Source organism: Populus euphratica, unplaced genomic scaffold (genome assembly GCF_000495115.2).
Source record: "Populus euphratica unplaced genomic scaffold, PopEup_1.0 scaffold8.1, whole genome shotgun sequence".
Classification (NCBI taxonomy): domain Eukaryota; kingdom Viridiplantae; phylum Streptophyta; class Magnoliopsida; order Malpighiales; family Salicaceae; genus Populus; species Populus euphratica.
In genome coordinates this window covers 2,290,194-2,362,282 of record NW_011499855.1, presented here as the reverse complement: position 1 = coordinate 2,362,282, position 72,089 = coordinate 2,290,194, and the positions used below count along the sequence as shown (strand labels likewise).

At 31.3% G+C, this 72,089-nt stretch overlaps 4 protein-coding genes, 1 long non-coding RNA gene, 1 other non-coding gene and 1 pseudogene across 6 annotated transcripts; 4 read left to right on the top strand and 3 right to left on the bottom strand.

Annotated features, from left to right (window-relative positions):
- The first annotated feature begins 9,225 nt into the window (after positions 1-9,225).
- LOC105123059 (uncharacterized) lies at positions 9,226-10,316 on the top strand. The gene is made up of 2 exons (XR_841793.1): positions 9,226-9,368; positions 9,757-10,316. It is a non-coding gene; the product is annotated as an uncharacterized LOC105123059 (long non-coding RNA).
- Positions 10,317-17,764: 7,448 nt separating this feature from the next.
- Positions 17,765-19,757, bottom strand: LOC105123058 (NAC transcription factor ONAC010-like). The gene is made up of 3 exons (XM_011022520.1): positions 19,133-19,757; positions 18,602-18,888; positions 17,765-18,364 (listed from the first exon to the last, which is right to left on the bottom strand). Exons 1-3 carry the CDS (start codon positions 19,311-19,313, stop codon positions 18,065-18,067), a joined length of 768 nt encoding a protein of 255 aa, XP_011020822.1. The 5' UTR covers positions 19,314-19,757; the 3' UTR covers positions 17,765-18,064.
- A 13,422-nt stretch (positions 19,758-33,179) lies between these two features.
- On the bottom strand, positions 33,180-33,251 carry TRNAH-GUG (transfer RNA histidine(anticodon GUG)). Its single transcript has one exon. It is a non-coding gene; the product is annotated as a tRNA-His (tRNA).
- Positions 33,252-40,191: 6,940 nt separating this feature from the next.
- On the top strand, positions 40,192-42,238 carry LOC105123057 (bidirectional sugar transporter N3-like). Its single transcript, XM_011022519.1, has 6 exons — positions 40,192-40,402; positions 40,762-40,798; positions 40,912-41,122; positions 41,231-41,392; positions 41,483-41,602; positions 41,713-42,238. Exons 1-6 carry the CDS (start codon positions 40,354-40,356, stop codon positions 41,989-41,991), a joined length of 858 nt encoding a protein of 285 aa, XP_011020821.1. The 5' UTR covers positions 40,192-40,353; the 3' UTR covers positions 41,992-42,238.
- A 1,347-nt stretch (positions 42,239-43,585) lies between these two features.
- Positions 43,586-49,069, bottom strand: LOC105123056 (serine/threonine-protein kinase PBS1-like). Its single transcript, XM_011022518.1, has 5 exons — positions 48,436-49,069; positions 47,658-47,866; positions 46,296-46,485; positions 44,644-45,035; positions 43,586-44,531 (listed from the first exon to the last, which is right to left on the bottom strand). The coding sequence occupies exons 1-5, from the start codon at positions 48,554-48,556 to the stop codon at positions 44,055-44,057; spliced, it is 1,389 nt and encodes a 462-aa protein (XP_011020820.1). The 5' UTR covers positions 48,557-49,069; the 3' UTR covers positions 43,586-44,054.
- Positions 49,070-62,256: 13,187 nt separating this feature from the next.
- Positions 62,257-64,406, top strand: LOC105123055 (exocyst complex component EXO70B1-like; annotated as a pseudogene).
- A 5,320-nt stretch (positions 64,407-69,726) lies between these two features.
- On the top strand, positions 69,727-70,466 carry LOC105123054 (glutaredoxin-C1-like). The gene has a single exon (XM_011022517.1). It carries the CDS (start codon positions 70,015-70,017, stop codon positions 70,393-70,395), a length of 381 nt encoding a protein of 126 aa, XP_011020819.1. The 5' UTR covers positions 69,727-70,014; the 3' UTR covers positions 70,396-70,466.
- The last annotated feature ends 1,623 nt before the right edge of the window (positions 70,467-72,089 follow it).

Sequence of the window (72,089 nt, the reverse complement as noted above, 5' to 3'; positions counted from 1 at the left end):
TTTGGAATAGAATAATGACTGGAAACCTGGTTAGCTGGTACACTTGTGTTGTGAGATCATCTCATGATTTCGTAGTGGGGAATCGGACGGCGGGCGATGATGAAGTCTTAATCTGATGGTTTTGGTCATTGTTTGCTGTTACTAGTTTGAGAGAATGTAAAGTACTAGATAGTTTCTCGTTACAGGATCTAAAAATTAAATATCTTCGTTTTTTCAAAAAACAATCTAGCTGACAGATTCTCTCTCTCTCTGCACCCTTGCTGACAGGGACTTGTTTCTCCGTTGGTCAGTTTTGATGCGCTGTCCTTTTTCTTTGAAAATATGAATTAGAGATGTATTGTATTTTTACTAACTCAAATTAAAAAAAATATAAGATTTATTTCAAAAAACAATTAATTAGCGAATTAAATCAATTTAGTTTATTTAAATGTTTCAAATAAGCTGAGAATTCCTAAAATGAAGATTTTGGAACCGGCTTTGGATTCTAGATTTCTAATTGAGCTGTAAAAAATCTCTTTTGCAATCTTCCTTTCTAGTTTTTGAACCTACCATGGCATCAGCTCTTGTATTTTGATTGGATCGAAATTATGGGGATAAAAAAAGAACTTGAATTTGTCTGAGAAAAAAAGACAAAAAGGGTTTCGGATGCATTTGGAAGCCGAAGAAGATATAATAATAATAAAAATCCCTGTTTGTTTTTATATTTTATTTTAATTTATTTTAAATTAATATTATTTTAATATTTTTAAATTATTTTAATATGTTGAAATCATTTTGATATATTAATATCAAAAATATTTTTACAAAATAAAAAAATATTATTCTAATATATTTATAAATAAAAATACTTTACATTTTTAATTAAGTAAAATAAATTAAGAATTGCTAAAAGTAAAAAAGCAATGATTATTGACAATTTATTTATTTATATTAAAATATCAATGCTTAGTGAGTGCACAGGTTGTTGTTGCATATAGAATTGTGGGAGCAGGTGGGTGCATGATGCGGTAGATCGGCGAGCAGCTCGAGCCCACCAACCACCGCAGATATTCAACAGGTACTAGTTTAGAAACCACAGCAGAACTAATTCGACATGATTTCCCTGAAAGTTTGAATTGATTAGCCATTAGATTTTAAGAGAAATGATATAGCCCGTTAGGGATTACAGAATACATAAAAATTGATTAAACCTTATAGGAAGAAAAATTACCATGATTAAAATAAATTGTAGATAAATAAAAAATAAACCCAGATAATAATTGATTGACATGTTTTTTTAAATTCAAAAACTTTATCTTATATGCAAAACAAATAAGATTTTCTTGTTTTATGTGAGGGAAAAATAAAAAATTAAAATTGAACCCAAATATCATCAAATCTTTTAGAAAATAATGGATTTAAGCAAAATGAATTTTGAATTGAAGTCATATGCACGTGCAGCTCAGGCTCCGGGCCAGAGTTTGGGTGTGCTTTTTTTTTTTCCATCAACCTTAACAAATAAAAATAACTATTATTACACTTTCAATTACCTCAAATAAACTAAGAATTGCTAAAAGTAAAAAAGCAATGATTATTGACAATTTATTTATTTATTTTAAAATACCAATGCTTAGTGAGTGCACAGATTATTGTTGCATATATGATTGTGGAAGTAGGCGGGTGCATCATGCGGTAGATAGGCAGCAGCTCGAGCCCACCAACCACAGCAGATATCCAACAATTTATTTTTTTTTCATCAATCTTGACAAATATTTTTAGCATGAAAAACATAAATTTAAATCTAAAACTTTTTAGCCTAAAATTATAACAATAATTATTTGGTCCATGAATAAAGTGTCTAACAATTAGTTTTCTTCTTCACCAAACCAAACAATTTTCTTAGCACAAAAACATGTCATATTTAGAGGTGAGAAATTTAAGTTCAATGTTATATTACGAGGGGTAGTTAAGGCTGAGAACAAAGGCGATTTATTTAGGTAGTTGCCATAATTAATTTTATAAGAAAAATATGTTTCGTCTTAAATAAGATGCTTGTTAGAGTTAGGCTCCAACCCTAGATTTTAACTTGGATTTATTATAAAATAATAAAAATAATTATTTTTCTTGACCCATGAATAAAGAGTTTGGATAATTAGTGTAGTATTTTATATTGGCAAGTCAGGATTTAGAAGGGGACTTTATATAAACATGACTACTTTGATTAGTAAATTATATTTTGGGGCCATGTGTGGTTGCCAAAAACAAATATATGAAGCTCGTAGTCCAAAACAGACAATATCTTGCTAGTGGGGTGAAATGTTACATTATAGTAATAAAGTCATAAGACTCGGGGGTCAAAACGGACAATATCTTATAGGTAGAGTGGGATGTTACAATTCGACATCAGAATCCTACTCACTAGCTGTCCGGTAGTATTAACGAGGTCATCGAGCTCTTTTAAAGGGAATAAACCGTAATATCTCACATTAGTGGGTGAGGACTTGAAGGAGGGTCTTATATAAGCATGCTCACCTTAACTAATAAGATGTGTTTTAGGGGCATGCATGCCTACCAAAAAATTATCTATAAAGCTTGTAGGCTAAAGCGGACAATATCTTACGAATGGGATGGAGTGTTACAAGTTGATATCAAAACCCAACTCACTAGTTGTCGAGTGGTGCCAATGAGATTGTCGAGCTTTTTAAGAAAGGTGAGTTGTAATATCCTACATCGACAGGTAAAGACTTTGAAGATAGTTTTATATGAGCATGCTTATCTTGACTAATAAAATATATTTTGAGGCTGTGCGTCGCTACCAATAATAAATTTGCAAGGCATGTAAGTCAAAAGAAACAATATCTTACTAATAGATTGAAATGTTATAGTTAGTTTTCTTCTTCATCAACCTATATAATTTTTTCAATATAAAAAAATGTTATATCCAAAGCTAAAACCTGTTTAATATTGTTTTATGATGAATAATCAAGGTTAATAATGAAGAAAATTTATTATGATAATTACTATAGTTAATTCTATATTAGTTTTAGTTTTAAAATGAGTTAAAAGTGGAGTGTTTTGGATAAAATTCTAAAGATTACTCACACTCTTCTTCACCTTGGTTTTAACTTAGTTTTTTTATACTTTATAAGCTATATTTTCCTTTTTAATGATTTATTTTATAGCTTAAATTCAATTTTTGCAAGGAGATATTTGAAAATGTCGCGGGATGAGGGCGATATAATGACGTCTGGTGACAACAGAGACTTATATCGTGCCTCCTATATGAGGTGTTATTATGTGCTGGGAATGATTTTTAGATTTAATTATAAAATTATGATTAATGTTTAGGAGTCGTTACCTAATATCATGGTTACTAGAAACTTATGATTTGCGAGAGTCCAGGTAAGGGATTGGTTGTGTAAGGGAAATACACATTTCCCCCGATGTACCATGCCTAGATTAAGATGCATTGTTATTTGATTTTTTAAAAAAATTGGGTTTTTATTCGTTGGTCTTCTCTAAAATTCAAGGCAAATCTATCTTCGTGAAAGAGTCTTTACCTTATCGGGTTAAATCCTAACTGTTTTAAAATCTAAAATTTAGTATCGTATTTATTTATATCCTGTATCTTTAATAACCGATGGTGCACTTTATCATATAATTTTACATCCCCATATATTCGTTGGTTTACACACACACACACACATACATACACGAATAAGCTTTATCTGGGAAAAAAACTATTTTGAAATAATATTTTTGACACATCCGACCCTGTATAATATTTTTTATTTTATTAACATGATTTCATATTTGTTTATATTATCTTTTAATAAATAAATTTGATTGCCACAAAAAGATAAAAATCTTATTTTATGGTATTAAATATCTCGATGTATATTAATTTTTTGTTTTTTTTTCTAGTTTTTCTTTTAGCTTTAGTTAACAACTTTTATTTATTTATTTAAATTATTGACTTCCAGTTTATTTTACTGGATGCTTAAATAAGCTTTTCAATCTACCATTTCAAATCTTTATATATAAAAATATATTAGAATAACATATCTAACCACTTTTTTCATTAAAAAAAAGTCATGTTCATGGAAAATCTCAAGTAAAATATCTAGTTAGAGATAGATGGTGTTCTGTTAGTGTCTCTTGCATAATTAAAATGCGAGGCGAAGTTACAATTGTTGTTCAAAATCTGTTAAGTTACTCCTCATAATAGAAAACAAAAATATATTTAATAAAAAAAAATATAAAATAAAAAAATTCTAAAAAAATTCCAAAATAAATTATTATATTTTAAAAATAAAAATAACACGGAAACATGCCCCTTTTATTTTCATTATTCTTGTTTTTTTATTAAAAAAAATTAAGACAATTTATTCTCATTTTCCCCTGCACTTTTTTATATAAATTTCTTTTTTTTTAACTCAAAATAATGGTATTTTAGGTTTGAATTAGGAATTTAAATTGATTTTTAATTTAGTTCTTTAGTTTTTAATTTTTCTCAATTAAATGGTTAAGTAAACATAAACTTTTAATTTAATGCAATTAAATCCTTGATGAATTTTAATTTGAACCTTGAAGTTACGCACCTTTTATAATATAATCCTTAATCTTGTGATTTGTCAATTTAATCCCTGATTGACAATAAAACTTTTAATTTTTTTAATTTTCCCTTAATTTTTGTCAATTAAACCCCTAAATTTTAGAGCCTTTTGCAGATTAATCATCGGCTATGAATTTTTCAATTTAACCTCTAATTGATCCCAAAAACTTCAATTTTCTTTCAATTTTACCTATGATTTCAATCAATTAACTTGATAAAAATTAAATTTCAGTCTCTTAAAATTTTAATATTCTCAATTAAATTCAAATTAGGCTCCAAAACTTAATTTTTCATCAATTAAGCCTCAAATAAAATTAATTTGACTCATTTAAAGTATAATTAAGTCCTTAAACTTGATTAAATTCTTCAATTTGACCCAAATTAATTATTAAACATAATTAAAATTTAATTTGGCCCATGATTAAAACATATTGGCATATTAAAAATTTAATTATGTTTCTGCACTTAATTTTTATACAAATTCATCTACTAATCATTCAATTTAACATTGAATTTGTATTTTCTCTTTATTTTGGGGTGTAATTAGACCTTGAATTTATTTGAAAAATTGCTGTTTGATTTCCCAGCCTGCTTTTTTTGCATTGCCAATCTTTATTTTATTTTTTATTTTTTATTTTTTAAATAAATTTTAGAGAATAACCTAAAATTAGATTATGACGGAGAATTATTTCTTTTAATTCTGAATCTTAATGAAAAGTGTATTTAAATAAGATAATTTTTTTGGAATCTTATAAGGTTGGTTGTATATATATTGTTTTGTTTGCACCGAGTAAATAATAATAAAATCTAAAAGATGAATAACTGATATTTAATTTCTTTTTATATTCAACTTATTAAATTCTAAGTGATTTAAGAAACAAGTAATTATATTGTTTTAGTTGAAGTCTAACATATCATATAACTAATATACATGCTAGAGTTTTAGTATGATCTTCTTACAAGTTTTAATACATTCTTAAAATGCAAATTGTATATTCTTTTGATTACAAGTTTACATTGTATAATTAAGTACTGATTTTTGAACAACAATAACCACCGTCAACAACCATTGCGTATTTTAGCCTAATTTTGACAATGAAAAATTCTTGTATAAAAGCAACAAAATTAGAAAAAAGAAGAAGAAGAAGAAGAAGTCATTTTGAAATAAAACAAGCCCACTTTGATAACTGAAGAAAGTTCGGCGCGCGTCCTGGCTCTAAAATATGTCATGCGTCACAAGGCACTATCAGTATTATGCGTCTATTCTCTCATTCGTTTTTACATTTTTTTTAAATATATATATATATAAAGTATTTTAATATGATAATTTCAAAATTAAATTTAAAAATATAAAAAAATTATTTTTAATATATTTTAAAATAAAAAATATATTGAAAAAAATTCATGCTACAATACCAAAAAGATCTTAAAGGCATGAGAAAAAAACTTGGATTTTTTAATTAATACTGTAAATTTAAAATTTTAATAAAATAATATTATTTTTTAAAAAATAATAAAATATCACTATTTCATCTTGTCATGTTTAACTCATACTCCAATTAAAATCTTTAAAAATTATTATTTATAATAGCTATCTTTCATTTTTTAGTATTAATAATATCATCTGATTAGATTAGATGATAAATGATTCAATGCAATAAAATATAAATTTGTCATAATTATATAATAATTTACCCTAAATAAATAACATGAATCATTTAATAGATATATTTATTGACACGTGAGACAGATTTAGATCTAAGAGAAAATTTAATTACACAAGATCAAAATAATAACTAAAAAATATTATAATTTTTTATTTAGCATTCAGATTTTTATAAGATTTTTTGGATGGAATTACTACTTAAATTATCAAATATTTAGATTTTAAAATTTTTATCTAGGGGCTAGTTTTGATATTTTTTTATAAACCGGCCTATTAATTTACCTGATCATCGTAAACTGATTAACTAATTAGTTTTGAATTTAATAGATGTTGTCATTGTAAACCACGAAAGCAAGTCAAATCTTATCATGATTTCAAATAAGGATATTAAATTAACATCGTGATTCTAGAATGTAATATTTAATTAAATATTACAGTTTATTATCACGACATTTAAAAGTGTAACTTGTTGCTGACATGTTAATTCGCGAAATAAATGCGTTTTCCAGTGCAAGAGAGAAAGCAACGGTTTTCATCCTCGTTTATAGGCGGCTGAAGCAGTAGCAGGTTCAATTCTGAAGGAACATCAAAGACTTGTTCCGAGTGTTCTGTCGCTTAGAAGAGTCCATTTCGAGGCTTTGAAAAGTTCACACCTCACGCTTCGCAGAACACGAGACTCGGTTTGTTTGGATCTGCACCTTAATATCTTGCTATGAGAAGCAAACAGCAACCAACCTTTCATCTTTAACATAAAACAGGATTAGTGAAGTCAATTATGTGACATCGACTCATATAATTAGAGAAATTTCGCAGTACATGAGATCAAGCCAATTGCACTGCACTAGATCGAGCCAGTCACACTATTTCGTCTTACTAATTAAATTAATTTAACTGATGAAATAAACTATTTTGGTTTACATATAATTAGCCATGTACCGTAAAAATATCTTTAAAAAATAATAATAAAATGATAGTCAAGGGTACTTCACACTCTAAATTTCAACATCATAGCCACGCGGATGAAAATAATAATAAAAAAACAACAATTAAAAGTTAGACCGGCCTGAATTCATACTTTATCATTTAATTTTCAAATTTGATTATTTAAAAAGGTTGACCGCCCTTAAATAATATAAAAACCAACATTTACAAAGTGAAAAAATTATAATTCTAATTAAATAGAAAAGACAACGTAAAGCTCAAAATTAATATAAAAAATTCAAAAACTTAAAAGAAAATATCGAAAGTTACGACATTTTCAAAATCTAATTTTAGGGTTTTTAAAACTTTGACGGGTTATAACAAGTCGAGACCAATTGTTTTGGTAAATATATAGATTAATTTATGTATATCTTAATTTAAGTAGTAGTGTGTACAAATGCAGGGCACACTACCATTTTCTGCCAATTGTTAAATCTTCCGTCTCTCATTCACACTCCCCAACCCAATTATACCAGAGTCCCTCTCTATCTCAATCACATTATTTGGGAGGATTGGAATCGGATCATGGAGAACGAGGATTGCTTTATTTATTTATAGGGTAGTGCCCACGAGAGGAGGGGCACCAAGGGGAGTAAAGGACATTGCGCATGCATTATCACCGATCAGAGAACGGATGGGACCAATTTTTTTGGGTAAATATATGGATTAATTTATCTATATCTTAATTAATCTTTCAAGATTTTAAAATTAATAATTAGATAACTTTCTAACAACCATAAAATTAATAATTTTTAAAAAATAAATTGAAAACCTGACTATATTTTTTACACACAGATGAAATCAAATTTTAGCCGTGCATTGGACGGACTTCATGGACTGTAAAGCTCCCAGAAATTGATAGTGTGTAAATGCAGGGCACACGCTGGCCGCTACAACTGGTGACAAATGGGCTCCTTCGCTTTGTCAAGATGTGATAGCTGATTTATGAAGTAAAGTCCTTCACAATCCGTGAAGGACAAGCGGGCAGTGACTTTTGCATAGTTCTTGGCGCTTTTATCCCAGTTTTGCATGCGCTCGGAGGCAGATACAGCTTCCAAGAGTTTTATTAATATTCCCAGGGAAGCAAAAATAAATCTACCGATTCTACAGAAGGGGCATGAATTGAACTGACCAGGAATTTAGGAATCAGGAAACCTGCTCTATTTTAAAGGAGGCCCTTTGAATTGAACTGACTAGGAATCTACCAAACATGGATCACGAACTAATAAGTATTTATACTTATTCTATTGAAAATACTATCTTGAAGTAATTACACCAAACCCCAATATGAATAGTGCGATATATTAAATCATCTAGGTGGTGGCCAAGTGGTAAGGATTTGGAATCAAGGAGTTTGCTCCCTCTGTGGTCTCAGGTTCGAGTCCTTGGTTGCTCATATGATGGCCACTGGAGGCTTATATGATCGTTAACTTCAGGGTCCGTGGAATTAGTCGTGATGCGCGCAAGTTGGCCCGGACACCCACGTTAATCTAAAAAAAAATAGTGTGATATATTGAAATCAAATATGTAATGAAGTAATGATTCATTACATTTACTTGTTTAGTTGCAAGATTTTTGGCACTATAAGAGAAAATTTCATAATAGTCTTTATATATTTTAAATTTTATTTTAGTCCTTATATTTTATTTTTACTTTAAAATGGCCTTCATAATGGCCTTCATTTGGATACTTTTTGTTCTTGTAGCTCGTAGAGATTATAATTTTCTTTATAATCAAATTCGTTTTGCAATTAAGTCCTTATATGATACTCTTAATCATGTAATATCTGTTAATTATATTATGATTTTAAAATTATTACATAATTAAATATAAAAATATGATGAACCATTACATCAATGACTTGATGAGATTTCTAAAAGCCGAAGTACTAATAGTAGGCCTCAAGGCCCAATATGCAATGCTAAAAGCCCATAATTTGTAAATCATAGACCGCTAGACCCAGATGGATGCGAGAGAGACGCAGAAAGAGAGAAGAGAGACTGGCCAGTGGCGGTATGGTAGCCAGTCAGGGAGCACAAGAGAATAGAAATGGCGAAGAAGAAATATGCAGGCGCCTCACCTCATCATTTCATCAGCTTATTCTGTTTTCCCATCGATTAATTATAGGTTGCTTCCTTTCTTAATTGAATTCACTTAATTCTGTTTATCACTTAATTTAATTCTTAAACTAGAAAATTCGGGTGTTTTAAGGCCTTTGGAAGATGGGAAATCATTGATAATGCTAAGAAAGATGGAGTGATTGTATGTTTTTTAAGACAATGAGTATAGTTTTTTATTACCAGCATCATGTTACTTCATCATCACTGATTTATTCTTTTCTATGTCGTTCTGCCCTGCATCAAACTTTTCTGTGTGTTGTGATCTTTGTTAGTTTTTTTTTTTTTTCCTTTCTTCAATCCAATTTCAAGCTATTTTTGGCTCACCTCTCCTATTTTGTCACCCCAACAATTTAAACTGATTGCTTCCTCATATTGGTGTATTTATATGTTTGCAGTACACTTGGTGAAAACACCTCTTCAACTTATCTGTGTGCTCTGGTTGATTTGTGTTTAAATTCTACGTTCTTCTCAAAGGAAGCACTGCGGTTGTTGAAGAGTTATATCACCATATTTGAACAAGGCGAGGTCCCTGTCCAGGTTGCCATTTTTATGTGTAGCTGTACTTGTTGAACATCTACCCTTGTGTACCCTGTTGGCTCGCAAATAGTATAGAGCACATTTCTGTGTTTTTAATGTATTTCCATGCCAGTAAGTGGACTTCAATATTTTTTTTTTAAAAAAAACGTGTCTTTCTCCGGCAGAATGAGGCTGTCTTCTAGGCATATGCTGCACAACTTCCATAACCTTTGGTCATTGGTGGTGGCGGAGGAGGCGAGAGTGACCTCACAAGTAGCCAAGTTGGCATGATGAACGAGTAAGAATGTGACTCATATCTGAAAGGACTACTTTGTGATATCTGGTTTCGTTTTTGTTGGAGTAGAGCTATGATATATCCTTATATTGTTAGAGATTGTGACTATCTATGTGAATCATTCATGATCCTAGACTTTCTCCACGTCTTTTTGTCCATTCAACTCTCAAAATTGTAATAAACTTGTCAATTCTCTCTGTGAACTTCAATGAGCTAATTAGACTCTAAAACTGGTTGAAAATGATGTGAATATTAAACAATGCCCATAAGTTTGTGTATTTACCTCTACGCTGTTTCGCTGCTAATTTGTTGAGTGCTGAGCCTGTTGGTAAACTTAGTCAATGTTCTTCTCAGTTTAAATCACGACAGGGCTGTTTGACTGATAACAATACAAAACCACAAATAGATGGTGAAAAACGTTTTCTATATCGCCTAGTGACGCTTCAAACTTTACTTGGGCAAGCTAATGTGTAGTTTTCATACAATTTGATTGGATTAGAAATTTGCTGCTCCCTGCAAATCTTAGTTGCTCTCTAGATATATGTTGTTAAAATCTCATCTCAAGTCCCTTTATAAATTTGTTGGCTTGATGGAATCTTAAATGATTTTTATTGGGGCGTCTGCGGCCCTTGAGTTAGCATCAGGGTGGATAACACTGAATCTGCTATGAGATTTTGTGATCCATACATGTATGGAAGGGAGTTCGAGGCAAGTCGCTAAATAGAATTGCGAGCACCAAAGGCCAACGAAGAAAGTCTGAAAACTCACCTGGAGTCCCTTTCTGCAGGCCAGACTGATTTTGACCTCAAACATATTGGAATAAAGTTTTGAATAGCCCTTGTCATGTCATTTTACATCCGAGAAATTAAGAGATTACTAATCGCATTTACTTAAGTTTGTATTTACACGCAACTGTTACATCTACTTTTATAATTAGTCAATCTACCATGTACCTTTCTCTCTTTTACATGAATAAAAGCATATTTATATGGGTAGAAATTTAAGATCTTGACATTTTAATACTGCTATGGCTGTTGGACCGTGTTTGTGCTGTTACTCATCGTAAAGTATCTGTACTTTGTGGCTGCTTAAGCTGCAATTCCCCATACAGAATCTTGTCTTTGTCGATGATGCAAGATGTTTCTCTCCAAGGCTTTTATCTGTGAATGAGCTCGAGCTTTTAATGGACGAACCATGGAGCGAAGGCAAAAACATGAAATATCATTCATTTACCATTAGCCTCAACTGTCTAGGGAACTCCTCCGTACTTCCTCACAATAGTTTATTGACTTCTACAACCGCTGGGTATGAGCTGTGTGTGACCCAGTTGCCGTATTTTAGTCTTTAAAGTGATAACTACCTAACTGTACATCATCTTAAATTCTTTAGGTAAGTTCAAACAAGAATGTTCAATCCTCTTAGCTGTGCCTGTGAGATTCTCGGGATCTGAATCCCTCTCTACTCACTGCGAAGGTTTGAAATGACTTATGGTCCGTATTCGATAGGCACAGCTGCTTGTTGGTGTGACTGGGAGGGCAAGAGGCCATTCATTTATGACAAGGGACCCATCACATGTTTATATGTCTGAGGTTAGATTCATATTTGATCAGACCATGTAACTTGATTGTGGCTAAAAGCCTAAAATATAGCAGGTGTCCTTCTTGTAGAGATCCCAAGTAACCTCTTTAAACTTGCATTGGTCCAAACAAAACAGCATTAAAGACAGGTTGGTTTTTGTATCTGGTACAAATTCATAATTGATAGAGCCGCATACCCTGTTAGCAAGTTGTTATGGCTTCAAAATGTCAGGACTGCCCATCTGCGTAGATAGAGACACCCTTTCCCTTGTTGCATTTATCCTTCTCGGAAGGGTAAGGTTTCTTTCCTTATGCGATTGACCTAACCAGGTGATCCTACAAGAGCGGTGCTCTTGGTGTGCGGTCTCCCATGACGGGCTCCTCACGTGATTGACAACTTGGAGCCCAAGTCAGCAATCCACAACCCAACCCAACCCAACCCCCCCCTCTCTCTCATGAAAAATAATATAAAAAAAAAACCTAGAAAAAGTGCCGTGAAGAACTCCAACAGCCTTAGCTGATGCTGAGCCATTGTCACAAGAAACTCTGGACGGCTTGTTGCTTAGCTTTCTAATTATTAGTTTAAGAATTGCCTCTGCCTTCCTGTTATGGCATGACATTAGCCTAATTATCATAATAATGAGGTTAATAAATGTCGTCCTTTGTCTGTCCAGTGTGCACTTGTCACTCATCTGGAGTGTCTCTGGCCCACCCATTTAACCATCTAGATACGAAGATTTGTCTGTGTACTCTGCGACCTCCCCTGCAAATTTTGTCTTGCTATATATTTTACCATGGCATCGATGTAATCGACAAGGATTGGATGATGAATATCATTATTTGTTTTTAGGCCAGTGTCAATGCCAAACAGAGTCAACTATAGCCAGGTCTTTGGCCTTGTGCATGTATGACATGTGTACACCGCTGGCTATTTGATTAAGAATTATTACGAGTATTATACAAAAGATTAGCAGGTTAAAGTGGCCGAGTAGTTGGAAATAGGGGGAGAATCCCTGTTTAAAACTGATTGGTGCTGTCCAACAAATTCATTTGGAAATAGTTGTATACAAGGAACCTTGTCTCTTATTATTTGATGGCCTGGGAGGAGGATTTGGATTTCTAAGCCTTTTTTTAGAGGAGTTGTCGAACTTGTAAAGTCTGTATTTTTTCTCAAAAGGTGCAAGAAACCATAGTTATGAATCTAATAAGCTCATAACATCAGATTTTGGTGACTTGGGACCTCATCTGATCTTCAAAATCTCCCTTTGCCCAAGAATCTATGTATTTTTTAAGTTTTTGTACCTTCACCTACTGGTCATGTAAATTCAAAATTTAGTTAATCCTGTTTCCCAACACCAATAAACCTGCTCTCGTTGTTTCTTGTGTTGTCTCCGAGGACATGGCAAATTACAGCAAATGTGGTAGAAAAATATAAAATATATTGATAGGAGTATATAACAAAGTGATAAACTAACATTTCATTGTTATATTTTTATATATTTTTTTCAAAATAATATTGAATTAAGAAAAACACATCATTTTTTTAAATTCTCAAATGTATTAGGTTAACACGCATCAAACTCAATCAAAATTAAGCTTGGTAGTGTGCCAAGCTCAGGTGCGTTAGCTTTGACTAATGCCAGACCCAAAGATTGCTAGATCTAACACTAGCCAAACTCGAGAATTGTTGGCTTTGGTGTTGACAAACTCATATTAAGGATTGGCTCTACCAACCCCTATGTTTAGATCTGGCCGATAGTGCTAGACATAACGTATAGACCAAATAGTACATCAAGCTCATGTGCAACCTTGGTTCAACGCCAACTAGACCCCGACACCATTTGGATTTGACAGGTGCTGTCACGCCAGTAATTTAGCCTAGTGCGCTGTCAGGCAAACAAGGTGGGTCTGGTGTACATTTCATAAAAGTATATGGTCATATTCATTATATCCGTAAATTTAAACATAATATTTGAATCTAACACTGTCAATTATATAGATTTTTATATAAAATTTGAGAGAATTTATTTTCTAACAAATAGGCTTAATTAAACAAATATATACTTTGCCAACACCATTAGTTGTATTAAAGTCTTCATTGCCTGTTATATCTTCATTTTTTAGCTGGATAAAATAAGTGGAATACAATTCACGATAAAATTTAAAATATTATAAGGTAAAATTACACTTTAGTCCCTTTTTTTCATAAAATAACAAGGCTCATAGACTATAAATACACCATGAGACTTTTAGAATAAATATTCATAATCTTTATTTTCTACTGCAAATATATTACTTGAGCATTTTTTTTATAATATTATTATATTGTTTCGCTATAAAAAGATATTTATTATAAGTATTGAAGAGTCCTCACCTCCACTAAAAAAGATTTTTTATAGGTATTAGTCACAAATCACATTGGCTTAGTAAGCATCAATTACAAACTATCAACCACCTTAGTTAGGAAGAATATATGAGATTGTTATGACCAACTGATTAATTGATTATCCAACGTAGGAGATTTGTTCATAGGCTACTTAGATTTTTAAGATTTCATCAGTGGCATCGTCTGTGAGAAATTGATAAAAAAAACCATTAGTTTCTTTCTAAAGCTTGCTTTTGACATTTCCAGACCATTCTATGACACATAAGCACTGCCTACCTAGGATAAGATGCAAGACAAGTCTACTCATTACCATGGATATTTCTGCCTAACAAGAACTTTAACAACTTACTAGTCAAGTGCAACGACTCACCCAAGCTGTATCGGTAACCCGATGGAAAAATTAGACATTGCTACCCTAACAAATCGTAACGGCTTCAACAACACATAAAGTTTTAACATCATGGCCACCTGTTACACCAAGAGCTCATAAACGATTACAATACCTAGAGAAGATTAATAATAATGACATTCATAAGAATTTCGTAAGGGATCACTCACACTATTGTGACACCCATGGATAAAAAAAATACTCTAAATAAACTTCCTTTAATTACCATGTGTAAACACTAACTACCGTAATCATCATTTTATGCCAAGCGCTTTAGGCTTCCAAGAACCCAACAAACAAAGAACTAGGAAATAGCATGTGCATGAGCATTTCATGAGAATTTTTATGGTTACCATTAGTGGAGAGGTTCTCCTTTTCTCAAATGCATATTGAACACTTAACTCCACAATGACTATATTTACATGGAAATTAGTTTGGACAATTATAATAGCTTGACTAACCCACGGGAGGATGTGTAAAATATACATGGTAAATAAGAATTGGTCATCCAAGAGCATGACTCGATGTGCAAGATACTCTATACAACCTTTAGAGGGTCTACACCAAGCTAGTGGATGATTTAGAACTAACATACCCGCCAAGAAAAACTCCATATAACTTTTCAGTGTTGCCTAATAAAATGGTGAGTTTACACAAACATATTTGAGGAGATTTAATGAAAAGAGGCTTAAGTTGAAAAGATTGTTTAATATAGTAGCCTTAGAAGCCTTGATATGAGGAGTAAAAAAACATTCTCTTTAGAGAAAACTTTATACTTACCAAATAAAAACTTGTCTAAAGTGAAATAATTCATGAAAAATCATATATAGATTGAAGATGTTCATTTGCTATGACATGAAACTCTTTATTTTCATAAGGATAACTAACGTGGATGACCTTTTAAATAAAGTAATCAAGGTAGTCAAATCAAACATCTTAGTGCCACCTCAAAGACACGTTCTTTCTAAAAACCTCCTTTATATATATCACTCATATCATCACATAATTTATAATCCTTGATAAGCAGATAAGTTTTTGAATATAAATTATTTATTCAAAATGATTTTTTATTCTTTTCAGGTAATAGCTGAAAGTCTTTTAACATTAATTTTAGGAATGTGCATTCTCCTAAAAAAGAATGTATGTGGTTCCTCAGTACTATATATACCACTCTCCAAGGAATTGATATACTCTCTCAGTATACGCACCACTCTTAAAGAGATGGACATGGTGTCCTAGTGCTATATGCACCAATTTTTAAGAGATAGACGTGGTCTTCTTAGTGTTATATACAACACACTTTAAAAGATGGATGTGGTCTTCTAAGTTCTGCATGCATCACTTTTCAAGAGATGAACGTGATCTTCTTAGTGCCATTTGTACAACTCTATTTCCACAGGAAAATAACCTTATCCTCTATGGGATGAACATAGTCTCTATATATAATAACAACATCCAACCACCACTCTTCAATCAGCTTTCATGCCCTATAAAAATAAAAATCATGATGAATATCTTTTGGTGAAGGGCTTTTAAGCCTCTTCATAATGCTGGGAAAGCTATAGGCTCCCACACTCCACTCCAAAAGTTTATAAGATAATGGCTTAACCTTATTGGGTTCCATATAACTACTTTAAGATTTTTATAAATAATGAGTATGGTATCCTCAATCTATAAATTTTTTTCTGTGTACAGATTTTTAATACTTTATATTTGAAAAAATTTCTTTCCATCTGGATGCATATTTTTTCAAGGATTACACCCTTTTTTATACGAGCAAAACTCATTACTCTAATCGAATTAAGAAATTAATTAAAGTCTTCCACAAATTAATATATCGCAAAGACTAGGGGTTTACTAATAAACCAAGATTTTATTAGTATATCTTTACCAAAAAATATCAAATCAAGAAAAACATTTAAGTATAATTTTTCTGAATTATCAAATTTGTTGGACTGACACGTGCCTGTACAAACACATCACAACAGAGGTGCGTTGGGTTTGGCTAAAGTCATATCTAACCATGGTTGTGTATGGAGTGTACTAAGCCTAATCGCATTAAGTTTGGCTAATGTCAGACCCAAAAATTATTGGAACTAGCACTAGCTAGACCCAATTGCCTTTTGAGGCTGGCTAGCGCTAGACCTGTATCGAGTATTGGCGCTACCAAATCCTATATGTAGGTCTGATAGATGGTATTGGACCTAGTGTACGAGTCTGGCAGTACATCAAGCCTAAGCGTAACCTAGGTCTGACGTCAATTAGACTCATATACCATCTAGGTTTTGTAGGTGTTGCTAAGCTCAATAGCTTGGCCCGGTGTACTGTCATACTAATTAGGTGGGCTTAACATGTATTTTCTGAAAGCGTTGAGCTTGATGATTTTTTTCATCACAACCTAGGTATGGTTGTATTCACTACTCCCATTTATTTAAATATAATACTTGAATATAACATCGTCAATTCTATAGATTTTTATATAAAATTTTTAAATATTTATATCTCAATAAATAAGCTTAATTAAATAATTTTATACTCCGCCAACACTATTATATGTATTAAAGTATTTCATAACCCTCTACATCTCCATCTTTTACGTAAATTAAATAAGTGAGAATGCAATTCATGATATAACTCAAAATATTATAAAGGTAAAATTACATTTCATGAGCAATAAATATATCGTGAGACTTTTAAAATAATATATATTTTAAGAATATTTATCTCTAAAATATTATCATATTTAAAAAGAAAAAGATATTTATTTAAATATAAAGAGTTTTTTTCTCTACTAAAACAGGCATTTTACAAGTTATTTATTATATTAATAAAAAAAATAGATGTAATAGCTATGATCGGTTGATTAATTAACTCAAGCTACTTGAATTTTTAAAACTTCATCGAATACAAATTTTTTTTTCTGACATTGAAACAGGAACACACAGAGTCCTTAAGATTCTGTCCATTTTGATATAGCTTTAAGGAATTAGGTTCTGCCAAGTGATTTTGCCTTTCTCGTGAGGGAGATATTAACCTCGTGTGGAGGTTATATTCTTGCAGAAATCTTATTCTTATTCTTATATTCCGATGCTCCTGCGAAAGGATTTTATTTTTCATAAAATCCACTCTGATTATTCCATTGGAAATCATTTGCCTTTTTTTTTATATAAAAAAAAGAATCAGCTCCTGCATGGTTAATGGAGTAGCGTATAATTGCTGCTTAAAGATGATTGAAGAAACATTTCTATTTGCAAAAAGGGAGAAATATCAATAACTTTGAAATTTTGAGGTTGATTACATGATACATTGTTGACATCCACATTTCTTCTCTGCATTACTGACAACAGTAATGCCCGGTTTGTTTTTTTTTCCTTTTATTTTTCTTGTGATTTGCCTTCCTGTTTTAACCATACGCACAGATGAGAGAGACGAAACCTAACGACACAAGCATTAGTTTGCTTAAGATGGCTATTATGGTTGAGAAGCCAGAATCCCTAAATACGGTACAAGAACTAATGGCTGATTAAGAAGGGCATTGTAGTTATGGTTTTCTTCTAAAATAAGGAAAACTATTGCAACTACTGCTTTCTTCGTGATCATCTGATTCATTACAAGACACCTCTGTGATTCCACTGGACCCTGAGGATGATGAAGGAGCTAGATTCAAATCAGTTGTCCTGTGCTTTGTCATGAAATCATAGAAAACAGGCTTTGTGGTCCTGAGCTTGGACAGTCTATTATCATTGCCAAATTGCATGTTTTCTTCCTCATTTTTGGTGCTCCTCTTCTTCAAAAATATGCGGCACAGAACCCAATTTTCCATTGGCACCACAACAGATCCCTGCAAGAAATTCGACCGAGATTATGAATCTGACCTTTGAGTATGAATGAATTAGGTGGAACAATGCATGCGAGTGATTAATTGAGATAATTTATTCTCCCTTTTTAAAAAAAAAGAGGAATTGTAGATCGCAGGAACAGAGAGATGAATATCAGTGGAGACAAGCTTCAAAGCTTTTATAAGAATTTCTTACAATTTGCTTGGTAGAAAAGAAAATGCACCCAGTAAAAAATCTACCTGAATTGAGTTCTTATTTAGCAGGGCATTGCAGGCTGCGGTTTCGGTGCTAGCAAGACGGTATTCATGCATGATCCAATCAGTCCTAGTGCCATGGGGGGGTTTTCCTCTGTAAAAAACCAGAGTTTTCTTCATCCCCACAGCTTGATTGCCCTTAGAAGTCACAATTTGCTTGTCTATTCCAGTTGCCTTCCAGTAGCCAGAGCCTGTGGCTCTGTTGGATCGATTCCCGTTGGGATACTTGGCTTCCCTGGTGCTGAAAAAGTACCTTTCCTGCTCCAAATCACCTGAACCCACAAACCCCATGTATCAGAGCAAAGTAGCAATTATCTCCTTGAATTTTCTTGCTACCTCATCACTCAAGTGGTGTGATGGCCACGTGGCAATGCATTTTGGTTTTAATTGACAATCTATCTCAAAAAATGCCTTCGCTGCTGATAATTTTACAAGGAGTCCTAACTACAAGGCTATAATTGCAATAAATTTACCATTTCAACTTTCGTTGCTAGTTGTCTTTGCATGATAACTAACCTGGCAAATCCCAAGGATCAGACTTGCAAACATCGACTTCAGGGATTATGGAAGCGGGCAAGGGGCAAGCGAACACCTTTCTCTTCAAGTACTGGACAACAAGCTCCTCATCTGTTGGGTGGAACCTAAATCCAGGAGGCAATCTAACAGCACCATTCTTGACAAAATTAAGCTTCTCCATGTCTTATTAGAGCACCTCACCAAAACTCTATGTATATATGTATGTGCCTTGTGGCTCAAAAACGTCTCAACCCGCTATTGGAGCTGCACGATTCTTGCTCAAAGGTCCCGAGACTGGTGCACCCTTCTTATAGTCACAACCGACCATCAAAGTTCGCATGAAGAGAATATTTGACAAAGAGCCTCAACAAGAACAGGAACAAGAAAAGGAGAGCTAAAGATAGATTAGAGAATAGAAAGAAATGTAGAGGGGAGAAAAGGGGGAGAGAGAGGGAGTAAAAGAGGTGTGGCTATTTGAGAGGGAAAGTGTGGCTTATTTTATAGTGATGGGTGTGTTCGAGAGAAAGAAGAGAAGAGGGACCTGTCTTTAAGAATAAGGACGACTCATGTGGCGTAAACAAGACTCAAACTCTTTTTTATCTTCTGACGCTATTCGTCGTGGGGAAATAAACGCTGAAGACTTTTAAGCACATAATTTTTTCGGTTCTCTGCGAAAAAAGGTTGGAAGTCTTAATAAATTAAACCAAACCCACAAGAGTCTGAAAACTAAGCTTAGTTCTGTTCAACCTATGGGGATAACCGATGCTGTTAAAGCTCTTTTCAACCTTTTTCCTCCCCTCTTCTTCCACGCCCCATATTCAATTTTTTATTCGAGATTACCCTTTCACCCTTCCTCTCCTACATAAAATCCCTTTTCTTTTCTTTGTTTTTAAATCACACAGAAGCAAAGCAAACTGGCAATGGAGCAGAGGGAAGCAGGGGATGATGTGACCTTACAGGCGTTGCATGCATCGACAGATCATGAAACGCTGGTTCATGTAAAACCACTCTATTTTTCGAGCCTATGCCCCGGTTCCTTAACGATCGAATGATCAGTTCTTATACACTAATTATCGGGGAAAATATATAAAAAAAAATCATAGGAGAACGTGTTTTTTCTTTTTCTTTGATAAATAAGAACATGATTTATTTTATTTGTGGGAGTGAAAGAAATGACAGTGTAATTAAATTTTTTTAACTAGCTTGTTTGGTGACATAGATTTTTTTCCTTATACGTATGCATTTAATTGAGCGCGCTATGTGAACTAGGATTTGTATAGTTTTTTTTAATGGTGTTATTTTTTTTTTTGTTATTCCCACAGTCGCACTCCGTATTTATTGTAAACTATATTGATAGATTACATTACCCCTTGTTTATTAGAGTTATGGAGTATTTTTTTAGCATAATCAAAATGTTATACTGTAATCAATTATTGAAATTAGAAATTAATTCAAATAAAAACATGAAGTAAATAAAATTCAAGTTCTTAAAATTTTAAGCTCTAATAATTTTTTTGAAATAAATATTTTATTGGTGGATAATATCTAAAAGGAAAAATTATAGTATAGGAAAAAAAAGGGTAAAATTTGATTATCCTAAATACACAAAGGAAGAATTTTTAATTTTAGTTATATTTTTAATAAAAAATATAATAAAGGGTATTTTTATCTATCTAAGCAAATAAAATAAATTGTAGGACGTGAATAACAAACAATAAAGCAAAAACAGTACCATCTTTTTTTTCTTTTCTCTCATTTACTTTAGGCTTTACACTATCAAGAAATTGTCTATTAACAACAAATTTATCAGTGAGATATTTTTTTTTAATAATATTCAATGATAATTGTGATAAAATATTTTTATCAATAATTTTTAATATAATTTTTAATAAAAAAATATTAATAATTACCGACAAAATCATCATCACAATAAAATAAATAGAAAATAAAAAAATATTGCATCTATGATATCATCTTTAATAAGACACATCATCATTTTTTAACGGATAGATCATTAATATTTTTCATCTCAGTATTCCGTTGAAAATTCTATCAGCAAATTTGAAAGTGTTATAATCAACAACAACTTTATTCTCCCTTTTTTGTTGTTTCTCTTTCTCTTGAACTAGAAATCAAAACAACAATTCCTTCCACCTATTTTGGCATAAATCTAGGCCTCATCATCATAAATTCGGTTACCAAATACTTTGTAGTGTCAGTATCATTATCCTTGTATAATTTTTTTAAAGTATTCTCGAAACTTGATTTACATGTTAAGGTTTATTTGAATGCAGAGAAATTTGAATTTGTTTATAATTTGATGAAATTAACTTTATAACTTAAGTGTATTATATTGAAATAAATAATGTATTATTTAATGATCAACAATTATATTTTATCAATTTTATTGTTATGTTGCAAATTTCAAAGAACTTGATTTCTTGTGGAATTGATAGCAATTAAATGGAATTTATTTAAATTGAATAAGTTTGAATTGAGAAAATAATAGATAATTAGTTGGATACTAATTAACTGTTGTTAATTTAATTTATTTAGTTAATATTTTGACACAACATTATATTTTTATTTAAAAATAATAATTAGTTATTAGATTGTGAATTCATTTTTAATTAATAAAGTTAAATTTTGAATTCATTGTTATATTATTAAGAAATGTTATTAGCGTTATTCTATATATGTTTTCTAAGTAATAAATAATCATTTTTGAATGTATTAAGATCGTCTCAATGGTTATATAGAAAAGATTATTGTAAAAGTTTGGTTTTCCAAATAATAAATGATTATTCTTAGATATTTCAATATTTACCCCAAAAGTTGAATATGAAATATTATTGTAAAGGGGTTGGGTGTTTTACTAGTTTTGCACTTTTAGATCTAAAAAAATATTCATGGAGACGAAATTGAATGCTCATGAGTGAAGAGTAAAAATAAAATCTATTAGATATTATAATTATGGATATCCTAAAGAAATGAAGAGAGTTTTTTGAGAAATATTCATGTTGATTTCCATACAAAGAACCATATGTTTCTTATAAGACCGTGTTGGAATGGATTTTTGGTTTAACATCTAGTTCTAGCAATATACATGTAGTTGTAAATAATAATAGTAATCATTATAGGAGTATGATGATGTATTCAATGAGAATAAATTATATTTATTTAAATAATCTAAAATATTCTAATGAACTATTATGAGATGGATCCACAGATCATAATATATTATCAACCATTGCATAAGTGTTTATCATTAAGTTTGATTATGATAGCATGGTAGAATGAGTAAACAAATATTTTACTAGAAGAAAAATAAATTGAAAGAGAACTTTCATATTATAAAATTTAGGACGAAATCCCTTGACTTGAAATACTAAAAAATTATCGACAAATATGAAATCATTAATGCAATACTAGTTGATGACATGGCTACATTAATAAAGTTGTTAGAGATATTTTTACCAATAAATAAACAACTTTGACATTGACAAAATATTTTATTAGTGCAATTTAATTTTGATGTTACACATTTAAGGTTTTAACTCCTGATCGTACAAGTTCCACGAGAAAATAATTAAAGAGATGAATTGCTTTTAATAATGTAAAAATCATATTTGATTTGTGTTTTTAGTGTAAATTATACTTTATTACTAAGCAAGGAAAAAAGAAAGTGGTTGCCCCTTCTCGTCCATATAAGGCTCTGCCATTGTAAAGATTGGAAGACAAAAAATACGTAAACTAATATATAGTTACGCAATACATCCATTTACCCATTACTCAATTTCTCTCTTCAATTTATAAGGTATTTTTATCAGATTTTTTTCCTTGTTTGCGTTTTACAAAATTTGTAATGATAATGTACATTATTATCATCAATATCAATAAAATCACATTTTCTTATATATATAAAAACACTACCTCTACACTAAAATCTCACTCAAAGCGAAAGGTCTCATTTTGCTGTATATGAATTACAGGGAAGAGCATTGCATTGTAATGATATATAACCCACGCATAGCAAATTAAAAAAAAGTTACAAAATTTACTTTTTAAATAATTTAATATTAAAATAAATAAATAAATAAATATTGAGTTGTTGGATGTTGAAATTAAAATAAAAAATTAATTAAAAAATTTAAAAAATAAATAGAATTAACTTAAGTTAATCTGCTAAACTCGTGATCTGGTTATAAGTTTAGGATAACTTTATAAAAAATAAATTATAAAAATTATAAAATTTAATTTTTAATTTATTTAATATTGAATGATGTGTTTAAAAAATATTAAAAAAAATAACATAAATCAACTCGAGTTAAACTATTCAATCAATGATTTAAAACATGAGATATAGATAAATTAAAAAAATATAAAATAAAATATAAAATTTTAAAAATCTAATATTAAATATTGAAAGTAATATATAACCCAAAAAAAAGAAAAGAGGTCACCACCTCTTTGGCATTAATTGTTCCAGGTAACAAAAAGGAAATTGAATATATAAGATTATCTCCAATGAGATAGTTATATGGAGAGTAAAAAAAAAAACCAAAAGGACTTTTTATTTATTGATTTTTAGTCTCTAACGTAATAGTTATATGAGACGCTAAGATGATTTTTATCAAATGAAAAGCTATTCCTATATGTTTTTGGAGGAAAAGAGAGAATTTTAACTATTGTTTCCTCTAAACTTCCCCTCTCTTTCATCATTTCATTTGATGTAAAATACAAAATAACTTATTAAAATATTTTTTTTCATTAAAGTGTCACGGGAAAATAAATAAATTAAACAACGCTATTTAAAATGCTATATAGATGATTGAACTTTTGTGGATAGAGATGCCCTAGGAGGCGGAGATGAGTTTTGAAGGTGTCAGCCTAGTGAGGGGGAAGTCACCTCATGTCTTGCATACAGCTGGAGGTCACTTCCTCCTTTGCCTTAATTGTTAGTCTCAAACAATTTTATCGCCTGTTTGTGCTCTTATTAAGGGAACAATTTTTGGTAGCCGCTGGTTTCTGAAACCCGCCACCTTCTTCAAATGTGTTTTAGCTGGAAAAAACAAAAAAACAAAAAGGAAAAGGCATTGCCTTTGTATTTTTTTTTATTTTTGCATAATTCACTGTATTTTTTTCCCGAATTCTCAATTTAGTCACTGGCCGAATTACAATAGAGTTTTCCCGAATTCACAATTTAGTCACTGGCATGATTTAATCACATCACGCATAGAGTTTTTTTTTCTTATTTTTTTATGAATTCAGTAAAATATTTTAACTAATTTGAAAAAAAACTAATTACAATATCTCATGGGTATCTTAGAACTTGATCTCGTAACTATCACAAAAGGTATAATTCTGTAGTAAAATATAAAATCTCATATCATGAAGTTATATATTCAGCATCTTTTAATGCTATTAATTTTATGACGAATATGTTCCAGAATAATATAAATTATATATTAAAAATTTATTTAACAATTTAAATTTTTAGATTGAATCATTTTTTAATATAATATTGTAATCTTAATAATTAAATAGTTACATGTTTAAATTTTATTATTTTTATTTATTTAATAAAAATTAAAAATATAATATTATAACTTGTATAAATTTTAAATCTAAAAAAATTCATGAGCATTTAAATTTTCTTGTTAAATTGATTAATACAATGAAAAATGCTTGTTTCATCTTCCAATGTACATGAGGGATTGCATACCCTGAAGTTCTGATTTGAGACGTGCCCTAAAAAATGAATGAGGTGTGAGTGAATTATTTTATATATTTATATAAATTAAATGCAGTACCATCCCCTTTTCCATCTCAAACAAGCTCTTTGATCCCCCATTGGAATGAAAATGAAACTGACCATATATTAATCTTATGCCTACGCAAAGACAATGATGCCATGGAAATGGAGAAATGAAAAGAATTTGGGTGCTCCAAATCGCACGAAGTTTGTATTCTCACTCTACAGATTATATTAGTACAAGATAATAAAACCGCCATCATTTTCTTATGTGTAAAGGTTGGAGGCATAACTAGTTTAATGTATATTATCCTGTCTGGTCAAGATTGTTAATAATTAAGTATGAAAACAAGATTAAATCTATCTTAATTAGCATCTCAATATTTATTTTAATGCAGGGGAGGAAACATGGCCAGACGAGCACGCTAGATTATCTTCAAATGCCAAAGTTTGCTTGCACAACTTGGAAAAGATCCCAATGTAACATATATTTATACAATAAAGTAAAGCAAGCGGAAGGAATTTATCAACCGGAAAGGGTCTCCGAACGTAATTTTCCTCTCTTGGTTTCTTGAAAGGATAATAATAAGGGCATTTAACCATTACATTATGGGGTACACGCATTGGGATGCGTGTGTAACTAACTTGATTATTTCGTACAAAAAGGCCTTATTTGTGACGGGTCTTCCAAATTGACAATGGTGCTCGATATTCTTCCCTTGGAGGGTCCATTTGCGTAATGACTTCCTACGTTATTTTTTGTTGGCGTCTTAGCTTAATTGACTTTGTTTTTTTTTTTTTTTATGTATATATATTTAGGATTTTTTTATGGAGGCGTGGGGATAAGATTATATCTGAGTATTGATAGTTAAAAGTGACTGGGAGTGTGTGTCTGAGAGTGAGGGTGTTTCTTATTCTAGATATTTGTTTTTTAAAAATATTTAATTAGTATTTTTTATGGTTTTAATATTATGATATTAAAAAAAATATTTTTTTTAAATTTAATCTCAAGCAAAAAAGCAATCTTGAAAAATACATGTATCACAGTAAAAAGTACAAAATCCACCTCCCACATGAGAATAGGATGAAAGAGATTAGAGCAAAAAAGAGATACTTGTTGATTTATACCTCGTCAAGTGTCAGAAAAGAAACTTTATGAGAGAAGTTAAATGTTATTAATGAAGAAAAGAAGATACCGGGGATGGATGTGGAGAGGGTGTTTTCGTCATTTGGATATTGTGTGACCATGAGTGAGGTGGGTGAGGGAATAAAGACGAGGGGCCTACTTGCTTCCGAAACGACGGACACCCACGTCGGGTTCAGGGTAACTGACAAAAGAGCCACCTTCAAGTGATGCCCCATTTCCAGATTTTCTAAATCTTCTTGTCTCACTACTTTGGATCAGATGGAAAATTATAGGAGTAATCGTCTCAAGAATCTTTATCTCAGGGAAAGGACAAATGTGCCCTTATGAACCTAATACTGCCCATGCATTCCATCCTTCTCCTTGTGTTATCTTGAGAAGAAATGCACTTTTTATTTGGCTTCATGTGGTAAATTAACTCCACAATTAAAACTTCAACAAAACTCCCCCATCGTTGCCTGAATTTAATGGCATGAGAGCCATTTATTTGCTATCTGTTCCTCTAATTCAAACCAAGTTTTTCAGGAACTATGAGTACTTCTGGGTTCTTGCTTCTCCATTCATAAATAAAATCATGTTACTAGCTATGAATTTATCAAGAAAATAATGCCAAACGTTAAGAAAATATGATGGTTTTCTCGATGGATGTTTAAGTTCATGATTAAGTCGTCCATGGATATTTAATTTTAAAGTTTCTTCTATCATATTTTCTTAATCATTAATTATTCCCCAGAAAAAACAATTTTAAAGTTGTCTGTGCATCCAGCGGTTACCTCGATGTGAAATTCAAAAGAATTACAATTCAATTTGTAGTTTGATGATTATAATGGAGAGGTTTTTCTCTATTTAAAATAGTCACGCAGCCATGGGGAGAAGGGAAATCTCACCTGTATGAGCAACATGAGTTTATTTTTTGTAAAAATAAAAAAAATTATTACAGCCAACTTGCGAGTGCAGTTGTTTTTTTTTTTTTTTTTTTCCAGCAGAACCCGTGTAAAATGTTTTTATTTTAGGAGACAGCACAATATGCAAGGATGCTGTAGCTAGATATTTATTCCTTAAGAAAACATTGTAAGATATGGGTTGTCCGAAAATGATGTCCAAGGGCCAGTTCATAAGCATCAAATTAATTTAAGATTAGCAGTTACCATAGTTTTTATAAGCCGAGAGAAGCTCGAGACTACATAAATAAACTAAGGAACTAAACAAAGCTTGTAGGAGTAGTGATTGTATCCCATGTCACGGGAGCACTCCATGCACCTAAAAGAAAATCAATTTTAAAAGAAGATATTTTTGGCCTCAAAAAATAAAAATAATAAAATACAAAGTGCAGATAAAGCTCGAATGGCATCAATGTAGTAGTGGTGAAATAATAGGGGTGGTTGAGGGGTTATAATAATTGAAGATGCGAGTTAGCGTGGGGCAGTTGAGATTCTGGGGCCTCAAACATTGACATATGAAGATGCCTAATTCCGTGTGGAAAAGGGAAACTCTTTTTCCACAATCCTAAAAATACCGAGGACTAAATCGGGAAAACAAATTGCTGTAAAAGGTAAAAAAATAAAATAAAAAAAATATTGAAAGGGGGGAGGGAAGGCATGAGATACCTACAAGCAAATGAGCTAGGCCAACTTGTATAAATCTAGTGTGGGAAGGAAAATTGGCTTTCGTAAGCTAAATTGCGGCGATTTATTTATTTTAAGCCCTTGTATTCCCTGTTTTTCTTTCTTGCTCTCCTTTGCCTTTCCTTTTTGTCTGAGAGTCAAAGGAGTTTGCGTGCGGGTGTTGAAGAGAGTTTTAAGGAGGATGAGAGAAACGTCAATGGCTGCAATTATTGTCTTTTGAGTAAAATATATTGTTCAGTGGAAAATCTCTTTGTGTGCTGCTTTAATTTTTATAATCTACCAAGCTTTTATTTCCTTCATAGCATACTATTTTGTGTAATATTATATGGCCCTTTAGTTTGGTTTTTTAGGGTAGGATGCCTTCCTTCTCATCCCTTCTGTTTCTTCCTTGGCTCTTTATTGTGTTTTGTATTGGATCTAACCTTTTTAGGATTGCCCTCCTCGGAAGCATTTCAATACCATGGAATTGGACTACACATAGACCTTGCATGTTCTAATGTTGACATAATTGGAGAGAGAGAGAGAGTTTCAGGGAGAGGGCTAATTTATGCTAGCTTGATTGATTTGATGGCTTGGGTTCTTGTAGAAAAGTATGAGAATTTTATGCTTGGAAAAATAAGATGGAAATGAATAGTATGGGCAAAGCATTGAGAGAAAAATACCATAAGAATAATTACAATCAGTGTAGTGTGATAATAAATGATTTGAGATTTATATAACAAGTCTTGAATTTAAGTTAAAATGTGTATTTTTTATAAAAAATTGGGATAATTATAGTTTTATTCACTTATTTTAACTCATAAAATACATTTTTAGAAAGGTGAGGTTTTCTCAAATAAAAAAAATAAGAGAAAAATAACAAAAGAAAAGGTGATTATATTTTTAATAAAAATAAATAGTATTTTTGTTGCTTTTTAAAATGTTTTTAATTGAAAATACATTAAAATAATATATATATATATTAATTTTTGACATTAACTTATCAGATAGATAAAAAAAAACACTAAAAAAATTTAAAACTAAAAAAAAAACGGAAATTTGTAAAAATATTTTACATGGCAATGCAGAACGAAGAGTTAAGCCTTCAAAATATAAATGGTGCTAAGAAATTGATTATTTTGAAGCATAAAGTACAACAACTACATGTAACCGAGCACATTATAAGCTCATCTTTTAAAAAAACGTTATAAGGTGATCTTTTCATTTAATTATTGACTGAAAAGGAGCTGCAACAAGTAAAAAGGATGTGGAGGTGATGAAGAACTAGTTCGTGCTCTAGTCCTTGATGGAGGTGATGAAGAACTAGGTCGTGCTCTAGTCCTTGATGCCAATCATTCCTTTACAATCCCTCTCTTTTTTTTCTCTCCTTCCTTTTCGCATCATATGCCATGTTTAAAGTGGAGCCTTAATCACACCAATTTTCCCAGATCAATAAAAAAATGAAAGCTAGATGTCATGGTATTTAAAAGTAGCGATAAGCAATCATATGATAAATGAACAAACACATATGAGCATAAACAATATTGTAAATACATAAATATTCATCGCGCACAAGAGTAAAGAAACCTCCATAGAATTGAAATTCTAGAACAACAAGTGGAGAAATTCAAAGCCGCAATGGATTTCAAAGTTGACCCAAGCGCATATGTGTTTATATATATATATATATATATGTTGTTAATTTGTTCAATATTGATGGTGATACCTTTAATAGGGCATTGCTTTTTCGTTGGGGTATTTTTTTTGCGCACAATTTCTTTGATTTAACGCTAATTCTAATGGGTGCTTGTCAACCCGAAGGAAGAAAGACACGGCAGATTTTTAGATGTATACCTCATGCCAATAGAAGAGCTGTCTTTCTTCACTAACAGGTAAGACATGGTTTTGGGGACTGAACATAATTAAAGCAAAGACTAGGACCACACAAATTGCATAAATGGACATCTTCCATAGGTCCATACTCTATTCCACCTCCACACGTAAGCCTCAATCAGACTGGCGACCGCAAGGTTGGGACACATGGGATAGGGTTCCATCCAATCCAGCAAATGGCCGGCGGGCGCGACCGAGCAACTTGTAAAACCAAACTGAAAAGACAACTACTACATTCTGAAATTGATTGTTGCTAAATATTTCATTAACCCTTCTCATTGCTCAAATTTCGTAATTTTGGTTTGGCAAACTTCTCTTCATGAATAGCCCATGACAAGTGGTACAGTAAAATCCAGGATTTAATCACTGGGTTGATCAGTAGAGCGAATTAGCTTAATCAATGTCACTGCCTGCCTTATATTCATAGATTATACCTAATTCCCCGTTAGTTTGATGACAGGTTTCCCTCTTGGATTGATAAAAGAGAAATTCAATTTCTTAATTAGTGCCAATGGCTGAGTTTGAGCATAAACACAAGCTCCAAACTAACATTTCATCTGAACTTTCAAACATCCCTTTCTCTCTCTCTTCTCTAAAGAAAAGAGAGTCGTTTACGCAAATAAACCTTACGAAATCTCCCTGTTTTAGATCACTCTGGACTCTATATTTCACGAGAGAGATTGAGTCAAGATTTCCGTGCTCCTGCAAAATATTCCAAGCGACTTGTGAATGGAAGCCAGTGTAAAATAATGTAAAGACCAGACGCAGGCACGTGGAAATTAGTGGTGGCCAATCGTTCAAGTTACATTCAAATTCAAGATGCTGCATCCTACATATATATTTTCTAAGTATAAAGTTCCAACATGATTGATGAAATTTAAACGACAGGAGCATTCCTCTTCTTTATTAGTTGGAAATGGTAAACAAATGTTGTTGGGTCATAAAATGTACAGATCGTACTCGAAATCATACCTTTCTTGGTCCGGCTACCGTGTACAAGTTGTTAATTAACCCCCAAATGCAGAAAAGCAGCTAATTTCCAAAGCTTTGAATCTCGTGAAGTTCATTAAAAAAAAAAAACATCAGCAGCAATATTAACAGTACTCTTCAACGAAACTTCCTCCAAAGATTCAAAAGAAGCAGCATCAAGTTAAAGAATGGTACCTCTGGTCATGTAAACACCCTGGCTAGCTTTATTATCAATTAACATTGACATTGACAAAAACACTAAAACTAAAACCGGGCTCATAAGCATCTCCCTTCCTCCTTTTCTTCCACTTTCGCCTTTTTTTCTAAAAAAAAAAAGGGCCCTCGGACATTTTTATTCCTCATTTAATCCTTGCCAAGTGAGTTGATTGGCCTTCAGTCTTGATGATTTGTTTCACATGCAGGGCTCTCAAATTCCAACACCTATTTAGTGCTTGTTTTGAAAAAATAAAATCTTATTTTACTTGTGCAAGACAATAGAAGATAATTGGAAGCTAAAACAAATATTTAGATCTCTTTATGCCAGGTTAAGGATCGAAGTGAACAGGTAGGGAAAAATTAGTCGATACATGTAACACACATGCCAGCGTGTAAGAAAAGCCACTACAAAAAAGTAACACATGCAACCTCCTCCAATCTCAGAATCTCGCCTTTCTTGATGGTGTTGGAAGCGTCTCGATGAGGTCTTGCTTGAAAGGCGGCGCCTGGTGACAGAAGATCGGTTGTGCGGCTCTAAAACCCTTTTTTTTTTTTTTTTATCGTCGTTTGAATTTTTTGTCAATTTTAAAATTCTATCTGCTGCCCGGTGCGGCCTATAAAACTAGCCTCAACGTATAAAAGATTTATAACTCTCCATGGTACAAATTCCATCTTTAAAAGCGAATATTACATTACATCTGTCAAAACTTTTCCTTCTTTGCTTGTTCTTTTTTTCCTGCTTTTCCCGGTTCCTGCTGTGATCTTGGAAAAGTAGAATCAAATTTTGAGGGCTGTCAACATGGATCAGCTAGACATGGACTCCAGGAACATGCGGGGCCTCTTAATTTCAATCTATGGTTCTGGACTGTCCTGGACATAAATGGTTTAGTATAAGATGCCGGGCCCCTAACAGAGCATGTCCCTCTAGAGTGGGCCTCGGCCTTTTTCACAGAACCAGCCGGGAAGGAAGAGCTGGAACTTCAAATTGGGGTGTGTTATTCTTTTATTTTTTAGATTTAAATATTACATTTAGTATTTTAAAAGACTTATTAAATATCACTTAAATATACCGAGTTGATGTGAGATTTATATAGTTAATGTCGTTTAAAAAAGAGAATTAGTCTCAATTAACGTGTAAAGTGATGGTTGATCACTTGCAGAGCTTGAAAATAATATATTTTTTTTTAGATTAATAGGGTGTCCGGACCAGTTTGCGCGCACCACGACTAATCCCACCGGTCCTGAAGTTAACGACCATGTAAGTCTCCAGTGGCCATCATATGAACAACCAAGGACTCGAACTTGAGATCATAGAGGGAGCAAACCCTTGATCCCAAGTTCTTACCACTTGACCACTACCTAGATGGTTAATATTTATTGTTCGGTGAAGATAGAGTTTTTTATGACTTTGATTTTACATAAGACTGTAAATTATAAAACAAAAATTAAAAATGGCATGTAAGTGACACTGTCAGCAACTTCATGCCAATTATAGCATCATGAATTAGAAAGAACATAATTTTGCTAACCGTGCAAGTAATTATTAGTTTAATTATTAAGGTATAGTTAAATTAAATATTAGTTATGCACACCCATATGTACATACCAAGAAAAACCTAACCCGACCCAGCCCTGCCCAGCTCGAGGGAGTTTTAAATACACACCACTGGACTAATTTCTAAATTTTACAGCTGGTGGTAACGGTAAAAGTACCCTCTGCTTGTAAAATTTTACCCTCTGCTAGCAACGGTAAAAGCTAAAACCAACAAATGAAAAATCCAAATTACCCTCTGCTGTGATTCTCACACCCTCATGCAATTCCTCTAGACCCAAAAACCCGATAAACCAAACCCAAATCCTTGGCTTCCTGACCCGAGAACCTCAGACCAGTCATGGCCAATTCCATTGCATTACCAAGCTCAACAATCCCCGATAACCTCTGTAATGTCCATGAATCCGCCGTTAACCCCAAACCAGCTTCCTGCATGCACCGAAAAGAAAGCATCTTTACTGCGGAACCAGATGTCACAGGCTATCACAATATCCGTACAGCCACCAATACACGCTCCTTCTATAGCAGCGATCACCGGCTTCCTGCACCGCTCGATCGCTGTGATCGCGACATGCATGAACTTTAGGTCTCGTCAGAGCCTCTCTTTGACAAACCACAATCGCCAGAATCGTTGGTGATAGAGTTTAGAGTTCTGATGTCGATTCCAGAGAAGAAGGATGATGACAAACGCGTTAGGGTTTTGGGCGAGGGATAGGAGAGCAATTGCGAATTCGGCGGGGAGGTCACGTGATAAGACATTGCACTGAGATAGGCGGTAGAGATTTGAAGTGGAAAACACCTGGATTTGGGGATTCTTTGAAGATATGGAGAGTGTAGTAGTGCTCCATTTCTGGCTTTGTGGTTTTTTTGGGCCGTGAGAAAGTACTCGAAAAATTAAAATGAAAGAAGAAAAGAGGTCCTACCGGGAGTCGAACCCAGGTCGCTGGATTCACAGTCCAGAGTGCTAACCACTACACCATAGAACCTTCGCGATCAACTTCAGTAAAAAAGTAGCTAAATACAATTCGTAACTGATAATTTTGCTATTCAATGGTTGAGAATTTGAGTTAATGCGGTTGATTGTTGATTGGTCCACTCAAGATCGATGTAGTTCGTGATATTCCGAGGATTCACTCAACAGTGAAAAGTAAAAACAGAATGACGTGCCAATCACTAAGTGAGTTTGAAATGCAGCACAGGTTAAAGGGATACTGAAGATTTATCTTCAGCTTGCACGCAATCAAGCGATTTCCACTTCATTAGAACTTTTGTCAGCAGAAACACGGAGATAAGAAGTTGATTTGAAGTTGGGGAGCTCAGCTTTATATCGCCTAAAAAAGCATATCTACATCCGTTGAGCTTGCTGAAATGTTATTAAATGAATCCAGTAAACATCCACTTAAGGTTCCCGCAGCTGCAAGAAATGCATTTGTCATGATCATCATGTTTACTTACCCCACCTGACCTCTTATCACCATGATGATGTGGTGAAGTGGCTAAAACCAACGGAAGAAATTGAAGAATATGGCGACACTTAAAACGCACATAGCTAGTAAGGATCTGAGGTTGTCTTTCAGTGAAAATTGAAGAACGTTAGCCAACGGATCACATCCTCTAACAACTCTGCCTAGGTAGCTAGCCACTGTACACATTCAATCATTATCGGAGATGGATGTCTACAAATCATCAATAACTAGCACACTACTACCAGAATTTTACATTTTCCTAATGGGATAATTCATCGGTTGTTAAATAATGATTTTGTCGGCATGATTTTTAAAGATGAGCTCATAGATAGTTACTATTTATATATATATAATTTTTTTCTCAGATTTGTGTTTTGTTAGTCATTCTATTTATAATACAACATGTAAAATATTAAAAAAATTCATTTTATTCTGTCAATATTTTTATCGGTAAATATTATATGTCACTAGCAAAAAAAACCATTTATAATTTCATTAGTGATTTTTTTAATATTACCAAAAATTTAATTTTGTTGGTGATTAAATAGTGATAGTGACACTTTCATTAATTCTTTTCAAACTCTCTAGAATATACCAAAGAACTTAATCCATCTATAAGACTGTTAATAATTTTACTAAAATGATTTTTTTTAAAAAAATCTAATAAACCAAGTAAAAAAATAATTTAAAGAAATTAAATTAAAATAAAAATCAAATATTCATTATAGATTTAAAAATTTATCAGTTCACATATAATTCATTTAGAAGAGAGTGAACTGGAGGAGAAAGAGAATGAGACAAGTCTTTGTCATGAATAGGAAGGCAATAATAGAGAGAACACGTACTACTCATCTATGATTTTAGCTCCATGTATAATTGTTGAAGTTCAGTCGTTTCAACACTAAGTCATTCTATCTCAACAACAAGGTGGGTTGTCCAAACTTTAATTATTTGGTTTAAAATCATATTAAAATCCTAAGTTTGAATTCTTGAAAACAATGACTAGCATCACATAGTTGAAACACTTTGGGTCATCAACAAGTCCTTACTTGTAACGTTTAAGATATCGTAAACCCAATTTTTATCAGATCCACCTAACAACCCTTCCTCTAATTATAGTTTCGAATGGGTCAAAAATCTTTCTTGTATCTCTTCTGTAACTAGGTGTTATATATTTTCTAAAATTTTTTTTTTATCAAATTCAACAAAATAATAACTAAAGAAAAGCAATTGCTAAAATCCAACATACCACAAAATATTGAACTCGGCTATCCAAGAGCTGTTGCACTGGCCCTTTTATGATGGTTATCATTTCACATGTATGTTTCCACAAAAAGCTCAATCGGTCTTGGTTTGTGTCCAAGAATTGTATCATGTAATAAAAAAAATATTGTTGATTAAACATATTCATATAAAACAACAATTAAAAAAATTGATGTAATAAAAAAGAATCTTACCATTTATTTCACATGCAAAATAAACAAAATGGATCCGCTGGTATACATTGTAATGGAACCGTGAATATGCATGTTTTGGTTGTCTGCACTAAATCATGAGCGTTACATGAAATGATCGGACTCCACATGTTAAATACATTTTATCTATACAACCTTTGAGATATATAAAAGTTTGAAATTCTTCTGAACCGTCACATCTTTCAATCCTGGAAGCTCTCTTTTTTTAACATATTTTTTTTTAATTTTTTTAGTCTTGTACCAAAAATCACACAACCTATATTGTAGAAATGAATTATTGATTATTAAGTCAAAAATAAAATTTTAATATTTGGATAAAAAATGTTTATTTTGTTTTCATTCTTTTCTAGTTATAACATGATTCTCCTCATTGCTCCATGCAACAATGTTGTTAGCCCTATCCTAGTAAAATTTTTCCTCGCAACTCAAATTTATGAAAGAATTAGTTCATTAATATTAATAAACTAATCAAATTAATATAAAAAAATATTTAAGTTAATAATAATCTTGAACTTTCTAAACCGTGCATCAATCATTGGTTTCGATTTAGGACTTTTAAAAACCTGATTCCATTAAAACAATTACACTTACATCGACCATTTCATCGTTGATGTTATCATTTAGGTAGCATTAACATTTATAAGCCTAAAAAAAATGTATATTCTTCGATTTTATTGAAAACTGCTGATGCATTTTATTAAAATGTTTTCAGGTTTAACCATCAGATATGTGCACCATGACTCCTTTCATGACATCATGTGAATTGTCATGTCATTGCTCAATAGTCTTTAGAGATATGAATAATCTTTATAGTTTATGAGTGATTGGAAAATATCCAAGTTTTCTATATGTGGCAGAAGTCATTCCCCTGCCGATTATGAGTTTACAAAAAGCATGCTCACATATTCTGTACTTGCTCAACTTTGCATTTTCCAGGTAATACAACAAGCAAAAATTTAAACACATGTTGACTTCTTGTATCACCAAGGGGTTTTATCATGGATTTAACAATGCTTATCGCCCATTCAACAACCATGTCGTAATCGGCCTCACTCAATCCATGATCTGATTTAATAGTGAATACCTGTGTAATGAAAGATAATTTACCATTATTCGTGCACCCATCCTATAATGATTTTCTAGAGTATTTCAAAAGATAAAAAAAACATGGCCGTATCTGTATCTGGTTTTTCATCTATTATTGGACATTCACTTGCATAATCCAAATTCATTCTCATTGCATCTATAACCATATTCTATAAGGATTAATATTGTTATCTATAACTTATGCACATTGCTAAAACTATAAGTTAATGCAACCATCCTTTCTATCATGGTCTTATAGGAAACATATAGTTCTCCGTATGCAAATCAACACAAATATTTCTCTATAAACCCTTCTTTTAGAGATTACATCATTACAACATCTAGATTGAGAAAATTTTTATTTTTATCTCTCTTAAATGGACATCTAATACCGTATCTACTAATATTTTTCGGATTAGATAGTGTGTAATTAATAAAACACTTAACCCTATTACAATAATCTATCCCGTGCAATCTTTCTTGTGAATCTTGATACATCCATAAATGACAATCCATTACTTATATCAAACCTATATAGAAAATTGATCATGACAACATGTATTAATTAATTATTTGAACTAAGTAAATTAGCTAACATTGGTTTAAATAAAACTTATTCAATTTAATTTATAGTATTCTAATTATTATTAATTATCTATATAAATTCAAATTCCTATACATTTAATGAAATTTTTAACTAAATAATAAAAGTAACAAAATATAAAATGGATCCATTAAATAAGCCATTATTTATTTCATTATAGAACACTTAAGTCACAAATTCAAAATCAATTTTATTAAATTACAAACAAATTTAATTTTTTAAAACTTCAAATAAACCCTAACATGTACAAATCATACATTTAAAAAATAAAATTATATGAGAAAAAAGTTATAATACAAGTAAACATATAAACAAATTACATATATTATAAAAAAATAATAAAAACAAACTTTTTATAATCAAACTTAAATAGAAAATGAGTAATTTTACTTATTTGATATGAAAAATCAGAAGAAGAAATTAAATCAGAAAAGGAATACTCACAAATTAAGTTTAAAAGGGACTGTATTTATTGCAGGAGGTTGATCTATAATAAACTAAAAGGTTATATCATTTGTAGTGGAGCTGATTAAGTAAGAAGCAAACAAATGGGGAAAGGGGTGTTGTTTGACGGATGAATTTCACTTATATGTTCATTTATTCAGCAATCATGTTTGTATTAATAATACATAACTATACATTTTTTTTCATTATAATTTTCTCAATAAATAGACAACATTTCCTTAATGTTTATCTATAAAAACTATTTTGTCATTAAAGTTGAAAGTAATCTACCTGCTTCCTGGAAATTTTCTCGTTTTTGTTTGTCAATTTCCAAGCAGTGCCAAATGGGCGACGCGTCATTAGCTCATAGCAATTGATATTTTAACGAAACAAATATCAGCCCCCACACCTTCAACTTTGTTTCACCCTGCTGTCAGGCAGAGATACCTATAAACGCTGATTGGAACCCTTTCTTTTATCATTGATTTTCTTGCTCGGTTTTATGTCCCTTTAATCATTGAAATCGGAAGACCAATAATTGTTTGATTACAAGGACAGTGGTCGTACGTACATTTGTACATTTAATTGAAAAAACAGACAAAAACACTGGATTAAACGTCTTCACTGAAACACACAATAGCCGTTGATTTCATTGTCTCTCTCTCCTCTCTTTATTACAAGGAAAATTATCAGTATCTTGCGGACACGGATAACGGAAGGAGCACCAACAGTGGGGTCCTCTCGGTTCATTCTATGAACCTTTAAAGATTCTAGAAACACGGGACAACTTGTATTTTTAAGAATTTTATTTTTAAAAGATTAATATTTTTTATTATTTTTGAATTTTTTTAATACATTAATATCTAAAATAATCTTTTAAAAATTATTTTAATATATTTTTGAATAAAAAACACTTTAAAAATCTATTACAACCACACTTTTAAACACATCATAAATTATTAAACCCCAAATCCTTTTTACAGCTAATCAAATTAAACGACATTGATAGTTGGTTTACATGTTTCAATGCTTCTTTCAATTAAACAAGGTTTTGAGTTTAAATTTTGTAAATAAAACATATCATTATTAAACGACATTGATAGTCGGCTTGAAGGAGAAAAACAAGACAAATATCCCGTCCATAATGAATAAAAACATGCGCGCATGGACGCAAGCGCGTTTCAAACAAAAACGGAAATAGTACAACTCACGCTGACGTGGCAATGCGTGTTTGTTTTTTCTTTTCTCTTTTCTCTTTTTGTTTAGAGAATTCAAGAAGAGAAGAAGAATTATCAGAGGAGGTCTGGAAACGGCTAAAATGAGCTGTGCAATCGGGGATAGCCTTGCTGTATGTTAGTAACGTAGATACTTTACCTTAGAATTATCAGAAATACTTTTTTTTTTAATTTTCTATTTTTTTATTAATACAAAACCAAAATAAATTAAAAAACTAAAGCAGAGGAAAATAATTAAGTTAGAAATGAACTTATAGATTAGTTAGTAGTAGCCATGCAAAAAAAGATTAAAAGAGAAACATCTCGGTAAAAATCTTAGAAGAAATTAATTTTTTTTTGGATACATGTCTATTAATTGGTGTGAATTGTTATTTGATTAATTGGTGTATTGATCGTACTTAATTTAATAATATTTTTTGAAAAAAATATCTTTTTATTGTCTATCATTTCATCGTGCACTACTATTTTTTTACTTTTCTATTTTTTATAAATAAAAAATCAAAATAAATAAGTTACAAATGAACTTATAGATTAATTAGTACCTAGCCATGTAAAAAAGAATTAAAAGAGAAACATCTCTCGATGAAAATCTTAGAAGAGATTAATTTTTTTTGGATACATGTCCATTAATTGGTGTGAATTGTTGTTTGATCAGTATTGATCGTACTTAATTTAATAATATTTTTTGGAAAAAATATCTTTTTATTGCCTATCTTTTCATCATGCCTATTTTTTTTACTTTTCTATTTTTTTATAAATAGAAAATCAAAATAAATTGAAAAACAAAATAGAGGAAAATAATTAAGTTATAAATGAACTTATAGATTAATTAGTACCTAGCCATGTAAAAAAAAAAAAAAGGAAGAAAAGAGAAACATCTCTTGGTGAAAATCTTAGAGGAGATTAACTTTTTTGGATACATGCCCATTAAGTAGTGTGAATTGTAGGCACGCGAGGAGGAGGGTAAGTGGGATAAGGAAATGCAGTGACCGTTTGTTTTCATGTCTGAGTTAAACATACTAAAAAAAATGATTTTTATTATTTTAAAATATTTTATTATTATTTTAATATGCTAATATAAAATATAAACCGCAAACACTATACTTTCTTGTGTGATTTGTTTTTAAAATAAAATATTTTAAAAAACAATAATGAGGAATTACAAACACCACGGTAATTCTAAAAAGAAAAACATCTCTTGGTTAAAATCTCAGAAGAGATTAATTTTTTGTGGATACATGCCACTTAGATAGTGTGAATTGGAGGCATGCGAGGAGGAAGTTAAGTGGGATAAGATAATCAAACATTTAAAAAAATAATTTTTTATTATTTTAAATTATTTTTTTATGATCTTTTATTGTTTTAATATGTTAATATCAAAAATAAATTATAAACACTACACTTTCTTGTGTGATTTATTTTTAAAATAAAATATTATAAAAAGCGACAATAAAGAATTACAAATACTAACGTAATTCTGCAGAATGAAATGGGCTACGTCACCTACCAATTCTCTACCTGTCACGCAACAAGAATGAACAGTGTGAATTTTTTATTTTATTTTTGTGTATATAAAGGCTGCGCAAAACTCTAGCTTTCCATCCGCTCCAATTGCTTTCACGAGATCATTGAGAGAGAGGGTTTTAGTCAGCTAGAAATCTTCTGACAGAACGCAGGGGATTCTTCTGCTTGAGACCCTCAGCTTCTCCTGTTTATCATATATTGAGAGATCAGATTGTGTTTTGGTGTTTTTTTGGTTTATCGAGGAGGAAGTAAAGATGGCAGTGACGAGCATTCTCCATTTGGCATTCACATTTGGCATTCTAGGTATATAGACATAACATCATACATGCAGTTGGTTTCTAGATAGTCGTTTGCAATAATGCCTAGAGATCCTTACTTCTTCTACTTGATATGAACGTCATAATAAAGTTACGTTCTACCTATACTCCTTTCCTCTAGAGAAACTAGCCTTTGCAAAAAATAGGGGAGATTATCGAGATATCTTCTCGCCACCTTGCAGAAAATTTAAAACAAGAAAGCATGAATTTTTTTTTTTTTTTGTCAATCCCGATTGTGTTCCCATTCATTATTTTTATTACATCAAAATGTTGATTCATGTTGTTGTTTATTTTTATCGATGACTAACTGACAAATCAATAAAATTCTTTTTTGCCTGATGACAGGAAACATTATTTCAACCATGGTGTTCTTGGCTCCAGTGTAAGTGCCGGGCGTTTTCTCTAGCTTTATAATTTCGATGTGTTCTTCTTCATTCTTGATTATGAAGTTCGATGACGGAATAGTAAGGAAACTCTTTTTTTTTTTTTTTGCAGGCCAACATTTATCCGAATTTTCAAAAAAAAATCAACAGAAGATTTCCAATCGTTGCCTTATCTCATGGCATTGTTCAGTTCTATGCTTTGGCTCTACTATGCAATGCTTAAAAAAGATACAATTCTTCTTGTCACGATCAACTCATTTGGATGTCTCATAGAGACTACTTACATTGCCATCTATATTGTTTATGCAACAAGAGAGAGCAGGGTATATATATACCTTTATCGATTACTACCATTGCTTTATTTGAAACTCAAGGTTTAACTTACAATTAACAATCCAGATTAATAATAGGAATGAAATCTTCGGATGCAGGTCTCAACAATCAAACTACTTATTTCTATGAACATGGGGTTGTTCTCTTTGATCCTTCTCCTTGCACATTTTCTAGTGAGCGGCTCAGTACGTGTTAAGGTTCTTGGTTGGCTTTGTGTTGCCTTGTCTGTGTGCGTCTTTGCAGCACCTTTAAACATCCTGGTGAGTTTTAACATCTGAACCGAGATGCGAGTTCATGATCTTTGCTAGCTTCATGTTTTTCATCTATCGTTTACTGGGTTTTTTTTGTAGAAACAAGTAATTCGAACAAAGAGCGTGGAGTTTATGCCGTTCACCCTGTCATTTTTCCTTACTTTGAGCGCGGTCATGTGGTTTGCCTATGGCCTTTTACTCAAGGACTTGTGTGTCGCTGTAAGTAATTTCCATGCATTACTTCAAAATGACGAAATATCTACCTATTTCAGTTCAGTTCAGCTCAGCTCAGCCACCAACTGATTCTTTGTTTCCTTGTGAACTTGCAGCTTCCGAACATCTTGGGCTTCATCTTGGGGTTACTTCAGATGGTGCTATATGGGATCTACAGGAATGCACAGAAAGTTGAAGAGAAAAAGAAGCTGCCAGCTTTAAAGAGTATTGTCATATTAAGCGCGGTAGGGGGCCCTGGAATTTATCCGGTTGACGCAGAACCTGACGTGAATGGAGGTGCTGAGGAGCATGACCAGACAGAGGAGTCTAAGGAGGATGAGAAAAGCATGGAAGCTTCACAGGACAAGCTCCAATCAAATGAATGTGCAGTTTGATTTACATGTATTTATTTATTATAACCTTCTTACAAACTTCCTCCCTAATGATCATACGATGTCTTGCCATCGATCCCCTACCAGTAAGTAGCATTAATTTCATGTTGTACACTCTGTATAAGCGGGATGTGTCCGCTTCTCTCATGTTATAAGGGATGTATAAATCAAAAGCTTCCCGCTTCTCCCCTGTATATGCGGGAAGACTTCTATATGTTAATTTTGTATGTTTTTATCTTCCACATCAATATACTTGACCGAGAGTGCTTGGTGAAACAGACAGTGGAGCTTAGATTAGGTTTGTTTTTATTGAAATTGCTGGCTGCCTGGCTCGCAGCATCTTGCGAACCCATCTTCATGTAGTCTTCTCTGGTCGACCCTTGATTCTGGGCAGGCCACATAAAACACTTCCACCATAAGCCCGTGTATGGAAAGTTCATGAATTCTGTTTCGTTATCGCCGTGGCTTCTAATTTTTTATCTTTCTTTTGCTTCAATACTGCATTAAATTCTTTTAGATGTTTTAAAGAACATTTTTTTCATATTTTTAATATATTGACAGAAATCTTACAGTTTCTATGGACACTGATCCCAAAGTTCCGATAAAAAAATATAAAAATAAAGACTCTTGTTTTTATTAATCTCTAAACCAACCCCTTGGAGTTAGATCCCCTGTCATCTAATGCAACATGAGAGACATCCATATTTGATTAAACGTTGTACAGCTGGACCAGAGTATAGATAAAAACCAGATAATTGGTCTGAGTATGCGCAACAGGTAACATAAAAAAAATTATCCAAGTGTTTTCTAATAAAAGAATTTTTTAATTATAAATTCAAAATATAATATTTATTCAATGATATCTTTTTTTTAAATATTGGTACAATAAATTTTAAATATTGAATAATATTTTTTAAAATATTAAGATTATATCATATTAAATCGATAAAGATTAATTTACCAAATAACACTAAATAAATTATAAAAATTAATTTATAATCAATCTAATATTAAAAAAAATAAAAAAAATATTAAATTTAAAAAACAAAAAATTACTCAAGTCAACTTATGTTAATTTGTCAAGCCTACAACACTAATCATAAAATTAAAATAATCTTATACAAATAAATCTGAAAAAAAATATAACTTAATTTTTAATTAATCTAAGTTTTGCAAGATAAAATAAAAAAAATCAATTAAAAAAATTTAAATCAATTAAAATTAACATGTAAAACCCGCAATATATATCATAAAACCAAGATAAATCCATAAAAAAATTAAAAAAATATTATAAAGCTTCACTTTTAATAAATCTAGTATTAAAAGTTGAAATTAAAAAAATAATAATAATAAATTCATGAGATTGTTATATAACCTAACAAAAAGATATAAAACACTATACTTAAAATAATAGAATATTAAAAAATAAAAATAAAAAGTTAAATTGATAAAAATAAAAATAAAAAACATTTCATGCGAGAACGGGAAAAAGCAGCTCTGGTAAAGTGGTCATTAACAAGGGAAAAGCAATCTACTCTGTTAAATGGTTGTGTTTAATCTTTTTCACCTTAACAAACAAATATTTTAAATGCAAGCATTCATCAAGAGATTACCACATCAATTAGTTGATAAAATTACATTAATTACTCGGTAAAACGTTGTCGAGGAATACAGACAGCAGAAATGCTCATTCTCAGAAGGGACCTACAAGAGCAAAAAGAACACGTCCCAGACGTCCTTACTTTCAAAATTTTATAAACACGTCTTGTTCTTTTCTTGCTCTCCTAGCTGATAATGTACACCCTCAGATTATGCTTTTCTTCGTTATCATCATCATCTTGCTCTATGTTTCAACGAAAAGGGAACTAAACAAAGGGAAGAGAAAATGGTAACACAAGTCTCAAGAAGAAATCGGCATCAAATTCCTTACAAGCAGCTGTCTGGATGGACAGTCCAAGCAAAGCTTAAATTTCCAAAGTTTCTTCTTTACTCGGTGCTTATGAAGTGCAGGAAACAAGACAATAAGGAAAAATGATGCCAGGCATTATTACTACTATTATTGCGTGCTATTCATTACTGCCATCAAAACTTCCTTGAGCACTTTGTCGTCTTTTTTCTCTCCAATTTTCTCCCCACATCTTGGCCTCAGCAACAGCTCGTTCTCTATCCAAATCCCTGTTTAACATCCTAGCAGTTTCTCTTGGCGAGTCCTCTTTCTCAGACCCATCCAAATCCCATTTGCGTCCAGATCCTCCGCCTTCCTCATTCCTTGATAACTGTCCACCCCTCTCCTCTCTACGTCTCTTTTCATCCCTGTCCCCCAAACCTCTGTAGCCATGACCATTAGGTTCATATGCCTGGTTCGCTAAATAAGAAAGTGCGGTGACCACATCCCCAATGAGAGGACGTGCAGCAGCTTGCTCCTGGATGCACATGGATGCCACAGCTAAAGCCTGGTAGAGTCCTCTCATTGGATAACGTCCCTGAAGTCGTGGGTCTGCTAATTTTGAGAGTTTCCTACGATCATTGAATAATGGACGTGTCTGCATAATTGTAGAACCTTCGTCAATTCACAATTATTACATGAGCATAGGAAATACGTGGACAACAAGACAACAAAGAATGGGGTAAACTTCAGAATGGTCAGATTATTACCCATGTCACGAGGTTCTGTTCTCCATGTGGTCGAGTGCTGTCAATGGCTTTACGACCAGTAATCAGCTCTAAGAACACTACCCCAAAACTGTAGACATCAGATTTTACAGTCAATTGTCCGGTCATGGCATACTCAGGAGCACAATAACCATAAGTACCCATAACCCTGGTGGAAACATGTGACTTGTCCCCGGTCGGGCCAAGCTTTGCAAGCCCAAAATCAGAAAGCTTTGGATGAAATCCTTCTTCAAGTAATATGTTGGATGACTTGAAATCCCTATAAATAACAGGAGGACTTGCTTCATCATGCAGGTATTCTAAGCCTTTGGCTGCACCTGCAGCTATCTTCATTCTTGTGTTCCAATCTAGTGGTTCCTTTTCAGGTGGAAGGTCTGCAGAAGAATCCATCAACTTCTAGTGAGTTAAATAAAATTAATAGCCACTCCTTCCCTTCAGCAATTTGTAATTTAGTTGACAAAAAATATGCCAAATGTGTACAGTGAAAAGCAACTCGAGAATTGTACACATACACCAAGCATTAACTTCAATCAAACATTATCCTAAAATCTCAAGCATGACACTTCATTTTCCTTTGAGTGCTTCAGTGCTTTAATATCTTAATAGCCTACTGTGTTCAAATATCAACATCTGCATTCTTATTTGCCAATTGGACTTGTCCCTTGTAAATTTTACTTTCCTATTCCAAATTATTCAAATTAAAACTGACACAATCTTTGATCCTTGAAGTATTCATTCAAAGCAAGCAACCAATGAATTGACAGTTGAAAAATATTAATGTGGAGGTTAATCTATCTATTTGAATGATTAGACAATGATGATCGCAGAACAGTGAATTCCACCTTCTAATATCTCAAAAATAAAAGTCAATTAAGAAAATGAATACAGACCTTGTATTTATTTTGAGCATTGCCTCAGAAATCAACATAACTGTTTACAACTAAACTAACTTATTCAAGCATAATTTTACACCGGTCAAACACAGGTATTGTAACTAATTTACAGCAGCTATTGAAGCAATGTCTCAGTTCTATGATGATAGACATTACACTTTCATCGGCTATAATGTGATCTAAATGACAATCAAATCCACCTCAGCTACCAGAATGTTTTAGCATCATCGTGGTACAATCAATCCAAAAAAGGGAGGAGAACAGAAAGACAAGAGAACAACCATTAGGCTTTTTATGCACAAGTTTTTCATTAAAGAAAATCAACATCACCAGCCAGGAAAAGGGATGAGAAAGAGAGATCATGATACCTCCTCTAACCATAATCAGTGGCGAAAGCTAAATGGTTCAATAAGCCATCCAAAATGTCCCTAGTTGTATATTCTCCAATAACCTAACTGACATGACCATGCTCTTGTCTTTGCTTTAACCAACCTTAACTTCAGCTTCTCTATGACATCAGTCATGATGCTTCTTAGGTAGTCCAATCGTTGAAATTTGTCTTTTAGGATATTTTTCACTTTGATGCTCAGCATTGGGCAGTGATTTTATTGTGACAGTTCAATGATTGAGTTTAACACTAATAGTAAGAAGCTAGTAACCCTTGATAATACAAATAAATGAGAAACGATAAATAGTGATAAATAGTCAAAACTGAAGGTTTAGAAATGCAAGGAATGTTACCATGAAGGTGATCTTCCAATGATCCCAAGGGCATAAATTCATAGACAAGAAGCCGCTGATCCCCATCAGCACAATAGCCAATCAGGTTCACAAGGTTTGGATGATGTAAAAGGCTCAGCATGAGAACCTCCACTAGAAATTCCCTATTACCCTGAAGGCCATTCCTATCCAATTGTTTGACAGCAACAACCTGCGAAAAATAGGAAGAAAGGAGAAATGAAAAGCACTCAATCATTTCCAGCTCTTAAAGAAAAATAATGTCCCCTTGTTAGTCCACAGATGTATAATATGAATTTCAAAGAATATCCTTAGCATAATCCCACCAGACTTTCACTGCGACATCATAATTTTATGCTGTGTGAGGAAGAACAAAATTTGTTAAAATCTTTCATATATGCTGGTCTTCCCTTGAAAACCTATCAATTTCAAGCAGTAACAGCAGCCTGGGAAGGATACAAAGTCAGTTTAAAGAAAATTACGTTATCGGGTTGGACTATGTTTAACTGGCCTAAAGATTAAATGGGCACCCTTGATGACTCATTAGAATAATAGCATCAGCCTATCATGGTTCTGGTATCAACACAAAGAGTATAACAACCACGCTCATCTATTGGTGACTTAACAATACTTAAATCCTTGGTCGCCCAATTCAAGGATTGTAATAGTCAAAAGACAAATCCTCATAACTTGATATTCCTGTCCTCATCTAAGTTGGGGTAGGGAGAAACCACTTTAGCATGGATCTCTAGTGCTAAACTGTGAATACTATGAATGAAGTAGATCAGATAGGTATGCTGTGATAAATAAACCACGGCATAAAGGAAATATATCTCAATTACATTATGCCTTCAGAAATGCAAATGGTTAAGAGACCATATATATCACATAGCAGTAACTGATACAGTTTTTGCAGTCTTGTTTTCTGATATATCCGATTGACCAGTGGCTTTAATTTAATTTCATGTGATTATAAATAGCATTTAACTTTGGAATCAATCTTGTATCGAATTCAAATCTGTTTTATAAGGATCCTGAAGTGTTGTTGTACCTAGCTCTGTAGCGGGGGTTGGCAACTGTTTGTGTTACTTTTATACATAGAAACATTCATCCATCATAGAACAAAAGGTCATTTTGTTCTACAGTGGTAATGTTCTTATTTTTCAAGATCATTATGGCCAATTCAAACTTTGCAATGTCTAACTTCATTTTTTGCTTTTGCTTTGTATAGTGGTGGTGCCAATTTCAAATTTTCATTCCTCTCAGTATTTCAAGCAAGATAATTCTTCAACAAAAAGGAGAGGGTCTAAATCAGTGCTTACAGGTGTATTAATCACATGAAGCAAAAAAATTAGAAGAATTTACCTGACCAGTGCTCTCAAGACGTCCTTTATATACACGTCCAAATCCCCCTTCCCCTAAGAAACACTCTGGCCTAAAATTCTTGGTTGCAGCTGCAAGCTCACGAAAAGTAAAAATATGAGCAGCTATATTGACACCAGGTGCATCCTTTGGACTCGTTAATTCCCTTTTGGATTGCCCGTCATTGCTTCTTGATCTGAGCCTGTCAGCTCCTGTGAATTCCATTAAAAAAAAAAAAAAAACTTAGATCAATAGCCATCAATTACTTTCGACTGCACACAATAATATCAAGAATGTAAGGCCCCAAATTTAGGGATATCAATAAAACAGTTGCATAGCAAGGGCCACAAATTGAACCTTCAATCGATGATAGTTCCAGAGAGACTCGATGCTAAGAATTTTAGCGTAAGTTAGCTTTTGAACAAATTGATAGCTGAATTAAGTTACTAATACCCCAATCTTTCCAACCTTGTAATCTCCAATCAGATCCAATCTGAATGCTCAAATTGATCGAAAGATCCCATTTCACTAACGAAAGAAACGCTTTTTACAAACAATATGAAAATCCAGTGGAGTCTACCAGAACCAATCTTAAACCTATCGTTCTAAGATTTGATCAAGTACAGGCAATAAAATAGGGAAAAGTACATTATTGTGATATCAACTAGCAATCAAAATCAGAGAGTAAGCAGATCAGATCAAGCGATGACATAAATAATGAAGAAACAACTAATTCAAAGAAAGCAAAGAAATTGATTGTCGAGAAAAAAAAATAACTAACCAGAAGACAACTTAGAAATGTTAGAAGAAACTGGAGGCTGAGTTGGCTTTAGATCAACAGATTTTTTCTCTTGATTCAGCTTCTCTTCTTCCCTTGAATCAAAACAAGAAAAACAACCCATCTCCAGAAATTCAATAACAAAGCGGTTCACGAATCCTTCAAAACTCAGAGATGCAATCCGAAACTCAATCAGAATTTCATTACTCTAAAAACCCATTTGTCTTCTTCTTTTTTGTTTTTGCTTGAATATATGTTTCACCAAAATCCCATCAAAAGAAACATGGAATGAAACTCTGGTAGTTAGGATAACATTAACTTCTCTCTCTATCCCACGAGTCAAAACGACAAAGCAAAGGAATCGACAAGTTGAAGAAACACCAATAGCAATAGCAGAGGGGGAATATAAAGTGACTTTATTTTCTTAAAAAAAAAAAAAAAAAACTTTCTTGGGTGTGTGTTATTGCTTGCTGGTGAGGGGAGGAATTGTTGGCAGAGAGAGAGAGAGAGAGAGAGAGCATAGAACGTAAGAAGAGCGAAGCCGGCTTTTGCTTTTGTCTACACTAACTACTAACTGCACACACATCCAAATTTATACAGAGAGAGAAAGAGAAAGAGTGATGGCAATGGCATCTCTCTGTAGACTCTACCCTTCTTTTGTCCATCTTTGACCACCATTAAATACACACCATTTTTATTTTATTTTTCTTAGCATTTGTGTGTACAGTGTGGCTAAGCCTGTATATTCTTACCGCTAAATGCAGAAATTACCATTTCAGTTTTGGTTCTTGCCTTTTGCCTTTTTCTAGTTTTACATTACAGAATCAAAGGTAAAAACGGTATATATATATATATATATATAGGTGTCAAATGGCGGGAATTATGGAGGAAACAATGGGGGTTGAATTTGATTATTTTATTTTTCGAGTTATGCAACTATTCAGTAGCGGAATTTTGTGTTTCTATTACAGTTAACGAACGGCATTTGATTTCCAAAGTTTGAATTTTATGATAAGAATATGTTTGTTTACGAGTTCCGCTCGTGAAAAGCATTAAAATTGAATTTTTAGTGTGTGATACTGTGTTTCAGTGTATTTTTTAAAAGTATTTATTTCTTTAAAATATTTAAAAGCAAATTGTTTTAGATTTTTTGACATTGTTGTTAAATTATAAAAATATAATTGTTTTTAATTTTATTTTTCATCATGATAAATTTTTCTATTAAAGTATTTCTTATTTGTTTTGGTGAACACAATATTTTTAACTAGAATCATTGCTTCTTCTTTTTTTTAAAAAAAAGCAAGCTTATAAAAAATATTAAAATAGTATGTTGATATGTTATTTGTGATAAAAGTTAAAACAAATCTTAAATATAATAAAATCAAGTTTAAAATCTATTTAAAAAATTTAAGAATAAAAAAGAATTTGAATCTAATTTTCATGAATAATTTCTTATTAGTATTATTATTTTCATACTACATACATAATAATTGAAAAAAATTAATATTAATTAAAAAAATATAATAATATTTAAAAACCATGATAAAACTAAAGAGTAAATGAATCTGATAATTATTTTATAAAGAAAAAAATAAAAAAAAAATACAAAAGGGCTAAGCCCATTAACTAGCTTGCTAGTAACAAGTCAGACATGCATGCATCTAGAGACCATGACCATTGGATCAATAATTTTATTTTTTGAGTTAAAGATTGTCCACCCCTTATTTTTATTAAAAAGAAAAAAATACAAATTATAAAGATAATAGAGTGTCTCCTTTTGTTAAAAGACAAATTGCAACCTTAAAATTGCTTTGTAAGTTAACTACTTGAGCTAAGACACAAATTTGATTTAAAGTGATGAAAGAAATATATTATTATTTTTAATTGTTCATATATAGTTAAATTGACTTTCAATTTTTTTTAGTTTTTGGTATAACTAGACTTGGGGGGAAATGCTTCTACTTTGCTATGAGTCAGGTTAGAAGTCCAATTATTATATAAAAAAAATTTTAAGCATCATTAATTTTTTATGCACATGACGAAAAATATAAAATGTGAATTAAAAGCTTGACTTATGTTTTGTATAACATTAATCAACCATCTTGTGTTAATAAGTACAAGGAAAAAAAAAAGAAGCTTGTGTGGCTTGTTCATCATAGCAGGTTAATAGGTGAAATGGTCACCCTATTCAGCTAGAAATTTGTCTCTAAAATAACTTTATGTTGTTGTCATTTTAACAACTCTCTCACCCTCACATTATCAAGCTTAAATGTAGAATAGCAGACTATTTAAGGATTAAATCATAAAAAAATAGTGTGTGAAATGAAAAGACAATGATATATTATATTGATTAGGGTTAACCCAAAAAAATTATAATCCAAGTAATGAACATGAGCACAATGAGTTAAGTCAATTGGCAATCTTTCTCTCTCTTTTTTTCTTCCTTTTATTTTCTCCCTGGATGGGCTTTGATCAACCTCAATTTGTATAAAGTTTTGAACTAATTTAAAGAGTTATAAAAGAATTAGAAATGATTTTTTTTTAAAAAAAACTTCATGTTATTGTCATTTTAACATCCACCTCTTCATCAAAGGTTATTATAGAATCACCATATATATATATATGAATCTATTTATCCACCATACAGACCTTTAAGATATTTTAGAGTATTAATTGATACACCAAATAAATGATCAAATGTTTATTTACTTTCTACTTAAAATGTTGCATTTGTTAGATTAATAACATGAATTATCAAACTATAGATGTTATTTTCTTATTATCCAAACAAAAAAAATTCAATTGAATAATGCTAGTGAGTTTACTTCTCAAGCATTTGATATTTTTTGCACTTCTATTCAAATTAATGTTGAGCATCTTATTGCTCATTTACATGCTCAAAACGGTCTAGCATGATCATTTATAAAATACTTTTAATTAATTATTAGACCATTACTTATAAAATCAACATTGCATACATCTATTTGGAGATATGTTATATTACATACTATATGCTCACCGTAAATATTTTCTTTTGCAGCTTATTTTTGGTATACCACCAAATATATTTTATTTATGAACTTTTGGTTGTGCGGTATATGTGACTATAATGTCCTTTATAAAGGAATAAAATGAGTCCATAACGTAAAATAAAAATTCATGTTGGTTTTGATTTTTCATCTATTATTAGATTTCGTGAACCTTTAACTAGTGATGTTTTTAAGATTATCATTTTGATGAGAATATTTTTCTATCATTAAAAAAAAAAAATTATTGCCTAAAGCACAACAAGAAATTACTTAGAATAACCTGAAGTTATCTCATTTTGCATTTAAAGTTGTCTCATTTAAAATTATCATAAATGATTTAATTGCATTTAAAGTTGCTTTTGACTTCACCATAAGTGATGATAAAATTGAATCATAAACTATCAAAGATTATTAACATAGAAATGATTGGGCAATATCAAACGAAGTAATCCAAACAAAGCTAAACTCACTTACAAGATGTAAAGTATTTGGACATATAGTTTATACATTTAAAGATGCTATGCATGTTAGATATAAGTGAGTTTTTATTAAAAAATAAGATGAGAATAATAAAATTGTTCGATACAAGGCACAACTTGTTATACGAGATTTCTCTCAAGGACTTGCCATTGATTATGAGAAAACTTATTCTTCAATTATAGAAGCAATTACTTTCAGATTTTTTATTGGTTTAGTAGTTTTAGAAACTCTAGATATATGTTTAATGGATATAGTTACAACATATCTATATGGATCATTAAATAAAGACATTCATATGAAAATCTCTAAAATATTCAAAATGCCTGAAGCCTTTTATGATAAATTCAGAAGTGTTTATTCAATTAAACTACAAAAATCTTTACATGAATTAAAACAATCTGGTTGAACGTGGTATAATAATCTTAATAAATATCTCCTAAAAAAAGAGTTTGAGAATAATAAGATTTGCCTATGTATTTTTATTAAGAGAACCATATTTGAAATTGTTATTATTGCAGTTTATGTTAATGATTTAAATCTTATTAATGCTCTTAAAGAGCTCATAAAATCTCTAACTTATTTGAAAGATGAATTTGAAATGAAAAATCTCAGAAATATAAAATTTTATCTTGATATATAAATTGAACATCTTTTAAATGAAAAATTTATCCATCAATTATTGTATATACAAAAGGTCTTGAAACACTTTTACATGAACAGTGCTTATTATTTGAGTGCACCTATAATTATTCAATCATTCAATGCAAGAGAACGACCTTTTTCAACTACTAGAAGAGGATGGAAAAATTCTTAGTCCAAAAGTACTATATCTTAGTGCTATTACAGCACTCATGCATCTTGCAAATTATAGAAGATCAAACATAATTTTTGCAGTTAATTTATTTGTAAGATATAGTTTCACTCCCACAAAAAATATACTAAAATTAGGTTAAACATATACTTTGCTATCTTTGTAAAATAATAAAAATAGAGTTATTTAATAGTTGATCAAATTCACAATTGATTGGATGTGTAAATATAAATTATCCCCCTGATTCCCACAAAGAGAAATCATAAACAAGTTATATATTTACATATAGAGGTAGTGTGATTTCTTAGAGATTTGTTAAACAAATATTGGTGGCTATTTCATTAAATCATTAAAAATTTATTGCAATCCATAAAATAAGTTGAGAATGTATATAGTTAGGGTAAATTATCTATCACATAAAGGAAAAATATAAATTGTCAATCATTAAAGATAATCCTATAATATTGTTTAAAGATAATGATATCTAAATCATTCAATTTAGAAGAGGCTATATTAAAGAAGACAAAATAAAGTATATCTCACAAAAGATTTTTTATACACACAAGCTTTAACAGAAGGGAAAAATCGATATCAAACAAATTAGATCAGGTAATAATTTAGTAGATTTATTTATAAAGTCTTTATCAGCCTTGACTTTCAAAAAAATTATCTATAATAACATGTATTTTTGAGGTGAAGTGGATTCGAATTGTATTTTTTTTCTCCTTTGAATAGGTTTTTTTCCATTGAGTTTTTCTTGGTAAGGTTTTAACGGGATAATTTGATATTTTTATGAATCTTGGAGTGTCTATGTAAAATCTTCTACTGAATTGAATCTTAAAGTATTTATATAAAATTTTATATTGAATTCTAAAGTATTAAGAAATAAGACAAGAATGTTGTACTATTTTTCCTTTATCTAGATTTTTCACTACACTCCATCAAAAAAAAAATCATTAATCACGTGTTAAATTATTTTTAATACCTGGAATGCCCCTCGAAGGACTGTTTCTTAAAATTACTCTCTGTTTTTTCCAAGTTTCTTCCTTGAATTCATTACATTTTTCCAGGCTCCTCACTGTCAAAACAAATCGATAAGCATTAATTATAAAGTAGAATTCAAACCAAGACAGCAAGACATAATAATATAATTACATAGCAGTAAAAACAGAACGCAAATTTACCATGTTGGACTATTAAAACTCTCACAAAATATTGTAATTTTTTTTATTAAAACTGTCACAAATTCATTACTTTTTTTTTAATTACATCATTCCAAGTTATATTACCGTGGTTTTACATGTTAAAGTTTTTTTTTTCTTTTTGCGTGCTCTCGTGTATACATGCGAGGTTGATGAATATTTTGCATTAGATTAAAGATTGATTTTACAAAATATATTTTTTTTAAAAAGAGACGGCTGCTTTACGAGTGTGCAACCCCGCTGGAACGTACGCGTTAGACATTGGTTTCCACGGTTCAAATCGGGGAATCCAGTCCTCGTCAAGAAAGTATTATTCTTGGGAAACTTCTCCTTCTCAATCATGATTCACATTGGCGTCGCAGATTTCTCCAAGTTCACTGTGCCAACTCTTTAAAAAATAAATTATCACGGGAGTCCTTTTGTTTTTTTTTTTAAGTATTTTTAAAAAAATTAAATTACTTTTTTATTTTAAATTATTTTTACGATGTTTTGATACCGTTATATTAGAAATACATTTAAAAAAATAAAAAATTATTTTATTTTACATGATTAGATGCCTATTCATGAAAAATTCAACCTCTGAGAAAACATAGTGAAAATTCACCAAGTGGGCATTCGAAAAATGCCAAAATTTTTGTTGCCCTTTCGAATTTAACTTGGACTGGTGGATACATGTCATTGTATAGATTTTGTTTTTTCTTTTAATTTTTCGAGCAGGCATTTGTTTCGTTATTACCATCCCACATTCCCACCGACAATCTTCAAAGGCAGACCCAAAATTGGAGCGAGGATGCTCCATGGATGGATGTAGGAGATCAGGAGATCAGTAGGACATGGGAAAGTCTACATTGCTGAAATCCAAATTTTTGTCTTTGCTTAAAGAATGACGGTCAAATGGTCATTCCGAATCGGAGTTTTCAGTCTTGGAATGATGGCTGTGGGCTTCTGCCCCCTGGATTTCGAGGCTGTAATCCTGCTGGACGGACGCGGTGGACATTGTTTTCCACGGTTCAAATTGGAGTGCCCAGCCTCCAATAATAAAATATTGATTGACTGTATCCCGGGGAGAAGGTGAATTAGGGGAACACGGGCGTTTGCACCCCTTTTTCCGCGGTTTAGTTTTATTGTTTTGCAAGCATATCTCATGATAAATTTAGAATAGAAGAGAGATGCAGAAGACAAATAAATTATTTGATAATTTTATGATTTACTTTCTATTTATATAGAGTTTATATAGTTATACAGTAACATATATAAAAAAATTTATAAAAAATATTTGATCATCTCATTTAATTGAATTGTTGAAATAATCTTTTATTTTCATTGATTGTTTAATTCTTTGATTTACTTTTTTATTGATTATAAAATAATAAATAATATTTATCTTGATTATTTTTTTGAAAACAGCACCTTAAACTTGTTATAATTTTAATTTCCGTAAGTTTAACACATACCATTTCTATCGTCATTGTAGAATATGCTTATCTTCCACAATTGTATTTTTCTAAATAAAGCTATTCTCAGCCATTATTCTCTTTTTATAGCTGCTACCACATTTATTTAGCCAAACAAATTAAAATCTACCATCATCAAACTAGTGGTGAAACTTTAATCATTAATCTAAAAGCTATAGATAATGTTGTTTTAAAATGAATTTTTTCAAAAAAAAATGCAATTCAATATTGCTCTTTTAATAATTTGATCAGCTTTAAAAGAAAAGTTTGTTCAAATTGATGTTGTCCCTCTCTCTTCATATTACTCGAAGAACAACAATGACATGTCGTTAATGCTTGTTTTATTATTATTTTTTTTTGTAATTATTTTTATATGTACAAAATTAAATTTATTCAAACAATGTCATTATCAAATTTTTTGATATCATATTCTATCCTTTATCCATCATAATTAATTTACAAAAGACCAAATGGGATAAGTAAAAGGATTTTATGAAACCTCCCGAGCGGTGCAGATCTCTTCGACACGGTGAAGCCAGCTAGCGAAAACCAAAGCGATGGTGGTTATGAAAGATCCAGTGAACTTAAAGTCAAGCGTAGAACACATGGCTTTTGCTAAGGGTGCCCTGAGATCACAGATTTCCCAGCTCAGCACCAGGAAAAAAAAAGAAGGGAAGAGTCGAAGAAGCAGTGGCCGAAGGATCACATTGCTGATATTATCGGCCTGTTGCGTGACATAGGCAACCCTACACTCCACTCCTCCTCATTCGACCGAGGCACGTCAAGTAATCCCCACCCAGAAATAAAAATACTTGAAATTCATTCCCCCAAATTAGAACACACGCAAGAAATAAAGGCAGCTCGAAGATACCGACTGGCTGACTGATATCGACGTTCTTTCATGATTCCACACTTTGATTTCAAACGCAGCATTATCTCTACTAAAGACTAAAACCACTTGATTTCTTATGTTGTTATTTATCTGCAGGAAACCAAGAGTTGTTTGTTGACGTGTAGAAAAGTGCCCGTTGACCGTGCCTCCTCCCACCATGTCCCCCATCTAATAGTAAATAATTAATTTTTTTTTAGTGGATGGACATGGGAAGTTGCACGATAATACGATGGTTGAGGAGTTGTTTTCCCATTTTTTTTTTAATTACTAGATTTAAAACCTCTGCGTGAAAGGGGAAAAAAACAGCATTTATGATATCTTTTTAGTTTTGAAACTAATAATATGTGGTTGCCCTGATTGACGTGATGGATTTAATTTAAATGGGTTAAAATTAACCCCTCAGCAGAGGGAAAAGAAAAAAATATTGGCCAAAGCATCACCAATTCACCGTCCATTGCGGCACGACGTACAAATCAGCAAAAATAGTGGACACTGGATACCTGTCCCGTATCGAGGGGTGATATTTTTTCTTTGATGTAAATAATATTAATAAAAAACATAAAAAGATTCTGTCGTTAATGTATTCAGAGTATAAAAAAATCACGAACTCTATAATTATGGACATAGGATGGTCCCGTAAAAAAAATAATTGAAAATCATTTTTTATAAATCAAATAAAAATATAATAATTTAATATAAAGTAAAATAAAAAAAGTTAAGTCTTAATTTCTGACAAATAAAATATTATAGGATGAAAATAAAAAAAAATATAAATATAAAATATTTAAAATACTTGATCATGATATTGAGATAACGATGTTTGAAAGTAAACTAAATAAAAATATGAAGTTTAATTATTAAATAACATAATATTAAAGAATGAAAAAATATATTTAAAAAAGTAATAAAAAAAATGAATCAACTTGAATTAATCTTTTAACCGTACTACTATAAACATATGGTTGAGATAACTTAATAAAAAAGAAAAGAAAATATAAAAAATATAAAAATTAATTTTTAATAAATAAAATGTTGAGGAATGAAATTGAAATAAATTAATTTAAAAAAAATAATAAAAAAAATAATCTCATGCAAAGCTTTAAAATCAGCAACTTTAGTCATGAACCCGAGACTAATCACATGGAAGGCATAATATAAAAATTAACAAAACAAAACTCTAAAACAAATGATAGAAAATAAAAAAATATAAGGTTAAAAAAAAAAGAAAAAATCAAGCAAACTTAGATAATTCTCCTAAACTCAATCCAATAACAATAAAAGAAATAATGATCAAATTTGATATAACAAACTCAAGAAGAATGAAAATATTTAAAAGAAATCCTAAAAAATAATTTAAAATAAAATAAATAATAATAAAAATAATGATGACCAAACTTAAAAGACTAAAAAAATTATCAGGGATGAAATTAAAAAATATTTATAATTTAATAAATTATTAAAAATTAAAAATAATAATAACCAAAAGGATAAGTTAAATGTGTATGATAAATAAATTGCACGGGCTCATCTAATTTTTTACGAGGATTGACACTTAATTTAACGAGAAGAGAGAAAAAATAGTTATTTGTGCCAAACTAGAGGCATGTTTGGTGCATTAGTTGTTTTATCATGGAATGACTAAAGAGGTTTTTCAAAGGCGGCAACAAAACTAATATAAAAAAATATAATTTGTGAAAAAGTTGTGTTGGTTTTGTTTTTAAAGTCACCAAAGTAATTTAACTATTTAAAATAAATTATAAAGCCTCGGAATTCATTTTTTTTTATTATTATAGAGGGAATCAATAAATTTTCAATGTAAAAAAAAAAAATTATCAACTTCCTGAACAAATTAGGTCCACGCTTTTTAAAAAATAAATAAATTAGGCCCATGTTGTTTCCACTGGCACGGTGACTAATTGATGATCGGTGAACGTATATTGCAAGAGCAGGGAGGTAATAAATGTCTGCAAATGGGCTCTTTAAGACAACATTGAACACTTGGATAACTGTTCTCCCACTTTTTGGGGCAAACAGACGAGAGTCATAATGTTTCCTCCCAATTCAAAAACGGCGTTGCTACAATTAATTCTCGTGATAAAGTCTTGCTCAAATTTAGCTGGCTATCCTTGGTTTTCAGCGTAGTTTGTTAAAAATATTGGAGGAATAACAGGGTCGAAACAATTTTAATTAAAAACAACCCAATGTAAATGTGTTATTTGTTAATTTTTTAAATTGTGCTATTCCTTTAATATTTTTAATTAATTATGCCGGTTTTTTTTTTTGTAAAAATCAATTTAGCCCAAGTATAGTATAAAATTACGTGCATATAAAAAAATCAAGGTACTGATCTAGAATGGTTCTCTCACCCCTTGGCTTCACTCCCGTTGACTTGGTTAATTATCATCCCAACTTGGGCACACAATTTGTGCCACGAATCCGCTTTTCATCCTCGCAAAATGTTGCTAATTAGGTGACCCATGTTATGCTATTGTACATGTAATTTTTTTTCTAATATAAAAAGTAAAAACAACATTTAAGCAACGTTGGTTTGAAAAAAAAAAAATTCTTTGGGTAGAATTATTAACTTGACTGAATTCATTGAACTTTGTTGTTTTAATAATGACTAAAAAAAATTTCAACATTAAATAAAGAAAAGAAATGATAAAAATTAATTATAAAAAATGAGTTGATATTATCATACTCAAGAGAAGAAAAAAAAAAAAACTCCTTATAGATCCATTGTTATTCTATTATGACACTGTCGTTCTATCATGATATTGCTCTATTATCAAAAGAAGTTCACAAAAATAATTTTAATGTCTTCATGAAAAGTTATATGACGATATCAAAAGAGATTTTATGTGCTGTCATAGTAATGACTCATAAAACAAACCAAATAAAATATCATAAAATGAGTATCCCAAACTTATATTTAATCAATTAATTAATTAATTTAATTTAATTAAAATAACATTTCTTTTAAAAATGTTCTAAATTTAACAAATAAACAGATCCAAGATAACTAAAGTCATTTTAAAAATCACTGAAAAATCACATAGAAGACAAATAAAAAAATAACAGTGCTTAATCTTCAATTAAATAAGTGTTGAATAATGAAACTAAAAAAAAAATATGAGCTTAAAAAAAGAAAAAAAATAAACAGAGTAAATTCAAGTGAATCTTTTAAACCTGAATTAACTCTCAAACTTGCAATCTATAAAATGCTAGCTCTAAGCTCAATCAAGAATAATTCTTAACCAATTTAATGTTAAATGATAAAATTAGAAAAAATTATTAATTTTAAAAATTTATCAAAGTAAAAAAAAAATAGCAATAGAAAGAATGGTGATCGAATATGATAATAAAAAAATTGAAGAAGGATGAAATTATAAAAAAATTAAAAATTAAAAATCATCATAAGAAAAAAAATAACAAGGATTAAATCTATCAGATGAAAAAAAAAGGAGGATGAAATTAAAAAAAAATAATCTAATTTTATAAATAATTTCAAATAAAACTAATAATAATCAAATAAACATAGATTAAACTATATAAAAAAAATTAAATAGCTGCTTTAAAACTTATAGAGTCAGGCTCAAAAATCAAGGAAGAGAGAGAAAATAAAAGGAAAAAAAAGGTCATCAACTCTAAATTAGAGGTTCATTGGCCACACGCAAATCTAGAAATGGAGAGGTCGTAGAGATGATTTCAATGCCACTCCAGAAGCTATATTTTAACTGTTAAACACTCATGAATTGTTCGAGATAATTTATTTATTTCACTGTATTTAAAAAAGTTTTCAAGATTGATTTACCCCTTATTGATATAATATTAACTAATGAATCCTTAAGAAAAGACTATATTATCTTTTATAGTTAGTTTTTTCCCTCCTTAAAAAAGCAAAATTCTTATTATTTTTTTTAATCCACAATGTAATATATTTTGGTCTAAAGTAAAAAATGGAGTTATATTGAAGTTTTTTAAAAATAATAAGTATTTCAATAAATAAATAATACTTTATCGATATGATATTAACTAATAAATTCACAAGAATAGATTACATTATCTTTGATAACTAATTTTTTTTTATATCATTATTTTTTCTAATTCACAATGCAATATATTTTAGTTTAAAGTGAAGAATCGAGCCCTATTAATCTTTTTATTTTTTTTAACAGTAAGTGTCTCAGAAAATAGACCATCCCTTATTAATAATATTAACTAATAAATTTATAAAAAAAAGTTATATTATCTTAGATAACAAATTTTTTCCCTTGTCATCATTTTTTCTAATCCACAATGCAATATATTCTGGTCTAAAAAAAACCGTGCCCTATTAATTAATTAATTTATTTTTAAATGGTAAGCGTCTCGGAGCATAGAGGACAGGGAATGACGAATGAGGTGTTAGTCTATCATGAGAGTGAATGATTTTTAAAGTCCTTCAGCCAGACAGACAGACACTCTGGGCTTTGAAACACCAGAAGCCTTATATAACTTCCAACCCATGCCAGCAATTTGACTCGTAAAATAACTCTGTTGGGCTCTTGGGGTAAAGAGGTTTTCAGTAGCATTTCAAACAACGAGGAAGACTATCAATTCAAAACGCCCCTTCTTTTTAATTTGTTTGAATTATAAAAATGTAATGCCGAATGATGTGTCATTTTTTATTTTGTTTATAAAAAAATTAAATTGTTTTAAAATAATGTTATCTATAGCATTTAGATTAATGGTTAAAGTTTGATCATTAGTTTTAATGGTCAAATTTAACAAGATTTAATTTGCCGAATAAATAATAGTTTAAAAATATAATAGATCAAATTTATAGTCCAAACCTTATTTTATCACAACCCTTGTTGTTTAGAGGTAAAATATATTGTTATATCGTCGATAGTTAGTTCAAAGTTAAACCAGAACCATAACTAGACTAGCTGGACATCAATAAAATCATGCACCTTCATAACCAGGAAAAAAACCAAACGAGTTTAAATAATAACGATAATAATAATAATAATAATAATAATAATAATGATAATAATAATAAAATATATAAACATATTCTTGCACTATTCTATTTCTTTTTCATGATCTTAACACGCCCTTGGTTAATGCTCGTTTTTTTTAATTAACTTTTTGATATAGTTATTAAATCTAATTAGACTTGATAATTTGATTGGGGATCTTAGTTATGTATGAAAAAAAATAAAAGTTAGAGTTGTAATTAGCCTATAAAGACCAGGGAGCTTAGTAACCCGTTGCAATCCAACAAAGGCCCAATATCTTTTTTAATTACAAAAAAATCAATTTTAAAATACTTATTTAAACGTTATACCACGCCAAGAAATTAATGTAAAAACACCTCGCACCTAGCCTCACATATTGTTTTTGGGTGGGTGTTCCCCGAAACAAGGCATTTAAAATAGAGTGGTTTTATTTCAAGAGGAAAAACAAAATTATTACCGAAGATAAAAGGCAGTCGTTGGCGTGCGGGAGGTACTCAAAGATTTTTTTTTTCTTCTATTTGGCCTAATTTTATATACGCAAGTCTGTTAGTTTTTATTTGTTGGTTACTGGTCTATATTAAAATTTATTATATAAATATTAAAAAAATTATTTTTTAATATAAAATTAAAAATCTATCAGTATATATAATTTATGTTCATAAAAAAATATTTTTTAATATAAAATAAATTTTTTTAATTTAAATACCTCAATTTAAAAGATAAAAATAATATCTTTTCAATATAAAATAAACAAATATTTTAAAATAATATTTTAAATTTTATTATCTATAATACATATAATTTACATTCATATTAATTATATCTTAACTTTTTTATATAAAATATTAAAATTTTAAATTTATTTTTTATCCGAACCCAGTTCCGAGTTTAATATGTATGGGTTCTGATTCGGATGATCCTAAGCACATTTTTGTGGCAACATGTCGACAGAACATGAAGATTTGGAGAAAAAGTGGAGAGCACGACCTTCACAAATGGGTGATCACCAGTTAATGCCGAGCCTTAAATTTAACGGTCAAAACCTCAAAAAACTAAATATCTTTGCACACCTCAATTCTCTTTGCCCCGTTTTCCACCGAGATCCCTTCACCATCCACTTCCAATTTCACATCCAAGCAAATTTAATTAAGACATGAAACGAAAAAACAGAAACAGAAACAGCAATTCACAATGATTCTTAATTAGTTATGCTTGTGCCACGATTCTTCATTTCTATTCCCTTTCTCTGCATCTTCTCTGTTAAATAAATAAAACAAAAAACAAAGGGGGGCGGGGGGATGACACCCACCTAAATGGCCAAAATGGATGACAATACAGGTCCTGAATCAGAGGCGGTCCTTGAAGAGCCCTCTTCCGCTCCAGAATTAAGCCTGCCTCAAGTCCTGGAAGACGTTGGTCGATTTCTCGAATCGTTATCCTCGACGCATGATACATCTAACAACCTGCCGGATGTTCCGAACTCTGTGAAATCGTTGTTGGAAATGATCCAAAATATGATAGCTAAATATGATTCCAACGCAAAGTTTGGCCAAAATCAAGAGGATGACTCATCATTCATTGAGTCTTTGAATTGTATTTCAAAATTGATAAATGTTCTTGGCGAATTCCCTTCCAATTCCACAACAGCCTCTTGCTTCAACCGAGCCAGCACCGTCCAGCGTCTAGCCATGTCCATGTTAGACGGTGAGTTCCGGTTAATTCTTGAAAGTTGTAATCAGGGAAACGATGCAGATCTCAAATCTCCAAAGCCATCAAAACAATCGTCGTTCGGTTCCCATCCGGAATCTGATTACTGCGTTGTACCAGAATCCAAATCAAGAGAAGATGAGGAATTCCCATCGTATGCACCAGATGCAATCTCGAAAATGAACAGAATCGCCACCGCTATGATCTCATCAGGCTATGAGAGTGAGTGTTGCATGGTTTACAGCTAGGTGAGGAGAAATGCATTCTCTAGCGAATTGGACAAGCTCGGTTATGAAAATATCAGCACTGAAAACGTACAAAAAATGCAATGGCAATCATTGGAAGGAGCAATTGCTACGTGGATCAGTGTAATCAAGCATTGTTCCTCAGTTCTATTCTCAGGCGAGCGGAAGCTTTGCAGCTCCGTATTTTCTGAGTATCCATCAATATCTCAGAGATTATTCAGCCAAATTGCATTAACCTTTGCTGCAAGGTTTCTCAATTTTGCACACGCAATCGCATTAACAAAACGTTCGGCTGAGAAACTGTTCAAAATTTTAGACATGTATGAGGCACTGCGCGATTTAATTCCTGTTTTCGATTATGATACTAGTTCAAGTGAATGCTCTGAAGAACTAAAATCACAAATCTGGGCTGTTAAAGGCCGGCTTGGAGAATTTGCCGTGAGCATTATCTGTGATTTGGAGAATTCGATAAAGAGAGACAATGTCAGGAAGGATCCGGAGAGTCAAAAGGCACTGAATCGGATATTAAGAGTGGAGCCAACGACTATGGCACTCCAAAGAGCTCACCGTTTTCAGCACACTTGAATTCGGTTATGGATTTGCTGGATGAGAATCTTGACATGAAATCAAAGCTCTACAGAGATCCTGCATTGAGTTATATATTCCTGATGAATAATGGGAGATACATCTTGCAAAAGATAAAAGGTTCTGATGAAATTCATGATATGATGGGTGATACTTGGTGTCGAAAGCGATCATCCGATCCGAGGCAGTACCACAAGGCTTATACAAGAGAGACGTGGACCAAATTGTTGCAGTGTCTAAACCAGGATGGTTTGCAGTTTAACGGGAAAGTCTCAAAGGCTGTGTTGAAAGAGAGGTTCAAGACGTTCACCACCATGTTTGATGAGATACACAGGACGCAGAGCACATGGGTGGTGAGTGATGAGCAGCTTCAGTCTGAGCTTCGGGTTTCGGTATCGGCAGTGGTGACTCCAGCTTACCGTTCATTTGTAGGGAGATTCCAACAGTATTTGGCTCACGGTAGACAAATGGATAAGTATATAAAGTACCAACCTGAAGATATTGAGAACTTGATTGATGAATTGTTTGATGGAAATCCTACATCCATGGCAAGGAGGAGGACATAAGCTAGAGTAGATTTCATTCATGTGTTCTATTTTTGCTGTTAATTGTGTATGAACAATATCCCAGAGTGATGTTACAGGAAATTTTGCTGCATCCTGCAATTCTATAATGAAGTATTCTACTACATGCCTCCATGGGTCTTGTCCTAACGAGTGAACGTGTAATTATTTATTAATACCCTAGCAAAACCATAAGGGACTGGAATTCGGATTTCAGTTCTGTCACCACATTACCTAATCAATCTGAAAAAAAGGGTTAATCATTGACTAATATAATCACCTGGTCCCTAATTAACTTACATGTGGTTCGATCTAACAAATGAACGGTCAATCAGATACTAATCAAATGCCCACGTATTCATCATCCACGTGGCATTTTCTATAATAATTTAAAATAACTGGATACTTACTTGTAAGAGTGGAAATATGAACGTGCATTGGAAATGAGAACAGAAATCTCAAGATAAATTTATTTTCATGGAAGAGGTTAGAATAAAAATAAAGAATTCCAGTAAAATCTTCTTTTTTATAATGAATGATACATTATTCTTGTTTATTGTATTAAACTTTCTTTTCTATCTTTATTATTTACTCTAGCGTTGTCATCGTTAATAACGATGATAATTTTTTTTAAAATGTTATTAGTGCAACTTATTACCATTATTATTCTTTTGCCACCACACTTTCTGTGGCATTGACACTAATAATTTTTTTTAAAAAAATATAAAAATTATTGTTGTTATTAATTTATTATTATTATCTCTATTATATATTACCCCTCCACTGTCACCAAGTTATTATTACTATATTTAATATTTTTTTTAAAATGTTATTATTTTAAATGGCAATAAATTATAAAAATTATATGTTTTAATCATGATATGTATAAATTATATTATTTCATCAATTTTTTTATATTTTATATTTTACCAATATTTTTTTAAATGTGATAAAAAAAACAAAAAATAGCCCAAAATTACCTATAATTAACGTTGATATCACCATCATCCCTAATGAAACCTTTTCCATGAATCATTTGTTTTTCATGTACTTAATTGAAAGATAATAAGGATGTAAATAAAGATTTAAATGTAGTTCATATACTATTGTAAATTCTTAATAACTCCAGGGGCTTTGACCTCATATTTGATCATACATTTTCATTGTTTCTTTTTATTGGTTTTTACCTGATAAAAACATGCAATATACATCTTAAAATATAAATAACAGAGAGATTAATTTTCACTTAATTTTCTTTTGTTAAACAACCATTAATTAACTTCTTCTCTTCTAATACCATAACTTTTCAATGCCTAACTAATAAAGCATAAATACATATGTTTTAATATAATCGTATTGAAAACAAATGGAGATTTATGATTTATTTTACTTTGATACAATTAGTAAGAAAAATGTATTTATTAAATAAACAAGAAGAAAATAAACCATGTACCAAAGGAGCTAAAACAGCTCAGGCAATGTTATCGTTGAAATTTTTTGATGGAAACACGGATTAAATAATTGAACAATAATCTGAGTTCTTCCAACTGCATCATCAATTGTGATGACTGCTTCTTTCTGCTTCTTCTTTCTTTTCCTTTCCTTTTTGTTCTTCCGAGAACAAATGTAATTACTGCTACACAGTTTTATTGTATATTTGACGTGTGATATTTTTTTATTTTTTATTTTAATTTAAGAGTGTAAATTTAGAAATCTTCTCTAATCAATCGTTAGATTGACACTTCATTAGATACACACATTTCACTTTGTTTATAAGTTTTTATATTTATATTTTACTTGTACCTTCATTTCTTTTAGTTGAGTGTCTTTATTTTCAAAAATCTATCAATTGAGTTATTATCATTTTTAAAAGTAACGAAATGTCTAATTTATGTAATTATGTATTCCAAGTTGACTTATAAGTTAAATAAAATTAAAATTAAAATTAAAACAATAAACATTGATCAAAGTGTCTAAAAATAAAATAAGAATAAAAGACTACTTAATTGACCACTAAGCATGTTGATTAATTCTTATCTAATAAAAAAACCCAACTACTCAATTTCCTCCACTTTCTCACAAAATAAAAAAACCTCTAGCACTAACTTTAAAAGATAAAAAATAATAATTCTCTTTATAAAATTAATAATTCTAAACACAAATCAATTATACAAAGAATTATATACATATATATTCCAATTTCTCAACAAGATATTTGATCTCTTATATGTGTGTTCAATTGTTACTCATTTATTTTTTTTATTTTTTTCCTTACGTAGTCACTTATAGTCAATACATATTTATATTTTTACGTCTTTTGTTATTATTATTTTAATTTGAATTAATAGTGAATTTATTCCATTGTTTTGATCTTAGATTTCAGTTAACTTGATCAGATAAGGCCTATATAAAATTGCAAAAGTAGATAGTTTTTAGATTTCAAAATCAAAAGGAAAAATTGATAAACTTCTTAAGAATGCAGATACTTCAACCAGAAAAGCAACTACATACACTCGTAGAAAAAACATACACACTCGATTAGCAATAGAGTAAAATGTCCATACAAATGAGGCGGACACTAAGCACACTAACGTGTCAATTTAACTATCAGATTTGATGAAATCGATAAGATTTTATTATTTTAGAAAACAACTGAGAGTTAACACACTTTAAATAGAAAAAAAATAAAAAATTGATACACTGAAATAGAAATAATGGACAAGTTATCACACTGAACATAACAATCTCCTGGAGGAGCAGTCCTTTAACAGTAGATATTTAACGGGGTTAATCACGCATGGCATGTCCATGTCGTAGTAAACTTCTCCTATAATTATTTTTTAAAATATTTTTTATTTAAAAATATATTAAAATAATATTTTTTATTTTTATAAAGTTATTTTTGTTATAATATATTAAAATGTTTTAAAAATAATAATAAAAAATTAATTTAAAATAAAAAAATAAAAATTGTTAAAAATATTATTACAATACAAAAATAAACAGTATTTTATATATATAAAAAAGGATGTTGTGTTGCATGCTTAAATACCGTGAGCTAAGAAAAACCAGAGAATAAATAGCAGTACATGACTGCATGTAATAAGCTAAAAAGGTGATTAGCCAGCTAGATTTCAGAACGTCAAGAATCCTGATCTTTCGCCGGTAGTCAGCACAACCGTACCCAGCAGCAGCGCCGACTGAATAAGCCTGTGATGCAGGCCACGCCTTCCCTTTTTTTCTTTCTTTTGTTTGGTTTCATAGACTTCGTCTATGGAGAGCACCTGTAGTTTTGTCATTTTTTGTCTCTGCTTTAGGAGAACATACCAGCAGAGGAATAAAACTAGCAGTGGACAGGAGTGTAATGGCTCCCTTCCCTTCCCTAACCCTAACCCTTTGAATCTCTTTCCCTCCATGACAGTTGCTTACATGCTCTTGCAACTTTTTATCCATGTAGTGAGCCCAATGTACGAATTTAGAGATGCATAAAAATTTCTCATCCAAGAGGCTGGAGTTGAGGTGTACTGTAAAGTGGAAAGAACTTTTATAGGTATGATGTTTTACATATTTTATGTATAGGATCAACTTTCAGGTTCTGATTGCATTTTTTTTCTAGATTGGTGAATATTAATTGTGTGTTCTAATAAAAAGGTTTGATTTTTGTCAAGGATTTTGTAAATTTTTTAGGAAAAAGAAAAACGAATGTTGAATATTAATACTGCTTTGTAGTAATTTTTTACAACCATGATAGATAATGAAGTCTTAAAATTTTAGGCTAATATCTTAATATTTTTTTATAATATTTTAAGTATATATATATATATATATATATATTAACGGTAGAGGCATCTCTTTGCTTTTTATAGTGAGGCTAAAATCTATCGGATTAGATTTTTAAATAGATATTATCTATACTTAAACTAGCACATTTACCTGAAAATTTTACTCCATGACCTCATTTCTAGTATTTCAATACTGGATGATAATGTCAGATCAAACCCGCTTATCACTAGAATTAAGGCTCCAAAACTAAATTAAATTGATTTTTTTTTGGGCGACGTTGATCAATATTGTTAACAGTATTGATTAGCTAATTTCAAAGTTAATAACATTGTAGAAAATAAATAAATAAGGGAGTATATTTCTTCTTCTTACTATTCTTTTGCTTTTGTGAGGGTCCAGAGGGGGTCAATTATATAGATGATATTTATGAGCACGTCGAGCGTGCTTAATTTTCCACCTCTTGCAGTGACTTTGCATAATGGCATCTCTAATATTATTTTTCAACAATTACGTCAAAAGCGTGGTTTCACACGTTAAGGATCTCCCTAATGGCATTTCATTTCCTGCTATTTTTTGGTGATTTGCTCGCGACAAAATTGAACGAGATCGATTGCAAGATATGCAGTAACAGCACTTTCCAAAAAGAAGATGATGTCGACGAGCAAATAAAAGTTAAAGGAAGTATTTGATGCCAATTCAAGCTTAATATATAGACATAATACAACACACAATGGATTATGTGCGCAAGGTCTATACCAAGCTGTGGGCGTTTATATATCCATAGAACTCCAGATCCCCCTGTAAAAGACAATATACAGTTCCCACCACATCAAAAAAATTAGGTCACCAAGGCAACGCTAAGTGGGAGAAACAAAACAAATCAACAATACAGAAACATGTCCATATATATCAGCGTCATTTCTAGACAAAGATTTCAAGGGACCGAAAGGCAAAAGCTATAGCACGTTCTGGTTTTTGTTTCCAAGAACCGCATGCCCTCGAACTTGTCGAAACGGACCAGTGTAAGTCAATTCACAAAGCCAGATAAGGATGATCATGGTGGCTATGCATGCAATATTAATATTTTTGTTTTTTTATCGATCCAAATAAATGAAGACCTGGCGTTTGGCTTAAAAGCACGAAATCATGACGTCACAGAAACAAACCTTTTTTAATCTCGTGATCCGACAACAAGGACAGAGACAGCCGTTTACTCTATGCAACTCTCCTTCAGGCTTTGGCTTGTCTAATGTTTTAAAAGCCTTCCTGTTAAGTTGTCTCTCGATGCCTGCGTAGATGTCACCTTTTTTATCTTTTTTATTTTTTCTTTAAGAGAAAATTAAGGAATGGTAAAACCTGTTCACTCTATACCCTCTGCAGTAGACAAAGAATTCAATAGCCGCCTTCTAAACCTGCCAAGTGCCACCTTTGCTTCCATCCAAAGCTAAAATCCCTTCTATGAGTGCCCACATGATGTCCTCTTGGTACAGATATATAACCATCCTTTTTAAGGAAAAAACCACGAGATTTTCTTCTCAATAAATGTTAATTTCAAGTCGATTCTCAAGTTGATCAAAACGAAATCTTCACATCAAGCAAGAACCACAGTATCTTCTAAGTTCTAAGCACTTGTTGTCTGCTGAGACAACAAAAGACAAACTCCTTCATATTACAGTCATACCCCTCCATAGGCCCCCCTATATAAACCTCACCACCACCACCAACAATTCTATTCAATTACTTCACTCCCGCACACTTACATCTCCTTCAGTTTCTTAGTTCTGTTGTTTCTGTTCCGGGTTAGCGTGTAATTTACAAGGAAATTAAGATGCTATATCATCAGGCTGAGTCATGGGGTTACCAAGTGCCAACGAGGACCTGCATGGCATCAGACCCATTGGAGAAGGTTGCGAGGCTGGCATCGGAGAGTGCTGTTGTGGTATTTAGTATCAGCAGCTGTTGCATGTGTCATGCCGTGAAGAGACTCTTTTGTGGGATGGGTGTGAACCCAACTGTTTATGAGCTCGACCATGACCCAAGAGGGGAAGAGATTGAGAAGGCATTAATGAGGCTGCTCGGGAATTCAACTTCTGTGCCTGTTGTATTCATTGGAGGGAAGTTAATTGGTGCCATGGAACGAGTCATGGCTTCCCATATCAGTGGAACTCTCGTGCCCCTCCTCAAGGAAGCTGGAGCACTTTGGCTTTGATTTTGATCTTCAACAACGTTAACATCACAAACTGGGTCATAAACGTGGAAATTATCATTACAAGGAAAAAAGAGGAGATTAGTTTATTTTTAATTTCTAATTAATCTTTTCTTTTCAATTTTCTATAACGTACATTAGCTAGTTGTCTTAGTTGCTCTCCAGTCTAAGAATATTATAATCATCAAAGGTTATATTGTGATGCTTTTCTAACTATGTTATGGAATGGAATGGATGTTCAATGAAGAAATTAATGTAATTGACCACTCTTCTTTGTATGAAGAATGCCCTTTTCTTCCCTTTCTTGTACGTGGTCATCAAAATTATCAGCCACGTAATCCATTCGAGCTTTGATTTCTCCGTTGACTTTGACCAGATCCAAGAATTTGCTTTATGCCACGTCAGAACCACCAAATTCAAAACTGAAGAAATACAATTTAGTTTTGAACTGTGAATGAGCCGGATAGATGCCATGGCAGCATGGCTCTCGTCTTGAAGCCGAGATAAAAAAAAAAGAAAGTATTTACTGGATTCAAGCTAGTACGGCTAACGTCCACATATTTTTTTAAAATAAAAAATAATTTTTTTAAAATAAAAAAATAAATTATTTTAATATATTTTTAAATAAAAAAACACTTATAAGATTCTTGGTAAGTAAGTAGATTTCCTCTATTATTTTGATTTTTCTCAACCCAGTCCCTCATCATTTTATTATTAATGTGGCCTTTTACTTAATGATTTTGTATAATGTAGAGTACCTTCCTCTACGTTCAACCCTCAAGTTTGACCAAAACTATCCCCACGTCATTACTGTTGGGTCATTTATGATTTAACCATTAACAAAATTTATTTTATTTACATCTTTATTTAATTACTGGTAACATATAAAAGGTATAATAATTTTTTCAATCTATTATTTGCATCATTTTTTTTTAATAACCGGACATAGATTAGATCTCTCCCATATATTGTCTTAAATAATAATAATTTTTTAATTGGTCAAAGGCTCAAAGCTCCTTCTAGTCTATCATTTTAGCTTAACAGAACAATAATCTTTTACATCAATCAAAATTAATCATATGTGATAGGATCTTGTAGATATAAATAGGCTTGTTGGAGTTTATAAATAAGTTTAGTTATTTTGATTTTGTGTATTTAATTCTCGGGATTGATTTAAAAAATAATTAAATTTAATGTTTGACTTGGATTATAAATCCCTATATTGAATTTAGTTGACGACACTCTTGATTTGGATGGAAGAACCAGATTAATAAAAAGGAAAAATTATCCTAGCTTATTTATTTTTTCACTTTATTTTTATTTTTTTAGAAATTATAGGTCACATTTTAGATCAATTTAATTTTAAAATTTCAATAAAAAAAACCAAACTATTCTCATAGATAATATCACTTCAATAACCTATATTACATGTCAATTCATCATATTTCACAAAATTATTTTCCTCTCCCATCCCAAAACCACGACTTCTTTTCTTTCTCTAAACCAATTTAGTTTTTTATTTGAATATGCCAAATCTATTATTGAGAATGCAAGGCATATATCTACAAACATCAATCCTCCATACTCACTAATTTTGAAGATCTGGGACTTTTGACAGGAATTTTGACACTGTGGTCGGGTAGACATTGTTTCTGATGAACTTCAACTCTCCTGAGCAATTAACAATACAAGGCCCA

Bases quoted from the DNA above. Each gene is read 5' to 3' on its own strand.
- LOC105123058 (XM_011022520.1), bottom strand. From the start codon at position 19,313: ATGGAGAAGCTTAATTTTGTCAAGAATGGTGCTGTTAGATTGCCTCCT. The intron at 18,889-19,132 runs GTTAGTTATCAT...TTGTGGGTTCAG, and splicing joins TGATCCTTGGGATTTGCCAG to GTGATTTGGAGCAGGAAAGG. The intron at 18,365-18,601 runs GTAGATTTTTTA...AATTTCTTGCAG, and splicing joins TAAATAAGAACTCAATTCAG to GGATCTGTTGTGGTGCCAAT.
- LOC105123057 (XM_011022519.1), top strand. From the start codon at position 40,354: ATGGCAGTGACGAGCATTCTCCATTTGGCATTCACATTTGGCATTCTA. The intron at 40,403-40,761 runs GTATATAGACAT...GCCTGATGACAG, and splicing joins ATTCACATTTGGCATTCTAG to GAAACATTATTTCAACCATG. The intron at 41,603-41,712 runs GTAAGTAATTTC...GTGAACTTGCAG, and splicing joins TCAAGGACTTGTGTGTCGCT to CTTCCGAACATCTTGGGCTT.
- LOC105123056 (XM_011022518.1), bottom strand. From the start codon at position 48,556: ATGGGTTGTTTTTCTTGTTTTGATTCAAGGGAAGAAGAGAAGCTGAAT. The intron at 47,867-48,435 runs GTTAGTTATTTT...TGGAATTCACAG, and splicing joins CATTTCTAAGTTGTCTTCTG to GAGCTGACAGGCTCAGATCA. The intron at 46,486-47,657 runs GTAAATTCTTCT...TATTTTTCGCAG, and splicing joins GTCTTGAGAGCACTGGTCAG to GTTGTTGCTGTCAAACAATT.
- LOC105123054 (XM_011022517.1), top strand. From the start codon at position 70,015: ATGCTATATCATCAGGCTGAGTCATGGGGTTACCAAGTGCCAACGAGG.